The following is a 72,089-nucleotide window of genomic DNA, read 5'->3' on the forward strand; positions in this document are numbered from 1 at the left end:
GTCTTCTAAAAGAATAACATTGTAATTAGTCTGAAGATTAAAGTTGATCAAAGAATCATTCATTTTACTATCATGAATTTATCATCATGTGAAGAAAAATTGAAGATTAAAGATCTACACATTTCATGTGTTTTCAATCCTTTATCTTTTATTCTTTTAGATTGTGGTTCTTGGTTAGGATTACTAAGGATGTTAGAGAATTGATAAAGTTTCAATTCTGAATTTTTTCTTATAGGGTTCAAGAGAAAGATTTGATTTCTATTAAAAAATGGTGTGTGCATATTGTTTATACTTGTGTTTTCTATATAATGAAAGTTCTAAGAGGACTTAGAACAACTGGATGTAAGTCTGGATTGGACTGAACCAATATAAAATCTAGTGTGTTTCTCTTATTCTCAATAACTTTGAGTCTTGTAATCATCTTGGTAGTGGAATTGATCTCAAGAGCCTCATAATAGATTCTTCTTTTACACATGTTTTAAGCACTGGAGTTTCTGTTTTTCTAAAGATTTGAAGAAACTTTTGATTGATTTAAAAGGATGTTTTTAATCGGTGTTAAGAACGAATTGGTAAAGTTTTTGAAAGAATCTATTGACCCCTCTCTAGATTCTCAACCTGATCCAACGTTAAATATTTTATATTTTCAAGACATTAAATGCTTTTGTTTTTCATTCAATACTTACCATAAAAGGTAGTAGGAAGATTTTGTAAGAAGATGAAGTGGGATGATACAACATTTCTCTAGTATAATATATAAGGGGGTGTTAGTTTAATGTTTTTGAAGATTAAGGGGGGTTAGTGCAAGAATAAGAAAAAGAGTTGTGTTACATATAATTCGAAATTAGCTTAAGAGATGTGAGTCTAATTTGCTCTTCTTTTGAAATGCGTTTATTACATATTTTTAGTAGAAAGACTTAAAGAAATTATCTCATATTGTCTTATATTACTTTAAGTGATAGTTGCTTCTTTTCTTTCTTTCTATAAAGGAGAGTGAAGGTTAAAGTAACTTGTATCAAATAATACTTGGATTTTGAATTTAGAAAGACGTGAAAAAAAAAACCTGAACAATAAATGATTATGTTATTCTTATATTTTGAAATTGTCATACTAAAAATCTTAGCAAGCTTGTCGAAGATTGGATGTATCTAATATGAAGTGAATCAATATAAATTAATGTTCATTTTTTTATTCTTAACTCTTTCTTTATCTATTCTTTAATGTAAAGACGTTTTAGTTTAATAAAAAATCTTAAATTCTTGTCTTACTATACATTTATGTTAAATATTAAAAAGAGAGTTTTAATATATATTTAAAATAAAAAATTATTTAATAATCATGTAATTACTTTTTAAAAAATTGCATAACTTTAAGATTTAGTTTTAATTCTTTTATCATTTTATCCTCCGCCTAATTCACTCCTTTAATTATTTGGATATAAGCTTTCTTAATTATATGTCTCTCTATATATTAAATTTTTAAAAATTTATATATATTTTTACTACCATATACTTTATAAATTAAAAAAATACATTAAAAGTTATACTAATAAATAAATTTTAGTAGATTATAAATATAATAATGATTTATTATATAAGATGAACCCAACAGTTGGGTGTTGAGTGGGACATTTGTGTATTTGAGCTTAGGAATAGAAGTAGAGGGAACTAGTGAAGAGATAAAGAAGACGGAGGCGGTTTGGAGTATGACTTCTTGCACCTCTTTTGCATCCTTTCTCATTTCTTCTTCTTCATTTCCTTCATTGTGCTTCGCGCAAACCCACTCAATCACATGTAAACAACGCTTCCCATTTCCTTCTGTAAAGGGAAGAAGAAAGTTCTCAACTTTACCATTTTCATCCACCAAAAGGCTCGTTACAAGAGCCGCTGAGTACAAATTCCCAGACCCTATTCCCGAATTTGCAGATGCCGTGAGTTTATCTCTTATCTTCCATTCTATCACTTTATCAAGTGATAAAATTTAACTTCATGTTCCAATTTCCTTCTTTTTGTTTTGTGGGTTTTTCAGGAGACTCAAAAATTCAAAAGCCACCTTCTCAAAAAGCTTTCAAAGAAAGATATGTATGGAGAATCAATTGAGGAAGTTGTAGGAATTTGCACTGAGGTTCGTTGGTTTTACCCTTTTCTTTAGTTTGTTTCTTTACTTTGTTGTGTTGAGTTGAGTTATAATTTTTTTTTGGCAAATACTAACAAGTGCCCTAAGTGCATTCCTTAAGCAACTTAAATGGAAATGTTTTTATTAGGAGATAGAAAAATTGCCATGTTCATGATTTTTTTCACTTTCTTCTATGATTTATATAATCAATATTTTTTCCTTTTAGTTCCTTAACGAATGCCTCAACAATGGTTAGGAAGACTTTTTTTTTTTTTTTTTCCATTTAGGGTCCATTTGGTAAAATCTTAATAAAATTCTTTCGGAAAGAACACATACTGACTATGATGAAGATAGGGAGTGAGAATAAAGTTAATAATTTTAATTGGATATTAGTATGATTCCTCAGCATGCTAAACACTCATTAAAAGCTTTCCTTGTCACATTGCAATGTATTTGTGCACCTTTATTGGAGAAGTAAATGATGAATGATTCTGCATTGACATTTGCTGGTTTAATTTTTGGTTTTTCTGATCTTAGTCACAAGTGATGAGAACTATATTACCTTAGGTTGCCCTGAGCATATGAAGTAGTAAGCTCTTAGGCAATTTATTGACTTTGGAAGCATAGTCATCAATACACTTCCGTGGTATTGGGGTGCGGAGTGACCATAGGCAGCACTTCAAATTTTGAATGGCCACAATTATGGCCATAACAGCACTTGAATGAGGCTTTTCGAAAACTCATTTTGCCCTCAAAATTAAAATAGCGTTGTTGAGTCCTTCAGAATTTAAAAAAAATCCTTAATTGGATGTAGTTTCCTGCACATCTAAGTCTAACTCTAAACCCTTAACCCCTTCTGTTTTCTTCGTGGAACACCCTTCCCTCACTTTTTATTGAATGTTTATGATGTCTTGTATTTGAAATATGAGTATGTCTTTTGAATTTGTTTGTTTTTGAATTTTTGTTGTTATTTCTTGTACGTTTTGCTTAAAACCCATGGCCTTGTTATTTGTTAATCATGAATATGTCATGAATTTTGAGTAATTTAAATTTTGAACATTTACATGTATATGGTAAAATTATTTAATTTGTATATAAAAATTCAGATTAGCAGTCATCCCAATATGTGCTATTTTGTTATTGCATTTTTGAGGTTGGCTGCTATGAATTGTTAACTGAGATTGATAACTATGTTTGCAAGAGATTGTTTATTTAAAGAAACCTATGATAGACTTTTCTTACAGTAGAAGATCTCTGAAAACTTTATATCTAATATTATGAGATGGAGGATAGAACAGGGTTGGTTGTGTTCTAGTTTGGTTTACAGAAATTTGCAGCTTGCACTGGTTTCATCTATTGGCATTAGCAGGTAATGAAATTTTACAAGCCGAGTAATATTCCTGCATAAGTGTATGAAACTAGGGAATTGACAATGTAAGAACTTTTAAACAACCTGGAAAAGAAAACAGGGAACATGGGTTTTTATCTGTCTACTATATCAATATTTCCATATTAAGGGTTCATTTAGAATTTGTCTTTTTTATTGCCCGAATGTTGTTCAACTTACATTGTCTTGCAAAACATTTCAAATGCTAACCAGAAGTAGCCAGTCTCCATCTTTTGTTGGCATAAAATGACTCTTTTGTTCAATGTTTGATTCATTTTGGAAGTTTATTCTGTGTGGGATTGAACGCCATTTTTGTTTCTTGTGTTTTCAATAGACTAATTCAATATTATTGTCCATACTTACCTTGTTGTTCATTGTGATTATATATGTTTAATTGAAACAGATTTTCAGCACTTTCTTACACTCCGAGTATGGAGGTCCTGGTACACTCTTGGTCCTTCCTTTCGTTGACATGGCCGATGCCCTAAATGAACAAGGATTGCCTGGTGGGCCACAAGCTGCACGTGCTGCGATCAAGTGGGCTCAAGATCATGTTGACAAAGACTGGAAAGAATGGACTAATGGTGATAACAACAAAAAATAGGGTACCTCTTGTATGTTATTTAGTCGTTATAACTGGTGCTTATGTTGTAAGAGACCTAAATGATCGGTTTTGATATCTATTTCTTAAGTGCCCGTTCGGTTTAGTATTTGGATAGAGTTGGATAGAATTGATTTTGAAAGAGTTAAGAGAAATTATATTGGAACGTGTATTTTTTTATTGAAAAAGTGCAAAAGTTAATTGTCTTACGCCAAAAGTCTAAAACAAACTGGGACTAAGAAGGACAACGAAATGCATATTTAGAACAATTGGTGAAAAAAGATACACATAGAAGCATAATTATTTGCGTTTTGTAAAATGGAGCTTGAAGCATTTGGTACATTATTTTAACAAGTACAAAGGTGTTTTGGTTTCAACATCAATTTCAAACACTATGCCATGCTATTTTTTCAAGTGGATAGGCTACAACTGTACTGGGAAAGGAAAGTTTCGATGTTGCGGACTAGAAGCAGAGGAAAGGAACATGAAACTTCTTTTCCCATCCTGTTTTAGCAGTTTATTATTTTTACACTATCAATGCATTTCCCTTTTTCTCATTTCTCAAATAATATTGAGTACAAAATTGCAATTTGGATGTGGAAAAAGCGATTTTGGATGGACACACCTCATAACTTAAATTTATAAATAAGATGGACATGTTAAGCTTGGCTGGTTGCAATTTGCAATAGTTAGCGATAAACTACTAATCACATCTTCAATGCATGATTTTCATACGTATCAGAAAGACTCAAGCATGCCAACAAAGGTTGATTCAGTTGGGAAGGACCAAACTCATATCTCAAGGACGTGAGTTCAATTCTTGCTATCGATGTGATGATCTTATTGGTAGATAATCTATAAGTACCTATGTAAGTGCTTTTTGAGTCTTGAGGTTTATCTTGATCCTAGTGGGTCCCTGGGATCCAACTCAATTAAATTTTTTAGTATCGAAAAAAGAAGACTCAAACATTCGATGATGATTATAATCTTAACCTATGATAGAGAATAAGTATGAACCTTTGATCTCTAACCAAACTTTGACATGTGTCTTTACTTCTGATGCATTCACTATTTGCTATGTTCCTAGAACACTTTCAGATCTTTTACAATCTTAGGTACAATCAATGTTATCAGACTTGAATCGATTCTTGACCGGTCGGGGTACTGAATCATTGGATTAGAGATCAATCCAGTGAGTTAAAAGTTGATCAGCATGACTCAAAATATATTAAAAAATTATAAATAATTTATAATATAAACTTTTGTAGTAAAAACACCATAGAAAAAGAATCAAATCATACCTTAAAAATTCTCAAATTTATAATACCAATTATGTTAATTCATCCACAAGTCCTTTGCCTAGACATAACTGGTAATTAAAAAAATAACAAGGTCTTTATAAAAAAAAAGTCACAAATAAAGTTTTAATCCAAACATCTCTAATAGTGACTTTTACAACACAAACTGAAGCAAAAACAAAATAAAAAAATAAAAAATTACAGTATCAAATAATTTCAAAACATAATAAATTAATAGAATTAAAATTCATCTGTTATGTTTTATTTAATTTTTTATTACTATTATTTAGTTTATTATATTATATATTGTGCTTTAAATAATTTATTAGTTTTTTTTACTATTATTATTATTTATTATTTATTTTGTTTATATGTCATGCTTATTTAAAAAACAAATAAAAAACTTAAATTTAACCAATATAGAAACTTATAAAACGTGAAGAAACAAAAACTTGTAAAATGTTTCTATGCAAAAAAAGCTTATAAAATATAGGGCCCAATCCAATTAGTCCAACCTGAAGGGCGAATTTGGATAGCAAAACGCAGCTACGCAACAACAGAGAATCGATTGTCAACCTGCTTCTTCCTCTCATTTGTTTATGCTTTAAGGGTTTCTCTTTTTGTTTAATTTCTGCTTTCGCCATCTTTGACCTATGTTCATGAACGATTTCGCTAAAAAGAGTAACAAGTCTGAATGGGTGGTTTGTTTAGAGATGAGATTTGTTTGCGGCCCAACCGATACTGATTTGTTGTGATTCGCAGATCGTCGGTTCTTTAGAAAAATCAGCCGAGTCACCCAAGTTAGGCCAAGTCACTTAAAAACCCGTTTGAACAAGCAGCTCACACGAGTCACCCGAGTTAGGCTAAGTCACTTACAAACCCGTTTGAACAAGCAGCTCAGACCAACCATGTGATTGGTTCTCGGGTCAAACCACCGGTTCAAGCCGAGTCGGATAAGACTGGGTACAACCTTACTTCAACTCATACACAACATAATTTGACGCCCATGGCTAATAGTTGTATGATAATATTCCCTTTGGAGCCCGGATGCAGGAAACATTCGAAAGCACTATTCACTCATGACAGGCAGGGAATGTTGTCTATATAAGCTGATCCACATCAATGCATAACCGTAATATAACTCCCAACAAATTGATTCCACATTCAAGAGTTGTATGCAGATAACAATATTAATTATAAAATATTAGTATTACAATTAATGAAACACCACTGAGCATGTAAATCAGTTGTAACAAAAAAATAAATGTAAATCAGTTGGCAGGGGGCTATTCTAACTTGGTCTGAGCTTGAGTCTTGGAAATGTAACTGTATTAAAACCCAGTAGAAAGAATCCGAATAGATACAAAAAGTTAATGAAACAGCACTTTCAACTAAGACGTATGATAATATTAGTGTTATTGAACAAGAATCATGTTTGCTGTAGACTGTAAGATATTCTGGTCTTCCATATGCTCAAGAATGAAAATGACAAACTCTAACTTTATGTGATTGCAGTGTTGATAAGTCCTAATGGGAATCCTTCATGCGGAAAAAATTTATGGAAATTGAAAATGCTGCGGTTAAAAGTTGAGTCAGGACCAGAAGAGAACTAATTCAAAATAATTCATTCTTAGGGTTTGAGTTCTAAATAACTGGGTCGCCAATTCTTAGGACTAATCTGTAAATTGCAGACGTGTTCTGCAACAAACCCAAAACATAATCATCAGCTGCCATGAGTGAATTACACACACTCTTCTTGAACTTGGCCATCTGTAGAAGCATAGAAAGCTTGGAATAATCAAATACATGCACATACACATAAAAAGATGAATAAATATAAAGACTGACAAATATTAAAGATTCTCATGACCTCACCTGCAAGATTTATGGCCAAATTTGCTTGAGCATCAGCGTCAGAGTTGAAGTTCTTGACAAGGGAAACAGAAAGTTATTTTAAAGAAATGCTTAAATAAAACCTTCAGAAATCTTGTACGGATATAATATTGAAATGCAAGACTCTTATCCTTCCACAAAAAATCTCAAAGTAAAGAAGGGATTTATTATAATACATAGTTCCCAAAAGGGAAAACCAATCAATTAACAAACAAAATTCAGGATATGGTTGAGTTTAGCATCAAGGAAATATTGCTCATCAAGTCATCAACAAATTGATATTAGAAAAACATACTCAACTAGAGAGGTGATGGTGCATATATAGAATTCAATCCAAAAGTTCTGTACCATAACAGAGCAATAAACAATCCTTCTTTCATTGAATTCTTTTAGTGTTAAATAATTAATGGGATGGCCCTTAGGGTTGAACATGTTCATACAACTTATTTGTGTTTCACACACACAAAAATCTTTTAGGAGGAAATCACACCTTTAAGAGGTTACAGAAAACATTACCTTATTGCATTTTTATCTGTTTTTTATGCTTCATTTCTCATTTTTGTCAGTTTTATAGTGAACAATTATTTTCTCTCTTTTAAGATAGTTTACAGGTGTGCATTTGGTTTGGCTTATTTTGAAAATATAATAACTTACTTTTTCCTGTTTGTTAAGAAAGCTTTTGAAAAATAAACAATTATTTCTCCATATTTAAGTTATACCAAACATGCTATAAGGAATTTAAAAATTGCTAATATAAAGCCCAAAAATATTCCATATACATAAATAGCTCAGTAAACTATACCTACCCTTAGAACATGACTGATCTGGAATGAGGAAAATTTATCCTTGAGTTCTTTTGCCACATTATACAATGTAGACAAGTTTTCATTCTTGACCTTCCAGGAACCATCAATCTGTTTAAATGCGGTAGCATGAGAAAATTGAAGATAAACAAACAATAAATTATAGAAATCAGTGAGACAGTGACCAAACACTTGCAAAAGAAACGAGGTTAGAAGCTAAGGAGATCGTAGATGAAATCAAATGCTGGTCCCTGTACTTGGTTAATATTATCAAATGGAAAAAAATTACAGTATGCTGTCATGTAGTTACCCCAAATTCCTAGTTGTTAGAGTCACACTATTTACGACTCAATCACCCAATTAGATACAATTCAGCAAGCCACCGATTCATATCATATGATGAAATTGTAAATGGCTTCAAATCATGCAATGCATGCATGAAATTGTGCAAATCTGTATTCACCAATATGCATAACATTGTCTAGCAATTCATTAATGATTTTACTATTTTGTTTTTGTTTCCCAAATTCTCAACAAGGAAACTGAATAGTAGGATAAGCTTAAATTGTTAAATGAAAATTAACTCAAGGAGTGCTGCTGAACACATCATATTTGATTATTTCAGTGCTCTGTTTTCATTATTCTGAAATGGGTTTCACACGCTTACTCGCTCACTGTGGTACATTACTAGAATGAAATGTGTTCAAAGTGTACTCAACTCAGTGCAAATTTGCCAATTACACGCAGTTAGCTGTTGCCAAATGGAGAGGAAAAACAAAACTTCAGGTAAGAATGTGAAAACTGATAGCAGTATGAAGTACAGGGTGGCAAACTTTCAAGTTATATACCCATTAGGAGACAAGTGATTTCAAGTCAAACCACAGAGGGTGGAAAGCTGTAATGTAACTAATCATATTTTCATTCCCTAAATTTAATATCAGGTACTGACTCAATCCAGAGATGTACAATGACTGTTAGGGATGCAGATGGATAAGAAATAGAAGACGGGCATTAAAAATTCCTCAAGTTGGAAATATTATTTCCTCCCTCTTCTATTTCTGATTGTTCTTTAGGGCCTTGAAGCAGCATTAGTAGTCTTCCTACGAGGCTTCTTAAGAGGGAACCCCAGTCCACTGGATCAACTGCTGTTTTGATCCATCAGCATGATCAACCCATTACCAATCAAGAATTGCAAGTGTTTTTTCAAGGACTGGATCCTTGTCAACAATTTCAGCAGGTAGAGAATTGACAATGGTGGACCAAAGTGGGGCTTGAGTAAACTCTCAAACATGACATTGTGAATTTTGGCATTTGGTGGAAGGTCTAGGTAACTTCGTCAATTTCCTCTAAAATTTGGTAGAGGACAAAATATGCCTAGCATAATTTGTGGCTAATAGTGAAAACGGAAGAATATTGCCAGCTAGGTCTGAGGTGCACATAGAGTCATATACTCAATCTCCCATGTTCAGGTGGATATCATGAAAACATGTACCAGCCCACCTTTTCATTGACTGTTGAGTTTGCCAAGGTTATTCTGTAGTGTCTCTAAAATTGGTTCAGATGAGTAGCTTGCTGTCAATAGTGCATTTGAAGTGGAACCACCAACGTAATTGGGAATGGTGGGAGGTTGAAGAGTTGAGTGGGGTGTTGAAACACCGCACTAGTTTTATTTTACATATAGTTTTCATGTGAATATTTATATCAAAGAGCTTTAAAAGAGCAATTAGATATAGAATCCTAAGACATAAATACAAAAGTGAAGGGGTGTAAATGTCATTAAACATTTAATAATGTTAGAATAAAACAACATGGAGAAGAATATAAAATGGCCAACCTGCATGCAAACAAGTTTGGAATCACCTTGGATACGAATACCAGTAAATCCCTTTTTAAGAGCATATTTCATTCCCAATATCATTGCACGATATTCAGCAGCATTGTTTGTTGCTATACCCACACCTTCACGCAATCTACAAATCTTTAAAGTAAAAATAGTTAAAGAGATTATAGTTGTACGCCAATGATGACTAAAACAGAAACATCAATTGTATACCAAACTTCCATCATTAGCTCGTAGAATAGCCCCAGCACCAGCTTTTCCAGGATTTCCTTTTGACGCACCATCAAACTCAACAAAACAAGTCTGCTGCACAAGAGAAGATAACTATGATTCACCAAAAAAGGATAGATGACTATTAGAGATTTAAAAACATCAAATGAGTAGATAAATCATAAAACATAATCAAAGATTACACAAATCAACAATAGCAAGTAGAGAGAAATCCAATGACCACTCTATAAATTTAGTCTGCATTTAAAATGATAAGTAAGAAATAGTGTAAGTATCCCTGATTGTTACCCCATATTTTTGGCTAAAATGCATGGAAGCCCCTTCAACTATAAATCAATTGAAAAAAACCATGGTTCAAAACTCAGCAACTTGGCTCCATCAATTTGCCAAAGTGTGCATATTGACTCCCTACAAGGGCATTTTCTGTACACAAACAAGTGGTTAAGTTTAGACTATCCCTAATAGTTTGCAAGTTTACGGAGTTCTGATCCACATGGAGGTTTCTTGCAAGAGCATTGCTACATAATACAAAAATTATGCAATCACACAATGACATGGATGGCAGGATGTGTATCAGTGGACAAATTCCAACTAAAGAAAAAAGATAATTATGGAATATGGTGTAAAGAAGGCCACAAACTTTCATATAGTTTTCACAGAGTGAGATAATAAGAAACAAAATTTCTCTTTCTACAATTGACCTATAATTGGAAGGGGTTATGTTCATTCATTTTAGCCAATACTTTAATCAACATCCTCAAGGAGCAATGACAAGACCAAGTAGCCATGACGGCAGCACCTTCATTTGACCACTCCCTCTGATGCACAGATACCAAAAATTGGCAACATATCTGTATTGTACCATACCGAAAACTGGTGGCTTCCTCCATATCAAAACTTGGATATTTTATATTTTAACCTCCTATATACATTTTGTTTTTGGGATACAGACAGATTTTTTTTCGGAAGGCTAAAGATCAGATATGTATTAGATAGAAGTAGTCTGTACAAGGTGAACACACTAAAACAACAACAAAAAAACCAACTATTCCCCTTGTTGAAGTGGTCCCAACACCTACTGCCAAAACGTTTACAGTGTCACTGAGAAACCAAACCCAAAAAAAATCCTTTTATTTGGCTAGGATAATAATACAATAATGATGACAGATCAGTATAAAGTATAAGCATTGGTTATATCGAGCAAAAAATAAGGAATATATAAAAATAAATTAATAAAATATAAGACAGACATAAATATTTACTTAATATATATTGTCATATCCATATCCTATTTTATTTTAAAAGTTGCCTTACATATCGTTTTGTGCCCAATACTTGTACCTGTATCCATGTAACATAGACCATTCCATAAAACCTGACTTTTCAGTTAAAATGGAAAGCAACAAATAATGTGATTGGCCCTGGCTATCACCAGTTGGTTTACTGATTAAAATACTAATGGTTAAATGACAACACCTGCATCGGTATCATTTCCACTTACAGTTGCATGTAAAGGTGCTTCAGCCACAGCAGCATGATCTAACTTGACTTGCTTTCTCAAGGGATCTTCAGATATTACTTTCTGCTAAGCAAATAAAGAATCTCAAATATATTAAAACATTTACAATAAAAACAAGTTTAGACAGTTGACTGAAGTAAAAACAACTGGTTTCACAGATATTTCACTTAGATCCACAACATTTTCTCATGTTACAATTGACTTTAGACTCTAGGATGAAGGTTTTATTGCTGAAAATCAAGTTTAGTATCCAATACAGCTGAGCTGATAGTCCAGTAAGGCAGTACCCATAATCCTTTTATTACTTATTACCAAACATTGATCTAAGCCTTTTAATAAGTAATTATTTTACTGACATACACAGCACTGTCAATTACACATCACCATCATCTTATAGGTATAATTTAAGTGTGTATACAATGCTTCACAACAATTATAAGATTCCATGATATGCAATCCCTTGCAGTCAATTATAAGTTATGATTTACAAAGGCAGTTGAAAGAAAACAAAGTTTGGGAGGGTGTCAAAACAGCTACCTAAAATAACAAGGATATTACATCTCCCAAATGGAAGTTATAGAATTGATAGAGATGCATGCGATACTGATTATTGTAACAAAAGTGATAACAAATTCATAATTTATAAAATAAATGCCAAATGTAACATCTTAGTAACAGATGTATAACCCCTGGATCTTTGCCTTCCTGATAAGCATGTTGTAGTTCCAAATTGTGCTGAACTCACCTCATCTTGTCCAAGCACTCCCAAAGATCTCTTCTTAGATACATCCTTATTTGATGTGCTCTCTTTGGTAGAAGGTTCCTGAGACATACATAATAGATGTTCTGATTTGCTTGATTAATAAACCTCAAACTTAAAAGGATATTTAGAGGGTATCTAGGGAGAAAACAAAAGTCAAGGGAACAGAAATGCACCTTCTATAAATATAGAATATCTTTATCAGCGAACTTTTTAAATACAAAATACAACAACCTGCTACCTACTTCTTCATGATATAACCACAAATGGGTATGTATATTTGTAATCAAGAAGGAACAAAACCTAGTATGAAACTATGAATAATGGATAATGCACTGCAACATGCAACATGCAACATGTTTAAAGAATTCTATATATAACTTTGTCTTGTTTGTTAGAATATCAAGGTAAAAAGGAAATACTCCATCAATCAACAATGTGCTGCTAATATGAATGTGAACGATATTTAAATTATGAGAGCACATCATGTTATCAATTCAAATTCCTCTTTATTGAGTTAGTAAACATCATAAAATCACAATTAAGGATATGGACTTTGAGATCAGGGATATACATCTAATGGTAACCTTTTCCCATCCTATTGTTTTGACAGAAGATGCATTTGCTGAAAAGAATTAAAAATTAAATGCATTGTAACAGCTGTTTACCTGTAAAGGGCAAGGAACAAGCATGCCAAACAAATCCTCTTTCAAATCAGTGGCCCTAATTGTGTATAAAGCATTCTTCAGTCCATGCGAGACAAGATACTCCTCAGTGTCCTTTGACAACGAGTATCCCTTGAACACACTAACAGGAGGATTGCATACCTGCCAAGTGACACAAAAAAGAAGCATATATTTAGCTTATGGCAGGAAAAACAAATAACTCATCCTCAAGCACAGAACACAATATACCCACACTGCATCCAATCAAACAGATAATAATCATGCATTGGAATGAAGTAAGACTGTTGCAGCCTAAAAAAGAGAAAAATATAAAAAAATACGCAATTTGAACTTTGAATGCTAACAAAGAAAGATCATACTCACTAAGATCAGAAACATAATGGCAAAATACACTGACACTTCATGTAATTTGAATTTTGAATGCTAACAAAGAAAAGTCCTGCTCACAAAGATCAGAAACATAATGGCAAATTACACTAACACTTCTTGTAGTTTCTTGAAATTTCATTCAATATCCATGACTTTCTAATGCCTACAGTAACTCCCTTTAATTGTTTGAAATACATTTACTGTGTACCCTTACCCCAAGAAACACATTAACCTGTGTAAGGAGGTTTACTATTTGCATTAAAAAGGCAGGAGGTGTATGGTGTGAAATTTCAAGAGGGGTATCAATGTAATTTGCCCAAAAACAAAATAGCTGTTAATCAGGCCACCTACAGTTTCAACTTTCAATCAAACACTTTCCTCACTTTTTAACTTTGCTACCTAATTCAAAACAGTCAGAAATACTCAATAATGACAGAAACTCCAACATTTTATAAACAAGATTATAAAAAGATTGAATTTAACTAAATGTCCTTATAGTATCATCCAATCACATTTTATCAGGTAGGATAAGATTGTTGACTTTTCAATAATCATTTAAAAGTCATATTAAAAAATTGAACTCAACATAATTATATGATGAGGTTGGGAAGAGAAATTACGGAAGATCCAACTTGAGCCTGAGAATCAGCCAGACTGTTATAGATTCCAACAACGTCCCCTTTCCGAACGACGTAGAAAGCGTCCTTCTCCTGCTTCATCGCTTCAGGCTCCACCTTGCTCTTGCGTCCTTTTTTGGCGGAGTAGCACCGAGTGGTCACCGCGAATTCTGAACGGAAAGACCTAATTCCGCGATACTCTGGTTTCGCCGGTAACGAGCAGCACTGGTGGTGCAGGGAGCGGTTCGCGATGAGTCGAACGGTGCTTCCGACTATAGAGGCGGTGTACGATGAAAGCTGCGACAAGCGGTACATGACAGAGAAAGAGGCTCGAGTTGGAAGGAATTATGTGCTGTTTGGTTGCTGGGAAAGTGGGGGAAAATGCATTGTGGAATGGAATCGACTGTTGTTGAGTGGGGGAAGTGAAGTGGGTTGGTAAATAGTGACGGTTTTGTGAATTGGAAGTTGGGAGTTGTGTGAGAGTGGAAGACGAAGGAAGACGAGAGAGAGAGAGTGTGGGGTGTTGGGCAAAGAGCGGTTTGGCGTTTTGCTATCCAACGTTATACGGGTCGGGTTTCTGTTTTGATGAAAAGTTGGCCCAGGATCTATTGAGCCATGAATCATCCATGATCATTTTGAGGCTTTTACTTTGTTCACCTAGCATTTTGCTTGTGCACCCATCATATTTTCGAAATTCCAGAAATACCCCTTCTTATTTCTTCTTCCTCCTTTTGCCTTCTTCACTCATTCATTCTGTTGCTTTTGCTTTGTGCTCATTCATTCTCGTGAGAGGAGAGGTCCTTCGTTGTTGTGTCCACTTTGGTCGAGGTGCAAGTGTTACGGTGATTCGTCAGCAAGTGATGGTTGTGGTGGTGGTTGGTTTGGCTGTTAACAGCGAAGGTAAAGTACTTCTCTTTGATCTACTTCTTTTTTGCATATATAATTTATGGATTGATAATCCATAAGTTTTATGGATTGACAATCCGTAAGAAACATATGGATTGTCAATCCGTTAGTTCTATTTTTATTTAACTTTTTTAAACATTTGTTTTATTGTTTTTTAAAACTAATTACTATTATTATTTAAAATATTTTTAAATACGTATAGTTTCATAATTTATTTATACCTTTTAGGGGTTGTTTGTTTGTCATTGAATTTTTTTCATGTTTTGTTAAGATGGACGAAAATCAGTGGATGCATGACATTATAATGTCAGAAGAAGTTAATATGAATGAAAAAAGTGAAGAAAATGAAGAGGAACCTGATCTACATCAATACGTTGATTGTTCTGATGCCTTCAATACTTCTTAGGTATTAATATGATTTATTGTTATTAAAGTAAGTAAATGAATGTCCCTTGAAGACTAAACTTGTATGGATTGCATTGTAGGTGTTTGTTACTGTCGCAACCTACCATTCAACGGGAGGGCGATGCAAGACTCGAGGGTGTGTCTTCCAAGAAGGAAAACACGTGAGAGTCGTCACCAATGTTTATTTGAGCAAAACATTAAAAAAACCAAAGAGGGTCTGCGAATTTGAAGAATAAGGGTTCGGGAGTTATTTACGTGTGGGGAAGGTATTAGCATCTCACGCGTCCGTCACAAGGGACGACAACCTTTAATCGAGTGTGCAAAATCATGACTTCAGTATTATTTATCTTCCCTTTTTATGTTCCTTTATTTTTTTGGGGTCGACAAAGGGTGTTGCCTTTGCTCTTACGTATTCTCAAGTGTGATGAGGAATTCAGACCTATGTAGTTCTTTAAAAGCGAGAAAGTTGTGTGTCGAGTTGATTTTAAACTTTTGAAAGGTTTGTTTTAACCAACAAGAATGGAAGAGACCGTTAAGGCTTTGAACCTTGAACGAATTCAAGTGATTTTTGTGGATAAAAAGCTCGGTTACATGTTGATTTTAACTTGATTTCACTTATTAAACTTCAAACTCATTAAAAGATGATTGGTGATGTAAATAACTGGTCAAAACTCACTTTATCAAAAGAAATGAGATTACAGATGGTAGAAGAATGAGATGAAGATGTGCAAAGCAACAAAGAGGACCCCTAAGGGTACATATATCGAATTCAAAAATTTAAAATAAATACTAACCAGACGACGAACGAAGAACAATGTAGAAGTCGATTACGACCGCAATTCGGTAACGCCTCGGCCTCATTTTTTCTTCTTTTCTTCTTCTTCTTCTCTTCAAATTTTACTAAATCCTTTCAATGTTTGAAAGTTGAACCCTTTCTTCAGCCCCCTCACGCCTATTTATAGGAAATGAGGGGACTTGGTTGGTCTGCAGCTCGCCCAAGCGAGCTGTTGCTTCAACCTGAAGTAACCTTGCTCGCCTAGGCGAGCTGGTTACTTCACCCCTAAGTTATTTGGGGGCCCAGGCGAGCCAGGAGTCAGAAAAAGCCTTAGAATGACCCTTTTGCCCTCCCATTCGGGTATTGTCCATATTCTTTACCGGAACGTCGAATAATCTCCCGTCTTGCGCAACAACTGGTGTCAAACAACTCAATTCGGCAAGGGAGAATCAAAACGTTGGCGAATGATAGTCCCCAAACAAAATTAGGGTCTGATAGTTGCCCCTCTTTACTTATCTTTTATTGAAAATGAAAAGCTAAGTAAAGATAAAGACACTAATTTCACCCCATCGATCTTGCCATCTGACTGGCAACTAGCAAAAAACCCAAGCAATGAAACCTGTCAAAAGAATGAATGTATGAAGTATCAGGTACACCAAACAAAAGATCTTGAAGTCTTTAAAATGTAAAGAAGACATTGAAGTCTTGACAAAATACATTGATAGCCCTTTTTTTAAAAAAAAAAAGTAAAGGAGACATTGAAGTCTCAACAAAGGACTTTGATAGTCCTGGAAAAGTAAAGAAGACTTTGATAGTCTTGACAAAAGACATTGAAGTCTTTGAAAACGTAAAGAAGACTTTGATAGTCTTGACAAAAGACATTGAAGTCTTTGAAAATGTAAAGAAGACTTTGATAGTCTTTGACAAAAGACTCTGATGGTCTTTGGAAATGTAAAGGGCAGAAGACATTGATAGTCTCCGCAAGACAACAGACTTTGATAGTCTTTGAAAAGTAAAGGGCAGAAGACATTGATAGTCTCTGCAAGACAACAGACTTTGATAGTCTTTGAAAAGTAAAGAAGACTTTGATAGTCTTGACAAAAGACTCTGATAGTCTTGAAATCTTTCACTAAAACGTGAACATGCTTAGCAAAGAAACAAACCCCCAAACTGATCAGAACAACATACATTTTTTTTTAAGAAAAACAATGTGACTAATGGGAAATGAAAGCATGCAGATAGAATTTCTCATAACCAAAAATGAGATTTAAGACATTAGCATTTCGTTTCTAAAAGAACATTAAAAGAAACATTGGGTCCAACCGAATAGAGGAAAACTACTCGAGGTGTATAAAGTCTCACACAGGCAAGTGTTTCATCTTAATCCCAAACCACATATGTGTCATAGATTGACTTTGCAAGTCATTTCCCATCAAATCAAAGATACATATGCATAATCATCATGGATCAATAGGACTTTATAAGGTTGGATTTTGGTAGGAAATTTGGCTTTGGTTGTTCTTTCCCCTTTCTATCCCCTTTTCCTTTTTGTTTGGTGTGGGACAGGAGCAAACACAAATATTTGGTTTGTAACTAAAATAGGTGACCACTTTACACATCCCCTGGGTTTTAACCAAGTTATTATTGCCCTTCTCTTTTCCTTTTCTTTTCGACAATTCTGCACATTTGTTCAGACATTGTCTGGTTCAAAGAACTTCCCCCTTTTTTTTTTATCTTTTCTATTTTCCTTTGCAATTCTTTATCTCTGATTGACTAATTCTTTCTTTTGCTTTCTTTCCTTGTTGTTTTTGTTCTTTGTGTTTTCTTTTTCTTTTACTTTTTTTTTTTTTTTTGACGAACACCTCTAACCCAAGATAATAGAAGCTTCGCTTGGAAGACCCTCCTGCTCTCTCATCCCAGAGTAAGGTTGGAAATTTCCATTCTAGGTCCATGTTAAGGCAAACAGTCAATGTTTGGCTCAAAAAGCCTGCAAGTGGTAGAACATAATGGATATTGGGACATCTGTTTGGCCAATGGCTCAGAAAGCAAGGAATGCCCAAATCATTTCCATGAAATGGATATTATGATAATTATAAATTCATGCAAAATTAATCATAGCACATATCCATGTGGACACTCAAATATATGGCTTTGTGGCCATGCAAACACTAAGGCTTAGGATTTGTTTCCATATTCAGGCCAAACCAGTGTTTCAACGATCGCTTTTATCAAGGCATACAAACATTTGAGTCCATTTTGGCATTCGGGAAAATCTTTTGTTGTTTTCACCCTCTAGGTGAACATTTCTTTTCTTCAAAAACCTTTGGTGTTTTGATCCGTGAATTTTCCTAAGAAAAATGGCGATCATTTTTTTTCAAAAGCATACTAGTTTTAGTTTATTTTAGAAGAAGTTTGTAATCTAGGCAAAGTTGTTACCCGAGATCACACTTATCAAAGGAACACAAGGCGCGTGAATGAAACGAAACCATACACAAAACCCCCGTTTTATTTTTTGTTTAGTTTTCTCGCTTCAAACAAACTATCACAATGAAATAACACGACAACATGCTGGAAGCGATAAATTAGAGACGAGTTCCATCATAATGAAATAACACGTCAACATACTAGAAGCGATAAAGGTTCATCATAATGAGATAACAAAAAAATACCGAAAGCGATAAAATAAAGACAAGTTCTATCACAATGAGATAACAAACAAATACTGAAAGCGATAAAAATAGAATAAAGACGAGTTTACAGTTTTAAGCGATCTCGGCCAAGCGACTCAGCCTCCTCAAAGGAAGAAGGCCATGACATCGCCCATGTCATTGTCTTCCTGAGCTCCATCTTCATCTCTGGGGGTCCCTACAGGTCCTGCCCTTGCTTGAAAATTGGACCTATCTCCAGGCCATGCAAATGTGACCCCAAACTACTCGGGAGTAGGCCATGAGTAAGGGCTGGGATCCTGGCTTTGCTGACGCAGGGTGTATTGGTAAAAGTTCTCATTCAGTTGCACCTGACACCTATGATTGGCCGCCTGCTGGTCAGCCATATACTGCATATTGTAGAAGCAAAGCTTCATGGTGAATCAAGAATGATTCAAAGATGTTTTGATGATAACAAAAGATGATGACAAAGGTGATGACAAAAAGCTCAAAGGTCAATCAAAGGATGAGTTCAAGATGTTCAAGAAGGAATTAAGAACAATTCAAGACTCAAGAGGAAAAGTTCAAGAACACTTCAAGATTCAAGAAGAAGGATGAATTCAAGAATCAAGCTTCAAGAATCAAGATCAAGATTCAAGATTCAAGACTCAAGAATCAAGAATCAAGAGAAGACTTAATCAAGATAAGTATGAAAAGGATTTTTCAAAAATTGAGTAGCATATGAATTTTTCACAAAACATGTTTACCAAAGAGTTTTTACTCTCTGGTAATCGATTACCAGATTGCTGTAATCGATTACCAGTAGCAAAATTGTTTTGAAAAAGTTTTCAAATTGAATTTACAACGTTTTTTCTTAATTTCAAAAAGCTGTATTCGATTACAATGTTTTGGTAATCGATTACCAGTGCCTTTGAACATTGAAATTCAAATTCAAATGCGAAGAGTCACATCCTTTCACATAAAAGCCTTGTGTAATCGATTACACTGATTTGGTAATCGATTACCAGTGATTGTTTCTGAATAAATCAAAAGATGTAACTCTTCAAAAGGTTTTTGACTTTTTCAAATTGGTTTTAAGTTTTTATAAAAGTTATAACTCTTCTAAATGGTCCTCTTGGCTAGACATGAAGAGTCTATAAAAGCAAGGCTTTGATTTGCTTTTCAATATATACTTTTCCAATCAATCTTTACATCTATCTTTTCCAATTCATTCTTTACACAAGCAATTTTTTCCACATTGATTTCTGAGTCTCTTTGAACTTCTTCTTCTTCTTCCTTTTTCCAAAAGCTTTCCAAAGTTTTCTGGTTTTCTAAACCTTGAAAACTTGTGCTATTCATCTTTTCATTCCCTTCTCCCTTTGCCAAAAAGAATTCGCCAATGACTAACTGCCTGAATTCTTTTTGTGTCTCTCTTCTCCCTTTTCCAAAAGAACAAAGGACTAACCGCCTGAATTCTTTTGTGTCTCCCTTTGTCCCTTGTCAAAGAATTCAAAACGACACAGTCTGATAATTCTTTTGATTCTTCCCTTTTCCTAATACAAAAGTGTTCAAAGGACTAACTGCCTGAGAATTCTTTTGTATCCCCATTCACAAAGTATCAAAGGTTTAACCGCCTGAGATCTTTGTCTTAACACATTGGAGGGTACATCTACTTAGGTTTGACTGAGAACAAGAGAGGGTACATCTCTTGTGGATCAGTTCTAGTGAAGGGTACATCCACTAGGTTCAAAGAGAACAAGGGAGGGTACATCCCTTGTGGATCTTTGCTTGTAAAAGGATTTTTACAAGGTTGAAAGAAATCTCAAGGACCGCAGGTCGCTTGGGGACTGGATGTAGGTACGGGTTGTTGCCAAACCAGTATAAAAACTCTTGTGTGTTTGTTTCCTTCTTCCCTACTCTTTTACTTTCCGCTGTGCATTTAATTTCCGCTTTTACTTTTGGTTAAGTTTCTCTTCTACTCCTTATTCTCTTAACAACATAGGTAAAAGCCTTAGAAGAGTAAATTTTTAATTAGTAAAGGTTTAGGAATAATTAATTCAACCCCCCTTCTTAATTATTTTGAGGCCACTCGATCCAACCCGCACCCAGGAGCGCTTATCCCTGACTCCCTCCTATGTGGGCCATGCATTGACATAGAATTCCATGACTATTTCTGGGTCATATTTTGCCATGGGCCCTGCAAGTTGAGTCCATTGCCTCCTAGAACTTAGTGTATTCACCCTCTCTTAGTTGGACCCGTCTCTCCTTGAGGAAATACCAACTCTTGATCGCTTCAAAGCGGCGTTGGTGTTCCTCACTTCGGAACCGGTGTCCGTCAAATTCTATATCCGCTTGTGGGGCCGCATTGGATCCTTCTCCTACGACATCCCTTCTTTCTGATGTGCCATTATTTTCTCCTATTTCCTAACCCTTTTTGCACCATTTTAAATACTGATTAGTCTTAATTGTCAAATTTATTAGGCAGTTTTATTATTTGGGCCCATTCAGCTAATTTGATGTTTTTAATCTAATTTCAGGAATTAATGAAGCATTGGGCTTGAATCCAGAATTGGGCTTGGACTTGAAGAGGGCAGACTATTTTATTCTACAAAATTAGATCTTATCTTATCTTATCTAGATATTATTTAGATTTGATCTTATCTAGATATTATTTCATCTAGATCTTATCTTATCTTATCTAGATTTGATTTGATTTTATTTATGGGCTTGGATTTAAAAGAGATTTGTAAGCTTTGGGGCTGGAAAACTATATAACAGCACCAAGGTTCTAGTTTAGCTCTCTCTCTCTCCTCTCTCTCTTTTATTTTTCGCTTTTAGTTTTAGTCTCTCTTCTCTTTCTCTTTTATTTTCATTTTTTTCAATTCCAGTTCAGACTTTTAGTTTTATCAATAAAATTTCATTCTTTATTTGATTAATGGAAGGCTAAGTCCGCAGCGTTGTTTTCTCTTGAGGATCAAGCACAATTCTCTTTGAGGTTCTATTATTACTGTTAAATTCTGTTAAGTTTTTCCTCTTCACTAATTACTCTGAATTTATTGCTATTAATTCATGCATGCTTAGTGCTTGATTAATTGTCTCTGCGCTTAATTTATGTTAATGCTTAGTGATCGTTTATGAGTAATTGGTGTGTGTGATGCTTAATCACATAATGAATGTTTTATGTTAAATTTCGCTTAGTAATTTAATTTAGGGTTGGATTAAGTGGTTGAACTGATAAAGGATAAATGTAGATGCAATTGTCTTTGGTGTTTTGATGATGATCATAATGATATGATAAAATTGATGCAAATGGGCTTTTCAAGATTACATTCAAGACAATACTTCAAGATTGCAAGTCACAGCATCAAGATGATCACTAGTATATTAGGAAGGGAATTCCTAATTGAATTAGCAAAAGGTTTGGCCAAGTAATTTAAATTAAAAAGTGTTTTACAAAGGTTTTACTCTCTGGTAATCGATTACCAGAGGATGTAATCGATTACCAGTGGCCAAATATATTTTATAACAGCTACTAAAATTTGAATTCGAAATTTTAGACTGTGTAATCGATTACACAATTTTGGTAATCGATTACCAGCAGTTAGTAAACGTTTTAATTCAAATTTTAAAAGCTGTAATCGATTACACAATTACTGTAATCGATTACCAGACAGGATTTTCAGAAAAATAATTCTAAGAGTCACAACTTTTCAAAGGCTTTATTCATGACCACCAATGGTCTATATATATGTGACTTATAACACGAATTTGCTCAGAGTTTTTTTCAGAACAACAAGTGTTTATCCTCTCAAAGAGCAAAATCATTTTATCCTCTTGAGAATTCCTTGGCCAATTCAATTGCAATTCATTAAGGAATTATTTGAGTACTCAATCTGTAAAATCCATCTCTTTCTAGAGAGATTCATTCTTCTTCTTCTCCTCATTCTCTAAGGGATTAAGAGACCGTGTGTCTCTTGTTGTAAAGGAATTCTAAACACAAAGGAAGGATTGTCCTTGTGTGTTTAGAACTTGTAAAAGGAATTTACAAGATAGTGGAGCTCTCAAGCGGGTTGCTTGGGGACTGGACGTAGGCACAAGGGTGTGACCGAACCAGTATAAATCTGAGTTTGCACTTTCTCTTCCCTTAATCTCCTTTATTTATTATTGCTTTATATTCATATTCAAATTGTTTTATTTGAATCAATATTTAAGAAGATTGTCATTAAGGGAATTCATAACTTGAATAAAAAGTGAAATAGATTTTTTAATTGGGGAAGTAGTTTGGAATATCTTAATTCAACCCCTCCTTCTTAAGATATCTGAGGCCACTTGTCTAACAATAAATTCTCACAACCTAGGATAAGAGACTTGCTTGTGAATCAAGGGGAAGTAACGTATTTTAATTCTGATAAATTCTAATTTAATTTTACTCGCTGTTTAATTTACAAAAGCAAACAACCCCCCTTCCAATTTGTTACTATTTCCTACTATCTGTTATGAACATTTGGTGTATCATTGCTCGTTGGGAAACGACCTAGGATCACTTCCTAGTTACTACATTTTAATATTTATTTGATTCGGGTACGACCTCGATCAAATTTGGCGCCGTTGCCGGGGGACAGTGTCCAAAGGTTCATAATAGCTAGTGTCGTGTTAGTGTTTAATACTTTTGTGTTTTATGTTTAATTGTTAGTGTTGTGTTAGTGTGTGTGTTAGTGTTGTTTAGTGTCTTGGTATTTTGTTTAGAGTGTGTTCTGTTTTAGTTTTTCTGTTAAGCGTTTCTTCTGTTTCAGTTTTGGGTGTTTTGCTGTGAATAGTGTTTTGCGACGTATTTAGTGACCACTTTTTGCTTGCGGCAAAACAGAGTAGTAGTGGAAATCATGTAGCGACGGATTTTAGCGACCACCCTTGCTGAATTATTTGGGATTTTTTGTTTTAGTAGCTAGAGTTGTTATTTTTGGCTGAATTTTTTTTTGTGGTAACTTCTTTTAATCTATATTTTGTGGGAAAAATTGCTAGAGCCTTTAGTTTGGTCAGATTTGAAAGTTCCAAAAAAGTAGCAAATTTGATTTTTGTCAAAACTTCAAACGGCCATAACTTTTGCTCCGGTTATCAGAATCGCAATTATGATATATGTATTTGGGGTAGAAAAAAATTTCCTACGCCATGTAATCTTGCTGCTGGCCGACTAAGGTCTCCATCGTCCAAAAAAAGTGATTCTGTCAAAAGTTTTTTATTTTTCAAGTATTATTCTCTTATTTTTCTTAACTTATCATTTTTAGCTTATATAGTTAGACTTCGAATTGTCATTTGAAATTTTTTGTGCTATCTTATCATCATTTTATAAGGTTGATCACAAAATTTCAAGCCATTTGGACATCATTTGATGGTAGCTGTAGTTCAAACCTACACTGTTACTTGCATAAGAAGACAACTAATTGTGCATGCTGAATTTAGTGTATGACTAGAGGAAATCCATTTGACTTACAACCCTTTGATCCTGAGATAGATAGGACATTTCATAGATTAGTTAGACATCATTTAGTACCTTTTGAGCATCCTGAGCATTCTGTTATTGGTGATTTTGAGCATTATAGTTTTGAGCAATCTGAGAACATGGCACACCCTCCACCCCGTGAGAGGACTCTAAGGGAATTGGCTGCACCTGATTTCACCTACAAAAGCTTGTGCATCCAATACCCTAATGAGGATGTCCCATATGTTCTTAAAACTGGACTGATCCATTTGCTTCCAAAGTTCCATGGCCTTGCAAGTGAAGACCCACACAAGCATCTGAAAGAATTCCATATTGTCTGCTCCACCATGAAACCTCCAGATGCCCAGGAGGATCACATATTTCTGAAGGCCTTTCCTCATTCTTTAGAGGGAGTGGCAAAGGACTGGCTATATTACCTTGCTCCAAGGTCCATCACGAGCTGGGATGATCTCAAGAGAGTATTCTTAGAAAAAATTTTCCCTGCTTCCAGGACCACGACCATCAGAAAAGATATTTCAGGCATTAGACAACTCAGTGGAGAGAGCCTATATGAATACTGGGAGAGATTTAAAAAATTATGTGCTAGTTGCCATCACCACCAGATTTCAGAGCAGCTTCTCCTCCAATATTTTTATGAAGGACTCAACAACATGGAGAGAAGTATGATAGATGCTGCCAGTGGTGGAGCCCTTGGAGACATGACCCCTGCTGAAGCTAGAAATTTAATTGAGAAGATGGCTTCCAACTCCCAACAATTTAGTGCCAGAAATGATGCTATTGTCATTAGAGGAGTGCATGAAGTAGCCACAAATTCATCTTCATCAGGTAAGACTAAGAAGCTTGAAGGTAAACTAGATGCCTTGGTTAACCTGGTAACCCAACTGGCCATGAATAAAAAATTTGCACCTGTCGCCAGACTCTGTGGTTTATGCTCCTCTGCCGACCACCACACAGACCTTTGCCCTTCTGTGCAACAATAAGAAGCAATTGAATAGCCTGAAGCTTATGCTGCAAACATCTACAGCAGACCTCCTCAACCTCAGCAGCAAAATCAGCCACAACAGAATAACTATGACCTCTCCAGCAACAGGTACAATACCGGATGGAGGAATCATCCCAACCTTAGATGGTCAAATCCTTCACAACAGCAACAACAACAACAACCTTATTTTCAAAATGTTGCTGGCCCAAGCAGACCATACGTTCCTCCACCAATCCAGTAACAACAACAATAGCAACAGCCCCAGAAACAACAAACAGTTGAGGCCCCTCTGCAACCTTCCCTTGAAGAACTTGTGAGGCAAATGACTATGCAAAACATGTAGTTTCAGCAAGAGACCAGAGCCTCCCTTCAGAACTTAACTAATCAGATGGGACAGTTGGCTACACAGTTAAATCAACAACAGTCCCAGAATTCTGATAGATTACCTTCTCAATCTGTCCAGAATCCCAAAAATGTGAGTGTCATTACATTGAGGTCAGGAAAGAAGTGTCAAGGACCTCAACCAGTAGCATCTTCCTCATCCGCCAATGAACCTGCCCAACCTCACTCTACTCCAGAAAAAGATGATGACAAAAATTTAAAAAGTAAGTTACCTAACAATTTCTATGCAGGTGAATCTAAAGAGAAGCAACATATCCCTCTTCCATTCCCTCCAAGAGCAATTTCCAACAAAAAAATGGAAGAGGCAGAGAGGGAGATCTTGGAAACATTTAGGAAAGTAGAGGTAAACATACCTCTGCTGAATGCAATAAAGCAAATTCCAAGATATGCTAAATTCTTGAAGGAGCTGTGCACTAATAAGCGGAAGCTTAAAGGAAGTGAAAGAATTAGTATGGGCAGAAATGTCTCCGCATTGATTGGTAAATCTGTTCCCCAAATCCCTGAAAAATGTAAAGATCCAAGAAGTACACATACCTCTGACTTTCTTTATGAGGTACAGGCTAAGAAACCATCTCTTTCTACCACTATCCAGCCATCCACACCAGAATTGAAGCCTCTGCCATCAAATTTAAAATATGCTTACTTGGATGATAGCAAAAGTTTTCCAGTAATTATATCTGCCTCCCTTGTTGATGAGCAAGAGGAGAAGCTGTTATCAGTTCTCAAGAAGCATAAGAAGGCTATAGGCTGGACCCTGGTGGACATTCCTGGTATTAGCCCATCCACATGTATGCATCGAATAAATTTAGAAGATGGGGCTAAACCAGTAAGACAACCACATAGAAGACTCAACCCGGTGATTCTTGATGTAGTGAAGAAGGAGGTAACCAGGCTTTTGCAAGCTGGAATCATTTATCCTATCTTCGACAGCCAATGGGTGAGTCCCGTCCAGGTAGTTCCAAAGAAAATCGGCCTCACCGTGATAAAAAATGAGAAGGAGGAGTTGATTCCTACTCGGGTGCAGAACAGTTGGAGAGTATGCATCGACTATAGGAGGCTGAACTAGCTTACCAAAAAGGACCATTTTCCACTGCCATTCATTGACCAGAGGCTTGAACGCCTGGCAGGTAAATCGCACTACTGTTTCCTTGATGGTTTTTTTGGTTATATGCAAATCACTATTGCTCCTAAGGATAGGGAAAAGACCACATTCACCTGCCCCTTCGGCACTTTTGCCTGTAGGAGGATGCCTTTCGGCCAATGCAATGCCCCTGGTAAAGATCTTTCTTCTATGTCTCTTGCCACTCTTTTTGGTAAACTGCAGGAACATGAAATGGAACTTCAACGTCTCAACCAAAATGGAGAGACCGAAAAAAGGAAAAGAAGCATAGCACTCAAAGCCTCCTCCTCAATGCAAGAAGAAGAAGAAGAATAAGAATCTGATGATGAAGAGGACTTCTCACTCTTTGTGAAGAAGTTTCATAAATTCGTCAAAAATAGAAGAGTGGAGAGACGCCATAACTTCGACAATGGGAAGAGATCTCAAGAAGGTTCCCCAACACTTAAATGCTATAAGTGTAATCGACCCGGTCATATAAAGGCACACTGCCCCACAAATGAATCATGGCCAAAAAATAATGAGAAGAAAAGCCATGAAGAAAGAAGGACCAAGAAGGCTTACATCGCTTGGGATGACAATGATTCATCCGAAGGATTTGAAAAGGAGGAAATAAACCTTCTAACAAAAGACTACGAGAGTGAAGAGGACATCACTCAAAGGGACTAAAATCAAAATGACAATCTGATTTCCATTTCATTCCAATGATGAAGATCAAACATTCTAATCATGAAAAAGGTATTATCTTATCCAATTACTCAATTAAGTGGTTCAGTTCATTAATTTTGGATTAAATTGTTAACATGAAGACTAACATGTTTTTATTGGTTTGGGATTGCTTTTAAAATGATTGATTGTTTTCTTTAAACTTTCCAAGTTTTAAATTACCTTTAAAAAATTTGAATGTTTGATGATGCTTGTGATCTATATCTTTCAATCCTTGTGTGATTCTTGTTTGATATGTTTGAATTACTTGATTGATTGCTCAAAATATTTTTATGCTTTTCAAAATTATTATATTTTATTTCAAATAAAATTATTTTGATATGTTAAAACCTTCTATGATAATAAAAATTCATCTTGGTAAGTGTTGATAGTCAATTAACACTTAGTCTTAGGAAAAAGGTGACTGTGTTCTAGAATTTGTAGATACAAAAAACCAACTCGCAGACATCTTCACAAAACCACTACCCAAAGATTCTTTCTACACCATTAGAAGAGAATTAGGACTTCTAGATGTTAGTGACTTAGACAAATGATTTGTTTTATGTTATGATGTCTTATGACTTATTTGATACATATGCTTTTATTATGATTTGTGGATAATTTATTATCTTGCTTGATTTTTTTATAAGTTTCTCCTTTTTCTTGTATGAATACATTTCTTGTATGTTTATCCATTTGTGTATGATTTTATGTTACAACACACTTTGGCCTTTTTGATGTTGCCAAAGGGGAAGAGCAAATGGGTATTTTAGAAATCAAGATATTATATTTTCAAAGCTTTAAAATTAAGCATAAATTCAAAAAGAAAGGGGGAGAAAGAGATGAGTGAATGATAGAACAAAACTTGCATGTATTCTCTTGATTTCAGGATTGTCATCATCAAAAAAGGGGAGATTGTGGAAGCAATGTCTTCCAAGATTATTTTGATGATGCCAAAGAATCAAGAGTCAAACAAGTTTCAAGAATCAAGAATAATCAAGATCAAGATTCAAGAATCAAGATTCAAGATTCAAGTAAAGAATCAAGACTCAAGATTGAAGAATCAAGAGAAGACTCAATCAAGATAAGTATTAAAAGAGTTTTTCAAAAACTATTGAATAACACAATTTTGTTCAAAAGAAGTTTTCAAAAGAAAATTTTTACCAAAGAGTTTTACTCTCTGGTAATCGATTACCAGAAGGCAGTAATCGATTACCAATAGCCAACATTATTTTCAAACTGATTTACAAAGTTGTAATCGAGTACCATAATCATATAATCGATTACCAATGTTTTAAAATGTTAGATTTCAAATTTCAAGAGTCACAACTTGTGATAAAACATTTTCAAATCATTTCAAACTTGTGTAATCGATTACACAATACTTGTAATCGATTACCAGTGTTTCTAAACGTTTTGATTTTCAAATTTAAACATGAAGAGTCACATCTGTTGATGTGTAATCAATTACACTATGATGGTAATCGATTACCAGTGACTGATTTCGAAAAATAAATTTCCAAAAGTCACAATTCTTAAAGTGACTTGTTTCTGAAGAATTTTTCAAAAGAGTCACAACTTTTAAAGTGACTAGTTTTCAAAAGAGTCACAATTTTTAAAAAGTGACTAGTTTTAAAGAAATTTCCAAGAGTCATAAACTTTAACTTGAGTAATCAAATGATTATAAATATGTGACCATGGCATGAATTTAAAAAAACTGATTCCTTTCATGCATAACAGATTTCTTTCATTCATTTCTCTTCATCTTGCTAAAAGTTTTTGTTCAATACTTTTTCTTTCAAGAAAAGTTCATTGACCAAAAACTTGTGTTATTCTTTTTCTTCATTTCTTCTCTCTTGTCAAAAGATTCAAAGGACTAATCACCTGAGAATTCTTTTGTTTCTTCCCTTCTCCCTCTTGACAAAAGATTTCAAAGGACTAACCGCCTGAGATATCTTCTGTTTCTTACAAAATATTTCAAAGGACTAATCGACTGAGATATCTTTTTCCCTTTCCCTTTAAACAAAATATTTCAAAGGACTAACCGCCTGAGATATCTTTTGTTTCCCCTTACAAAGATTCAAGGGACTAACCGCCTAAGAATTCTTTGTCTTAACACATTGGAGCATACATCCTTTGTGGTACAAGTAGAGCGTACATCTACTTGGGTTGTGATACTGAGAACAAGAGAGGGTACATCTCTTGTGGATCAGTTCAAGTGGAGTGTACATCCACTTGGTTGTTCAAAGAGAACAAGGGAGGGTACATCCCTTGTGGATCTTTGCTTGTAAAGGTTTTTACAAGATTATTGGAAATCTCAAGAACCGGTGGTTGCTTGGGGACTGGATGTAGGCACGGGTTGTTGCCGAACCAGTATAAATCTTGTGCTTGTCTTTTTCTTCCCTACACTCTTTAATTTCTGCTGTGTACTTTTTATTTCCGCTTTACTTTTGTCTAAGTTATTGCTTTTGTTCTTTACTTTCTAATAACTTAGTAGTAAAGCCTAATTGAATCTAGTAACATTAAGAAGGATAAGTTTTAATTAGTCAAGGCTCATTAATAATTAATTCACCCCCCCTTCTTAATTATTTCGAGGCCACTTGATCCAACAATTTTTGTATTAGGGGTAATTTTGTAATTTCACATACATTAAGTGAATATTTGATGTGTGTGTTGGAAAATAAATTTAATTGAATTGGGAGAAGCTCAATCCAATTAAATTTTAGAGGGGGAGGTGAGCATTTGCTTGCTACACCCCATTGCCACATCATATAGTCATACTTTGTGCATGTCCTTCATGCTTTACATGCCTCATGACACCTAAGCACACTTAGTGGAGAATCTTGGACTTGATCTTGGATTAGTGGGCTGAACCATAGCTAAAATTCACTAATCATAATTAGTGAAATTTTGGCTCCAAAATTTGGCTCCACAAATTCAATTTCAAATTCAAGTAAAATTTGAATAGAAATTCAAATTTCCCTCCAATTTTGTGTGACACTTAGGCTATAAATAGAGACCATGTGTGTGCATTTTTTGAACTTTGATCACTTGAGAATTACACTTCAAAGTTCAAACCTCAATTGGGGCACAAAATTTCGTGCTCCTTCTCTTCCTCTCCCTCCACTCATCTTCAAGCTCTTATCCATGACTTCCTATGGTAGTGAGCTTCTTCTTGACTCATATTCTCCTTGAAGTGGCATCTCCAATCATCTTTCTTCCTTCTCCATTCTGCTGCCATGATCTTCAAGAAGCAAAAGACTCCATTGATGAAGAAGATCCAAGGCCTACAAGCTCCACATGGTGCTACATCATGTGGTATCAAGAGCATCTTCATCTAGGTGATGTTCTTTTGCTTCCTCTATCTTTTTGTTCGGTCAATTCACTTTAATTCCTTGTTCTTCATCTTATTCTCCATATATATCTTCCATTGTCTTGTTGTTTGGTGCTGTTTAGAGTAGATTCAAAAAAATAAACCGATTAAATCTTAGATCTACACTTGTTCTTGCATTCTTATGGTTCAAATTTTATAGATCCACTATAGAATCATGTTTTTGTGTTGATTTTAGGTTCTATCATTTTTCAGTCATAATATTTTTGTGCTGAACCTTTAGATCTAAATTTTCTTCCAAAATATTGATTTAGAAAGAAAAAAACACAAAAATCTAAGTGTAAATCACTTAATCCATGTTGTCTTAGAGTCATGTTTAGTCATAATAATTGTCATATTATGTTCTAAGTTTTTTTTGAATTTTTATTATGTTGATTGAATTCTAGATACATTTGTTCATGTATTCTTGTCATTCTTAGCCTATCTTTTGAGTTTTGAGTCTAATTCATGCATGTTATTTAGTTCATAACATGTTCTAAATCAATTCCTAGAAGTAGTCTTGTTGTTGAACTTTGTTTTGTTTTATAAGTTTCCTATATGATGCTCGTGAAGAAATTGAGGGTTGGTGCTGAGTTGTGGCTGGATTTGTGAATAAAAATAAGCCTTAAGCTCTCTTGAATTGCGTTATTCAAGACATTTGACCATAAGCAAATACAAATTGTAATTATCCAAGCCTTAAGCAACATAAACACTACTCTTGATTTCTAGGTTGAAATTGCTAGTGCTGGCAACTTTGACATACGAACTTGTAAAAATTACTGGGAATTGGTCACTGCAAATTTTGAGCTGAAAATTTTACTAAATTTTCTAGACATCTGGACCCAAATTATAAAAAAAGAACCAAGGGATTTGGATAAAAGGGAAAAAAATACAAAAAATCACATAAGTTGGCAGGAAAATTAGTGTCCAAGAAAAAAAGTGAAAGGGAAGCGTGCTTGTTGTTTTGGCTTGAAATTTGTTCTATAATTGGTGCCTATTTTATGCTAATCTTAGTTCTGAAATTTCAATTGAAAATTAGTGTGAAAAAAAGTGCCAAAACTAGAGGTTTCTTGAGTCTTATTTTTTTAGTTTTTTTTACTCTACTCTAGAGCCATTCTAGGTTTCTCTGAGTCCTAGCTTGCTTTTGTGTGCTTTTTATTACTTTAATTGTTGAATAATCCTTGAAAATTTGTCTTGTTAAAAATCTATTGGTTTAGCTTTCATTTCATTTTTTGGTCTTTGGTTATTGCTTGTCTCTTTGTTTCCTTGTTTGTGAGTTGCCATATAGGAAATTGGAAAGGAGGATTGGTGTCATCCCTTGAAGAATTTGAGTCAAGAAGCAAGGGGCCAACCACCTTAAGAGCTATTGGACTAAGAAGCACTCCAAATTGAGTGAAACACCAAAGAGAGAATAACCACCAAAATTGAGGAATTTTTTTATGTAATTTTGTAATTGGCAATTTGCTTTGCTTTCAAATTTTGTAACAAAAAGACCTTTCATTGGAAGTAAGTTGGGAGCCTTCAATAGGTCATCCTACTTCCATTTGTGTGTAATAGTTTTAGGCAATTTTTCCTTAGGATAGTGAGTGTTTTGTTGGGAACTGTAAATGAGGTCATCCAAACACTCTTAGGATCCACCTAGTTTGTATTTCTTGCACTTTAATTTCTTGCTTACTTTCATAGTTTATTTCCTTTACCTTCCATTGTAAAACTGCCTAGATAGCTTGCCTTTTACCAATTATTTTTCACCTTATCTTTCACACCTCTTTTAGTGTTTATTTTGGCTAGTTTCAACCATAGTTTCTGATGCAATCCTACCCCGCAAGGGCATTGGATAGAAAACTCCAAGTAGATTGGGCCAGAGATGCAAGAGAAGGCCCTAGGGTTCTTATGAGCCTTAGGGTAAATTTTGGGCCCATGGGCTAAGTACGAGCCCACTCATCTTTGTAAATATTAGATTAAGGTTTCATTATTTTTGGGCCTTGTATTTAGGGCTCCATAATGTAGGTAGGGTACCCTAGAAATATAGGATTTTTCAGCCCTTGTATTTTAGGGCACCTAGACTAGTTTTTGTATTAGGGGTAGTTTTGTAATTTCACATGCACTAAGTGGATATTTGATGTGTGTGGTTGGAAATAAATTTAATTGAACTGGTAGAAGCCCAATCCAATTAAATTTTAGAGGGGGAGGTGAGCATTTGCTTACTACACCCCATTGCCACATCATATAGTCACACTTTGTGCATGTCCTTCATGCTTTTCATGCCTCATGACACCTAAGCACACTTAGTGGAGAATCTTGGAATTGATCTTGGATTAGTGGGCTGAACCATAACTAAAATTCACTAATCATAATTAGTGAAATTTTGGCTCCAAAGTTTGGCTCCACAAATTCAATTTCAAATTCAAGTGAAATTTGAATTTCCCTCCAATTTTGTGTGACACTTAGGCTATAAATAGAGGTCATGTGTGTGCATTTTTTTGGAACTTTGATGATTTGAATATTAAACTTCAGATTTCAAAGCTCATTTGGAGCACAAAATTTCGTGCTCTTCTCTCCCTCTCCCTTCATTCATCTCCTTCTTCCTCCAAGCTCTTATCCATGGCCTCCTATGGTGGTGAGCTTCTTCTAGACTCATCTTCTCCTTGAAGTGGCGTCTCCTCTCTCTCTTCCTTCTCCATTCCGCTGCCATTCATCTTCCAAGAAGCAAAGGAATCCATTGATGAAGAAGATCCTAGGCCTACAAGCTCCAATGGAGCTTGCATCATGTGGTATCAAGAGCATCTTCATCTAGGTGATGTTCTTTTGCTTCCTCTATCTTTTTGTTCGGTGAATTCTCTTTAATTCCTTGTTCTTCATCTTATTCTCCATGTATATCCTCCATTGTCTTGTGGTTTGGTACTGTTTAGAGTAGATTCAAAAAAAATAAACCGATTAAATCTTAGATCTACACTTGTTCTTGCATTTTTATGGTTCAAATTTTGTAGATCTACTCTTGAATCTTGCTTTTGTGTTGATTTTAGGTTCTATCAATTTTCATTCATAATATTCTTGTGCTGAACCTTTAGATCTAAATTTTGTTCCAAAATATTGATTAGAAAAAAAAACACAAAAATCTAAGTGTAAATCACTTAATCCATGTTGTCTTAGAGTCATGTTTAGTCATAGTAATTGTCACATTATGTTCTAAGTTTGTGTTGAATTTTATTTTGTTGATTGAATTCTAGATACATTTGTTCATGTATTCTTGTCATTCTTAGCCTATCTTTTGAGTTTTGAGTCTAATTCATGCATGTTATTTAGTTCATAACATGTTCTAAATCAATTCCTAGAAGTAGTCTTGTTCTTGAACTTTTTTTTTGCTTTCTAAGTTTCCTACATGATGCCTATGATGAAGTTGAGTTGTGGTGCTGAGTTGTGGCTGGATTTGTGAATCAAAATAATTCTTAAGCTCTCTTTAATTGTGTTATTCAAGATAATTGAGCATAAGCAAACACAAATTGTAACTATCCAAGCCTTAAGCAACATAAACACTACTCTTGATTTCTAGGCTGAAATCGCTGGTGCTGGCAGCTTGAACATACGAACTTGTATAAATTACTGGGAATTGGTCACTACGTTTTTTGAGCTGAAACTTTTAATGAATTTTCTAGACATCTGGAAAAAAATTATAAAAAAATAACCAAGAGATTTGGATTAAAGTAAAAAATAAGAAAAATCTCACAATTTGGCAGAAAAATCAGTGTCCAGGAAAAAAAAAAAGAAAAGTGAAAGGAAAGTGTGCTTGTTGTTTTGGCTCAAAATTTGTTCTATAATTGGTGCCTATTTTATACCAATCCTAGTTCTGAAATTTCAATTGAAAATTATTGTGAAAACAAGTGCCAAAACTAGAGGTTTCTTGAGTCTTTTTTTAGAGTTTTTCTACTCTACTCTAGAGCCATTCTAGGTTTCTCTTTGAGTCCTAGTTTGCTTTTTTGTGCTTTTCATTGCTTTAATTGTTGAATAATCCTTGGAAATTTGTCTTGTTAAAACTCTATTGGTTTAGCTTTCATTTCATTTTTTTTGGTCTTTGGTTATTGCTTGTCTCTTTGTTTCCTTGCTTGTGAGTTGCCATATAGGGAATTGGAAAGGAGGATTGGTGCCATATCTTGAAGAATTTGAGTCAAGAAGCAAGGGGCCAACCACCTTAAGAGCTATTGGACTAAGAAGCACTCCAAATTGAGTGAAACACTAAAGAGAGAATAGCCACCACAATTGAGGACTTTTTTCTTTGTAATTTTGTAATTGGCAATTTGCTTTGCTTTCAAATTTTGTAACAAAAAGGTCTTTCATTGGAAGTAAGTTGGGAGCCTCCGCTAGGTCACCCTACTTCCATTTGTGTGTAATAATTTTAGGCAATTTCCCCTTAGGATAGTGAGTGTTTTGTTGGGAACCTTAAATGAGGTCATCCAAACACTCCTAGGATCCGCCTAGTTTGCATTTCTTGCACTTTAATTTCTTGCTTATTTTCATAGCTTATTTCCTTTATCCTCCATTGTCAAACCGCCTAGATAGCTTGCCTTTTACCAATTAGTTTTTACCTTATCTTTCACACCTCTTTTAGTGTTTATTTTGGCTAGTTTCAACCATAGTTTATTTTACCTTTTGTTTTCAAATCCCCAACAAGAAAGAACCATAACTTAGGAACCAACATGAGTCTTCATTCTTCATCTAGTGTTAATGGTGAGGGTTCTACTCCTAAGGACCCCTTGTATAAGATATTAGATGAGTTGAGATCCCTTAAGTTGTGGAAAGAAAAACAAGAGAGAAAAGAAAAAGGTAAAAAAAGAGTGGAAGAAATAAGTCAAGATGAAAGAAAGAAAATAAGAGAGGAAGAAAGAAGAAAAATAATGAAAGAAATGAAAAGAGAAAAACATGCCTCCTATAGTAGTCATAACTCTTGCAAGAGCCTAAGTGAAGAACTTCGTGACTATTATGAAGGAAGGCATAGGTCACATCTTAGACCTCACTCCCATAGGAGAGAAAATGAAAGAAAGCCTCAAGAGGTTAACATTAAACTCCCATACTTCCATGGGAAGGACAATGTAGAGGCTAATTTAGATTGGGAAATAAGGGTAGAGCAACAACTTAAAAGAAAGTCTACTTCAAAATCTCATGGCTCTCACTCTTATCCAAAGAAAGACCAAGTTCAAGGAATCTTAGGGGTGAGACCTTCTAAGCCCAAAGATGATAAGGGGAAGACAATAGAAAAGCAACCCCTTAAGGCTAGTATGCAAGAGAAGACTAGCTCCATGAAGTGCTTTAAATGTCTTGGAAGAGGACACATTACTTCTCAATGCCCCACCAAGAAAACCATGATTATGAGGGGCTAAGATATTTATAGTAGCCAAGATGAGGCTACTACTTCACCTTCCTCTAGTAAAAGTGAAGAAGCAAAAGGGGAAGAATCTAGTGAAGAGATCTGCCCCCAAGAAGAAGGACAACCTTTAATGGTTAAGGAGGAGTGTAAGGAGGTAAATGTCTCCTCCAAGAGGTTAGCTAAGAAGGAAAGACATTTTGAAATAAAGACAAATATTAAAGAAATTTCCCTTCTTAGACAACCTCCACATTTTCTCCTTTGTAAAAAGACACTTGTTAGCATTGCCACATCTCTTAGGCTTGAGTTTATTCCTCAAGTAAAGGAGTTGTTGGATGAGGGTTTGGTTCGCAAGAGATTAAATCCTTGTGCTTTGTTGGTGCCCAAAATAGGTATTATTAGGCACCAAATCCTTAAAATAGGTGGTGTGATGAATGTTTTGTGTGGTGCAACACTCTTTTGTAAAATCACTTGTGCACCCAACATCTTCATGATTTGTGTACACAGGGACTCATTAGGTAGGTTTGTTCTTATTTTTAGTTTCAATACAAACTTAGGCACTCATATGGGACACCTTAGGTTTGTCATACTTTTTGGTAGGAATAATCAACATGAAAATACAGAAAAAGGTATGTTCTATTGCTTTACTTTTCTTAATTTTTTAAATTGTGATCAAGGGGTTCCCATGAACCCTAAGAGAATAAAGGTCATTCCTGAGTGGCCCGCTCCACCAAGTGTAAGAAAAATTTGGGGCTTCCAAGACTTAACAAACTTTTACAAAAGGTTTGCCCCATATTTTTCTATACTTGTAGCACCACTCATTGAGTTGGTGCTCATATGGGACACCTTAGGTTTGTTGTAATTTTTTGTAGGAATAGTCAACATGGAAGTATAGAAAAAGGTATGTTTTATTCCATTACTTTCCTTAACTTTTTAAATAGTGATCAAGGGCTTCCCATGGACCCTAAGAGAATAAAGGTCATTCTTGAGAGGCCTACTCCACCAAGTATAAAGGAAATTGGGGGCTTCAATGACTTAACAAACTTTTACAAAAGGTTTATCCCATATTTTTCTATACTTGTAGCACTACTCATTAAGTTGGTGAGGAACTATGTTCTCTCATGGGAAGATGGCCAGGAAAGGGCTTTTCAGTCCTTACCCTACTCTAACATACCAAACATCACTAATACATATGTTTTAATTCTTTTTACAGGTGTTGAAGAAAGAATCCCTGAGTTTCAAGAACCTCTGGATTTGAGGTCAAATCCTTTTCAAGGGGGAGGTAATGATGCAATCCTACCCCCCAAGGGCATTGGATAGAAGTCTCCATGAAGATTGGGCCAGAGATGCAAGAGAAGGCCCTAGGGTTCTCATGAGCCTTAGGGTAGATTTCGGACCCATTGGCTAAGTACGAGCCCACTTATCTTTGTACATATTTGATTAAGGTTTCATTATTTTTGGGCCTTGTATTTAGGGCTCCATAATGTAGGTAGGGTATCCTAGAAATGTAGGATTTTTCAGCCTTTGTATTTTAGGGTACCTAGACTAGTTTTTGTATTAAGGGTAATTTTGTAATTTCACATGCATTAAGTGAATATTTGATGTGTGCGATGGAAAATAAATTTAATTGAATTGGGAGAAGCCTAATCCAATTAAATTTTAGAGGGGGAGGTGAGCATTTGCTTGCTACACCCCATTGCCATATCATATAGTCACACTTTGTGCATGTCCTTCATGCTTTACATGCCTCATGACACCTAAGCACACTTAGTGGAAAATCTTGGACTTGATCTTGGATTAGTGGGTTGAACCATTGCTAAAATTCACTAATCATAATTAATGAAATTTTGGCTCCAAAATTTGGATCCACAAATTCAAGTAAAATTTGAATAGAAATTCAAATTTCCCTCCAATTTTGTGTGACCCTTAGGCTATAAATAGAGGTCATGTGTGTGCATTTTTGAACTTTGATCATTTGAGAATTATACTTCAAAGTTCAGACCTCAATTGAGGCACAAAACTTTGTGCTTCTTCTCTTCCTCTCTCTCCATTCATCTTCTTCTTCCTTCAAGCTTTTATCCATGACTTCCTATGGTGGTGAGCTTCTTCTTGACTCATCTTCTCCATGAAGTGGTGACTCCAATCATCTTTCTTCCATCTCTATTCCACTGCCATGATCTTCAAGAAGCAAAGGACTCCATTGATGAAGAAGATCCAAGGCCTACAAGCTCCACATAGAGCTACATCACCCATATCAGTACCACTACTCAGCCAATATCGGTCCTTCTCCCTGCCCAACGCCCCTCCGACTATGAGCACCTAACCAACCGCAGAGACCTCCCCAACATCACCCACAAAATCCATTCCCTATTGTTCATCTCCAGCAAGTGCACTGGATCGTGCAAGTAGTATAAAACGGTAAGAACCGAGTATCGAACTCTCGGGGAACTTGTGTTATTTCGTAAAGCTATTTCAGTGAATAGGTGTCTAGTGTAAAAAGAGATGTGTTTACTATGAACAAGTGTGTAAATTAACTATTAAAAAATATCATGTGAGTAATGATGTGTAAAGACAAAAAGATGACACGTTGGTCTTCCTAATAGGTGCCTGATGTTAAAAGGATATTCTCTACTTAACAATGCTTATTCGTTCTATGGTGTCTCCTGAAATGCCAAACCCCGATTCCTCATGATAGTCTAGCCTAATCCTGATCAAGCATCATCCACAAATTCCTCTTGTTGGACTAAACTCGTCCAGGACCGCATTAAGACAAACATACAACAACTAGGTTACCGTACCCCGATCCCTCGTGATAATACGACAAACTAGCCCCGTCTTATCAAGTTCTAAGAATCAAACCAGTTTCCACTATTGAATGATCCTAAAAACACATGCGTCTACGTGATCAAGGCAAAAGCATGGTAGAATGAAGTTCTGATAGCACAGCGAACACACAAAACATCATTAAATAGATAAAAAGATATTTACATCAAGTACCTACAAGGAAGATCCAACAGAGGATTTAGCTTTCCATAACTGGGAAGCTTCCTTTACAACAAAGAGAGGAGAAGGATGAAAGATTCCACAAATACAAGTAGTGGGGATGTCCCCTCCACCTCTAGAACCTCACAATCACTCACAAACTCATCTCAAGCTCTCAGGACGGCTTCCTCTTCAAGCTCTGGTCTCTGTAGATCTTCACAGAAAATCTCTTAAACTCTCTGGAACTTGGACCTTTCTCTCTCTAGAACTATCTAGACATGCAGAAGCTTCAAGAAAAGGCCAAACTCCCATCAAAAATCTGATTTCAGGCTTAAATAGGTGGCTTTGTTCATGCTCATGCGCTTAGCGCAATTCTGAACCGCTTAGTGCGCATTAGTGAATTTCAGCTTAGCGCGACTTTTCTCGCTCAGCGGATGGACTGAAGTGGTGTGCTTAGTGGGATGGCCCTTCACTTAGCGAACAAGCATAACTCATCCTTCTTCTTGATTCTTCCTCGTGCTTAGCCGAGGAATGTTGCGCTCAGCGGATGGCTCGCTAAGCCAACAGATTGGCTTAGCGAGAGGGTGAAAATCAGCACTTCAAAACTTGCCTAATTAACCTGAAATTGAGGGAAAATAATTATTAAACACACAAAATGGAAGTACTAAGTATTTATTACCTATCTTTAACCAAAAGTAATTACAACACTACAAAATAACCATAAATTGGAGGAGTTTGATACAATTTACACAAGTTTTATACACAAAAGTTAGTCGTATTCATCGACTAAGAACTCCCCCAAATTTACAATTTTGCTTGTCCTCAAGCAAATAAAGAACAGTTCACTGGTCCCCAAGTGACAATAACATGCAGTGACTATGTACAAAGGTGTATGCAGCAAAAGTTACTGATTGCATAATAAGAAAATGAAGCAAAATGCCCTCATCACTTGTCTTTTACAAGACATGTAGTTATCCAAAGAGAAGAATAAAATGTAACCTGTACGATTAGATGATGTTAGGCATAAGACAAATATCAAGGAAAGTATCTTAAACCATAGTCTCACCGCCACTGTTTCACTCACGCACAAGTGTTTAAGTTATTCATTAATAGCAACTAGCAATAGGTCGAATCTTTGAACTTCATCTCATGCCAAAAAGTCTAAAATGTATAAACAGAATCAGAAGGACTTTCCCAGGCTTGTAGTGAGGCTTGGCTACAAAAATTTATTGGTTTTTCTAGAATTCAAAGGCTTAGATTCTAAGAGAGCACAAATCCTAGACTTATCCAAGTGATCTTTTCAATACAATTAGCTTGCTCACTAGCTTTTCACTTTTATTTGCTTCTGACCTTATTACATCAACACACATTTTCTTTGATTGCTTTTTTTTTTAACACACAACTTATTTGTTGTGTGTGCTGATGCTTTATCTTTATCTTTTTCTTTGCATCCTAATCAGTTCCACTTCCCCAAATTTGGGGTAAATTTGCCTTGAACCATATGCTCACCTAGAATCTAAACAAGGTATATGGAGATAATCATTTAGGTTTAGGGTTCAATTATTGACAATATCATTAAGCTCATAAAGGGTGCAAAAGATACAATTATCATTCAAGGTAAGCTTTTTGGTCCAAAGGCTTGTATATGCACAATCATGGCCTTCATCATGTCCTCACTTATACATTTCATTCTAAAATTCAGAGATTGATGCAAAGATTATTACTCACAGCTAGTCGTTCACTCACAGTTTAAGATCACACTCTCACTGGTTTTGGTTCAAGTTTTTCTTTCTCAATCAATCTGTCTACTGACTAACAATTCTAATTGCAAGTTCACATTCTTGTTCTTTCTTTGTCTAACATACACACTTGCTCAAACTCATGAAAAGAAACCTAAATTCCATCACAATCATGCATTCAATTCAAAATCAAATCATACACCAATTTTCACAAAAAGATAAAAGTGTTTCATTGCATAATCATCAAAATTCAAGTCAAATTGTTCCACATGCTTCAGCATGAGCAAACCAACTACCCATAAACAAAACTAGCAATGAATATAAACATAAAAGAAATACTGCACCGAAACCATAATCATAATAATAATAATCCAAAAAGAAAACAAAAGCATCATCAGGAATCAACAGTGTCAACAGTGTCTAAACTGGGGAATCAGTGAGAGCAACAGCTTCTCCAGATGACAAATCATAAAGATTAGCAATTCCTCCAACTAGGGAATCAGGGGGAACAAAAGCTTCATCCGATGATGCATCATAGATGATAATCAGAGGTGGAGATGGGGGAACTGCTTCAAGCTCAGGAGAATGAGGTGGATTCACCACTGGAGTTCGTGGCTCAGTTGGCATTGGTTCAACCTGTGCCGGTGCGGACTCAGGAGGAGCAGCCTCATTGGGTCTCACCAATGGAAGTTGAGCTTCAGGCCAAGCTACTTTCTCAATGGTCTGTTGTGAGCCAACTCTCCCAGGCTGTGCATGATAATAAGCTATCCTCTGAATAAGCTTTGTAGCATAGGGACTAAGGTTTGCGAGTGTTGGACATCTGGTCCTATGGCTGCTGACTAAGGAGCTGGGATGGATGATGAAGGGATGTCATCGGTTCTAACCCTCTTTCATGATGCCATCTGCAACTGAAAAGAACTCAAAACTTCTTAGACCAAATTAATTCAAGTTCAAAGATTGAAGAAAAAAAGTAAACTGAAAAGACACTATGCGCTTAGCGAGACACAGATCTCTTAGCTGGCCTTCACAAAAAATACACTATCGCTTAGCGAAACGTGAAGCCGCTTAGCGGAAGTTGCAGAAATATAGCTTCTACATAATCAGCTTAGCTGGAAAATTCTCGCTAAGCCTAAACATTGCCGCAAAGATTTGCGCTAAGCTTCTCAAGATTCGCGCTTAGCGGCACCATACACTTCAGAAAATATACTAAGTATGGGAGCTTAGCGAGCGGGGCTCGCTTAGCTTGATGGATGGCGTGACGAAATGCGCTTGGCTCAGGGAAGCTCGGCTTAGCGCGCGACTATCAACAAAAAATTTGACTAAGTTACTTGGGCTTAGCGATTTAGCCTCGCATAGCCGCAAGCATCTCAGCAAGAGGATGAGTGTTCATCCTTAAAATATGAACTCGCTTAGCGCGGTAGGCACGCTTAGCGAGTTCTTCTAAGAACGCGTATGTTCAATGAATACTGATGAACTCGCTTAGCACAACATGCTTGCTTAGCGAGTTCATCGCGTTTTCCAGAAAACATAGAAAACGCAGTTCGTTTTCTTGCACTTTTCAAGCCTCTAAAAGGCATATTAGACATGCAATGTTCCCAAAATAATTTATACGGTTCATTCATAAATAAAGTCCTAATCTTAAATTATTTCTAAAAAAGCATTAAAACCCTAAAAATCTAAAGCAAAATGTAAGGTTTTCTACCCTAAAGTTCAGAAAAGTAAAAGAGAAAAGGAAGTATGAAACTTACTTGTATTGTTGATGCTTTGTGATTGGAAGTAGACAATGCAAAAAGAAAGAGTTGGCGAAATCTGGCACTTGTGAGCATAATTTCCGTTACACTCACTTAAGCAGTTTTTGACCTTCTCGCTTAGTAGACTGCTGCTCTAAGCGAGCCAGAGAGACGTTTGGTTTCTCAATGAGGCTCGCTTAGCAGATCCGCGTGCTTAGCCGACGTTTGAAATTCAAAATCAGTTTTTTTTTTAGAACAAAGGGCTTGGCTTAGCGTGTGGATAAGACCGTTTAGCGAGTTCTGCAGATCAAAAAACATGCAACTCTCACTAAGCCGGGCTTTGGGCCGGCTTAGCTAAAATGATGCATCTTGAGTACAGAGGAGAGAATGCTTAGCGAAAAAGGAATCGCTTAGCGCTTACATTGCCGCAAGCATTTGAGCTTAGCTGCCATGAGTGGCGCTTAGCTCGATGGAACCCAGTTTAGGCCATAAGGAAATGAGCTTGGCGGCAACAAGTCACGCTTAGCCAAAGAATACACTATGCTTAGTGGTCAGGCTGTCGCTTAGCCAAATTCAGATCGAATTGAAATTGGCTTAGCTCAACCTTGGCCAGCATAGCGGACCAAATCAACCTCAGATGCAAGGGTTGAGCGCTAAGCGCTTGAAACTAACGGCTTAGCGCATGACCAAAGATGCGCTTAGCGCGAGGCTTGCGCTTAGCGAAATGACTGTTTTTCAAAAAAATATTTTGTAAGTTATTTTTCAGTCTTTTTTTTTTCAAGAAATTGAAACCCTTATATCTAACATTTAAGGATAAGCTGATATACTCCAATGTACAAATTATAAAGCAAGTTCCACATGATATATGCATGAAAAACAAAGATAACAAAAATTAAAACTGGGTTGCCTCCCAGGAAGCGCTTCTTTAATGTCATTAGCTTGACACTTTTACCTCAATGGGTGATATCATGTTTTGCTTCTTACCACCTGAACCTCTTGACCCACTTCCATTACCTGTAAGCAAACATTTTGTTTTGGAGCAGGCTTGTCTTCAGCAAACAAATCAAAATCAATTTTCTGATCTTCAAAACCCATCTCCAGCTTCTTTCTACCCATATCAACTATGCAGCTTGCAGTTAACATGAATGGCCTCCCCAATATTATAGGAATGTTAGTATCTTCACAGATATCCATTACCACAAAGTCTACCGGGAAGATAAAATGTTTCACTCTGACCAGCACATCTTCAATTACTCCATATAGTCTGGTAATGGAGTGGTCAGCCAGTTGTAAAGTCATCTTAGTGGGTATGATCTCCAACTCTCCCAACCTTTTGCACATGGAGAGTGGCATTAAATTAATATTGGCTCCCAGATCAATAAGAGCCTTTCCCACAGTGACTTCTCCAATTGAACAAGGAATAGTTACACTCCCAGGGTCTTTATGCTTGGGTGGAAGGATCTTTTGAATCACAGCACTACAATTTCCTTCCACTACGATGTTTTCTGGGTGAATATATTTATGTTTCCTTGTTAACATATCCTTCAAGAACTAGGAGTAGAGTGGCATCTGCTGTAAAGCTTCTCCGAAGGGCATGGTTATTTCCAGTTTCCTGAAAATATCTAAAATTCTCGCCAAATGACAATCCTTCTCCTTCTTGGAAGGTACCACAGGATATGGTACTTCCTTACCTCCATTCGCAGTTTTATCACTTCTACTCTTCTATTCATTTTCATTTTTTTCATCTTTTTCAATTTATTTTATTTTCTTTTTCTTTTTCTACTTCTTTTTCTTTTTCTTGGTCATTAAATTCTTTTTTCTTGACCATTATTTGTTTCTCTTTTTCCTGATTGCTTTCACCTCTCACATCATTTTTCTTGCCATAAGTACCTTTCTTTTCAATAGCTTTCTTCTTATGCACAACACTCTCCTCATCCTCAGCCTCCACAAACCTCTTACTCCTTTTCATCACAGCTTTGCATTCCTCCTTGGGATTCTTTTCTATATTTGCCACAAAAATGTTGGATGACTTGTCAGCTATCTGCTTGGCCAGTTGTCCCACCTGGACCTCAAGGTTCTTCAATGCTAACTCAGTGCTTTTATGATTTGACATTGTTACCTGCATAAACTGAGTCAAAGTCTCCTCCGGCTTAGTAATCCTCTGAAAGATGTTAGGCCCTTGTTGGATTAGCCTGTTCGAAGGTCCACCTTGGTCTTTGTTGAACTGATTGTCAGGGTGTGACCTCCACGGTCATTGTTGATTATAAGGACCCTACTGGAAACCTGAAAATCCTCCTTGAGTCTACCCTTGTCGCTGTTGATTTCCCATATAGTGAATTTCTTGAGTGTTTTCTTCAATGGGAATACATTGACCTGTTTCATGAGCTTCACCACAGATGGTACAACCTGTAACTTGCAAAATAGAAGAATGTGTAGGTTGACCAATAAACAATTTAGTTGGCAACTTACCAAGTGTTTCTGTTAAAATCTCAAGTTGCTTAGAAAACAACTTATTATGTGCCAATAAAGCGTCATGTGATAATAGTTCTAACAAGCTTTCTTTGTGGGTTGATGGGTTTTGTCGCGTAGAATGGCATGATCATTGGCTGACATATTCTTAATTAGCTCGGTTGCTTCTTCCGGGGTCTTCAACTTTATTTTTCCCTCTGCAAAAGCATCTAGCAGTTGCTTGGTTTGTGGTCTCATCCCATCTATGAACATATTCAATTGAATTGGCTCGGAAAACCCATGGGTGGGAGTTCTTCTTAATAAACCTCTGAACCTCTCCAATGCATCACTCAGAGATTCATCAGGGAACTGATGAAATGAAGAGATTGCAGCTTTCCCTTCCACAGTCTTGGACTCTGGGAAGTATTTCTTTAAAAACTTTTCAACAACTTCTTCCCACGTTTTCAGACTGTTACCCTTAAATTAGTGAAGCCACCTTTTGGCCTCTCCTACCAATGAGAATGAGAATAGGCTGAGTCTAATAACTTCATTTGGCACACCGGCAATCTTTACAGTGTTGCATATTTCAATGAATGTTGCCAAATGTGCATAGGGGTCTTCATTAGGTAATCCTTGGAATAAATTCCCTTCTATTAAATGAATTAAAGAATGCGGGTAGTTGATGTTGTGAGCTTGCACTTCAGGACGTGCAATGCTAGTAAAGAATTGTGGTACTGAGCTGCTTGAATAATCCTCAAGGGTGATCCTCTGGTGTTGCTCGTCTACCATGATAGTGGTTTCAGGCAATTGAGTAGCGGATTCTCTTGATGATGGTGAATCAGGTGAGATTGAATAAGGAAAAATGAGTTTCTTCCTCAAGAACGGATGCAACTGTTCTGTCTTGCAGAAGTTTCCTTCTCCTCTCGGCCCTGTTCCTTCTCAATGTAGCTTCTATTTCTAGGTCCAGAGGAACTAAATTGCCTGTGGGAGATCTATGCATATAAAATACTAACAGAAACAATGGTTATCCAATTCAATAAGAGAACACAAATATGAATTGAGAACAAATATTCATAGATAATCAAAGAATAACGAATAAAGAATAGGCACCTAAAAATGAACTAACTTTCCAAATAAAAAGAAGTTCCCCGGCAACGGCACCGGATCGTGCAAGTAGTATAAAGCGGTAAGAACTGAGTATCGAACTCTCGGGGAACTTGTGTTATTTCGTAAAGCTATTTCAGTGAATAGGTGGCTAGTGTAAAAAGAAATGTGTTTACTATGAACAAGTGTGTAAACTAACTATTAAAAAAGAAAATCACGTGAGTAATGATGTGTAAAGACAAAAAGACGACACGTTGGTCTTCCTAATAGGTGCCTGATGTTAAAAGGATATTCTCTACTTAACAATGCTTATGCATTCTATGGTGTCTCCTGAAATTCTAAACCCTGATTCCTCATGATAGTCTAGCCTAATCCTGATCAAGCATCGACCATAGATTCCTCCTTTTGGACTAAACTCGGCCAGGAATGCATTAAGACAAACATACAACAACTAGGTTACTGTACCCCGATCCCTCGTGATAATACGACAAACTAGCCCCGTCTTATCAAGCTCTAAGAATCAAACCAGTTTCCACTATTGAATGATCCTAAAAACACATGCGTCTACGTGATCAAGGCAATAGCATGGTAGAATGAAGTTCTGATAGCACAACGAACACACAAAACATCATTAAATAGATAAAAAGATATTTACATCAAGTACCTACAAGGAAGATCCAACAGAGGATTTAGCTTTCCATAACTGGGAAGCTTCCTTTACAACAAAGAGAGGAGAAGGATGAAAGATTGCACAAATACAAGTAGTGGGGATGTCTCCTCCACCTCTAGAACCTCACAATCACTCACAAACTCATCTCAAGCTCTCAGGACAGCTTCCTCTTCAAGCTCTGGTCTCTGTAGATCTTCACTCAACAAAATCTCTCAAACTCTTTGGAACTTGGACCTTTCTCTCTCTAGAACTCTCTAGACATGCAGAAGCTTCAAGAAAAGGCCAAACTCCCATCAAAAATCTAATTTCAGGCTTAAATAGGTGGCTTTGATCGTGCTCATGTGCTTAGCGCAATTCTGAACCGCTTAGCACGCATTAGTGAATTTTGGCTTAGCGCGGCTTTTCTCCCTCAGCGGTGCGCTTAGTAGGATGACCCTTCGCTCAGTGAACACCACAGCTCATCCTTCTTCCAGATTCTTCCTCGCGCTTAGCCGAGGAATGTTGCGCTCAGTGGATGGCTGGCTAAGCCAACAGATTGGCTTAGCGAGAGGGTGAAAATCAGCACTTCAAAACTTGCCTAATTAACCTGAAATTGAGAGAAAATGATTATTAAACACACAAAATGGAAGTACTAAGTATTTATTACCTATCTTTAACCAAAAGTAATTACAACACTACAAAATAACCATAAATTGGAGGAGTTTGACACAATTTACACAAGTTTTATACACAAAAGTTAGTCGTATTCATCGACTAACACCTATACAACCCATACCAAATGCAACTCCCAATCCCAACATAAACACCAACCAGCGGAGGAATTTCCCAAAAAGGAAACCTATAGAATTCACCTCAATCCCAATGTCGTAGGATGACCTACTACCATCCTTACTTAGCAACCAATGTATAGCTTTTAAGCATATAGTGCAGAGTTGATTGATGCAGGATTGCTTACGTTTCAAGAGGATAGTCCCAATGTAAGAATTAATCCGCTTGCAAATCTTGAAAGCTCGTCGGTGAATGCTGTTGAAAAAGGGGAGTCATATGAGTTGAAGAAAATAGAGGATGTGTTGACCCCAAAACAATAAATCTTGGAGGCTTTACGTAAGGCTGACATGGTTGAATACAACGGTAATAAAGGGGATCAGTGCCCGCTGCATCCAGGGGAGTTGCATGATGTAGAAATGTTCCTAGTATCCAAGGAGCTATTGCAGGGATTGATAGATGAAGGTCGAATTGAAATTGGCCACGTAAGGAGGGAGGAAGCAAAGGTGTTCATGCAGTCAAGCGACACCAACCCGGGTAAGCCTAAACCTTTGGTAATTCATTTTACCAGAGATGTTACCACTCAAGTACCTCGAGGTTTCCAATCCATTGTGGTGAGGACACCTTCACCATTCCCTTACAAAAGTGACAAGGCAGTGCCATGGAGGTATGGTGTATAGGGATCCGACGGAAGGCAGGACACGTCTGTCATGCGTGTTAGGGCTAGCATGCCGATTGGTAAGATCACAAATATTTTTGGTATGAGTGGCATGACTCATAGTGGATGTATGTTTGCTCCTCTCGAACTACAGGCAAAGTCGAAGGACAAGGGAAAGGCGAAGGAGGATGTGGTTGAAAGGGAGAAAATATGCCCTGTGACGAATAACGAGGCCCCTATCAGAAAGCTTGTAGAGGAAGAGGGCAATTTTGGCAAGAAGGAGATATCTGCTAAGGTAGTAATGAAATTTCTGAGGATTATTCAGCAGAGTGAATTGAAGGTAATCAAGTAATTGAATAAGATGCTAGCCAAGATCTCTTTGTTGGGATTGCTCATGCATTATGAGCCTCATTGGAAGTTGTTGATAAAAATTTTAAATGAGGCCCACGTGGTGCATGACATCTCGGTAGAGAAGTTTGGAGGAATAATCAATAATATCACTGCAAGTAATTATCTGACTTTCATTGATGACGAGTTAACAATTGACGGGAGGGGGCACAATAAGGCTTTGCATGTGTCAATCAAATATGCGGATCATATGGTGGCCAAGGTGCTTGTGGACAATGGTTCTTCTCTTAATCTCATGCCTAAAAGAACATTAGACAAGTTGCCATTCGACGCCTCATACTTGAGGCCAAGCTCTATGGTGGTCAGAGCCTTCAATGGTAGTTGACGTGATGTGAGAGGGGAAATTGATCTCCTGATTCAGATTGGCCCATGCACATTTCAAATCACCTTCCAAGTCATGGATATAACTCCCGCTTACAGTTGTTTGTTAGGTAGATCCTAGATCCATTCTACTGGGGTGGTCCCATTATCTCTGCATTAGAAATTGAAATTTATGGTGGGGGTTAGTTTTTTATAGTATAAAGTGAGGAGGACATTCTAGTAAGTTGTATGTCTTCTACTCCTTATGTTGAAGCAGCGGAGGAGTCACTAGAAACATCGTTTCAAGCATTGGAAATTGTGAATAATGCTTATGTGGAGTCTCCCTCAATACAATCATGTTTGTCTGATGCCTCTTTGATGGTAGCTCGAGTTATGCTAAAGGATGGGTATGAGCCCAGAATGGATTTGGGCTGGAATGGTGATGGCGCGGTAAGCTTGTTGGAGATTGTTGAAAACCGTGGGAGGTTTGGTTTGGGTTACAAGCCTAAAAGTGTTGACAAAAAGAGGATTGCTTTGGGAAGGAAAGAGAAAAGCTTAGCTCATTTACAAGGGCGAGAACTGCACGTGGAGAGGGTCCCTATTTGTCACATCAATGAGAGCTTTGTGAGTGCAGGGTGGATGCATGAAGATTAGGTTGCTATGCTGGATGAAGAGACTGATCAAGATTAGCCGAATTGGGTGCAACCATGTCCCCCAGACTTTGAATTGAGAAATTGGCAGAACATAGAGCAACCCGAGATTTATGATTTGATGTAATTAAACATTCCCAGATTCTATTGCTATGCCTAAGGCTTTAGGATTCACATATTGTTGGGCCTACTTTTCTTTTCAATTCTAGTGATCGTTAATAAAATGCATTTCAAAGACATATTCCCTTCTACATCTCCGTTGCCTTCATCTCTTAACATATTTATTTTCGTTGCGATTACATGATTTGTTGTAGATCCGATAATGAGTCTTGTGAAGACATTGATATCGAGATCCCTAATGTCAATTTTGAGATGCCAATCAATAGAGTTGAGGAAAATGAAGAGAAGGATTGGGAATTGCCTCCTGATTTGTTGAGGATGGTGGAGCAAGAAGAGAGAGAAATAAAGCCGCATCAAGAAGGAACATAGGTTGTCAACTTGGGCACCGGTGGAGAAAAAAAGGAGGTCAAGATTGGCACTTGTGTGTCAGCTGACTTTCGAGAAAAGTTGGTGGCCCTGTTGCGAGACTACCATGACATCTTCGCTTGGTCTTATCAGGATATGCCTGGTTTGAGCTCAAAAATTATGCAACACAGGCTATTGTTGAATCCCGACTGCTTCTTGGTGAAACAAAAGTTGAGGAGAATGAAGCCTGAGATGTCCCTAAAAATAAAAGAAGAGGTGAAGAAACAATTTGATGCAAGTTTTTTTACTGTCGCTCGGTACCCATAGTGGGTTGCCAACATCGTGTCAATCCCCAAAAGGGATGTAAAAGTGCAAATGTGCATGGACTATCAAGATCTAAATTGAGTCAGTCCAAAGGATGAATAGTTGCTCGGTTTTGTTGTGAGCCAGAGAGGAATAAAGGTGAATCCAGACAAGGTGAAAGCAATCCTCGAGATGCCCGAGCCATGTATAGAGAAATAGGTCCGGGGGTTCTTGGGGAGGTTGAATTACATCGCTAGATTCATATCACAGTTGACTACCACTTGTGAGCCTCTTTTCAGGCTGTTGCGTAAGAATCAGTCTGTTAAGTGGGACGATGATTGTCAGGTAGCATTTGAGAGAATTAAACAGTGTTTGATGAATCCTCTTGTGCTTGTACCACCAGTGCCTGGAAGACCTCTTATTCTGTACATGACAGTGTTAGATGAGTCGATGGGGCGTGTGCTGGGGTAACACGATGAATCTGAAATGAAAGAGCAAGCTATTTATTACTTGAGCAAGAAATTCACAGCATGCGAGATAAACTACTCGTTACTAGAAAGGACATGTTATGCCTTGGCGTGGGCAGCTCACCGTTTGAGGCAATATATGTTGAGTTACACTACTTGTTTGGTATCCAAAATGGATATAGTCAAGTACATCTTCGAAAAGCCCATTCTCACTGGGAGAATAGCTCGATGGCAGGTTTTTTTTTCAGAGTTCGATATTGTTTATGTCACTCAGAAGGCAGTAAAAGGGAGCGCCTTGGCAGATTATCTAGCTCAACAACCCGTAAGTGATTTTTAGCCTATGCATCCAGAATTCCTCGACGAGGATATTATGGTCCTATTTGAGGAAGAAGGTGAAGATGAAGACAAAGACAAGTGGATTGTATGGTTTGATGGTGCGTCTAATGCATTGGGTCATGGAATTGGGGCAGTGTTGGTTTCGCCAGACAAACACTATTTGCCTTTCACGGCTAGATTGTGTTTCAATTGTACAAATAATATGGCAGAGTATGAAGCATGCACCCTAGGAATCCGAGTAGCAATCGACTTTAGGGTTAAGTTGCTCAAAGTGTACGGAGATTTGGTGTTGGTAATTCATCAGTTGAAAGGTGAATAGGAGACCAGAGACCATAAGTTGATACCTTATCAGACTTACATCAAGGAATTGATGGAACTCTTTGATGATATATCATTTCATCACATTCTTAGAGAGGAAAACCAAATGGCTGATGCTCTTGCCACTCTGTCGTCCATATTCAAAATAGGCCCTCATGGAGATTTGCCTTGCATAGACATCAAATGTCACATTAAGCCTACACATTGTTGTTTGATAGAAGAAGAAGAGGATGGTAAGCCTTGGTATTTCGATATCAAACGATACATCAAGGATAAGGAATACCCACCTAAGGTCTCTGACAATGACAAAAGGACATTACGGAGGTTGGTAGCCGATTTCCTCCTGAGTGTGGATGCCCTATATAAAAGAAACCATGATATGGTATTGCTTTAATGTGTGAATGCAAATGAGGCCGAGCAGATACTAACGGAGGTGCATGAAGGATCCTTTGGCAACCATGCTAATGGGCATGCCATGACCCGAAAGATTCTGAGAACCGGGTATTACTGGATCACCATTGAGAGTGATTGTTGTATTCATGTCAGGAAATGCCACAAGTGACAAACCTTTGCAGATAATGTTAATGCTCCGTCCGTACTATTGAATGTTTGGTTAGCACCATGGCCATTCTCGATGTGAGGCATAGACGTGATTGGGGCTATCGAACCCAAGGCTTCAAATGGGCATCGTTTCATCTTAGTCGCAATTAATTACTTCACCAAATGGGTGGAAGCGGCCTCATATGCTAATGTGACTAGGAATGTGGTGGTTAGATTCATCAAGAAGGAGATAATTTGCAGATATGGGTGGAAGCGGCCTCATATGCTAACGTGACTAGGAATGTGGTCATATTCTACCATTATACATTGCACCAGCATCGCCAAGATCCTAACCTTTACCCTTGGCCTACTCCCGAGCAATTTAGAGCCACTATTGCATGGCCTAGAGACAGACCTAATTTTCAGGAGGAGGCAGGACCTGCAGGCGCTCAAGGAGCTGCCCAAGGAGATAAAGGTGGAGCTGAGGATGATGGAGACATGGCAGATCTACTTGATTACTTCATTGGAGAAGTCTTAGCTCCCCGACCATGATCTTTTAAATTTGTGAACTTCTCTTTATCTTATTTATGTGCTTTTAGTACTTTGTTACATTATTTAATGTGGTGATTGTTCTGAAAAAGAAAAAAAAAACACCTACGCGATTTTTTTTTATTAATTTGTGTGCTTTGATGTTTTGATGGTGTAGTCATAGATTGTAACCCTTTTTGGGACTCAAACCATTTCATTTCTTAAACCTAACATGCTTTTGAAAGAATCAACAATCAGTACCCTTTGAAAATTTTGTAGATCAAAACACGACAAAAGGGTTTTTGAAAAAGAAACATTGAGGATAAGAATAATGAAGGACTTTCCCAAATACCAAATGGACTCAGATGTTTTTTCATAGACTTTGTAAAAGAACAATCGTCAAAACACCGATTTGATCTGAATGTGGAAACAGGCACTAAGCGTTAGTGACTATGTGTGACCACAAATTTTATATTCAGTGTTCGCATGGATATGTTCTACGGTTGGTTTTGCATGAATTTCTAATTTTCATAACATATGATTCATGGAGGTGGTCTGGGCATTCTTTCATTATTTACACTTTTAAGCCATTGGCCACACAACTATCCCAATGTACATTATTGTTGTCATTTGCAAGCCCTTTGAGCCAGACACTTGATTTTTATCGGAACACTAACCTAGGACCAAAGTTTCCTACCTCACCTTAGGATAGGAGAGCAGGGGTGTTTTCAATGGAGATTTCTATCATTTAGTGGCTAGTTGTGGGTCTTGAAGGAAGTTAGATATTTATCAGGAAAGAAAAGAAGAAAAACAAAGAAAAAAAACCAAAAATGGAAAAGAGCAAAAATAGAAAAGAAAAAAGAGAAAGGAAAAACAAGTTCTTTGGAATAAACGAACATCTAAGTCATGTACAGAGTTGTTGTAAAAAAAATGATAACCTGGTCAAAATGAGAAAGGGTAGGAGGTGATCGCTCATTTAAGTTACTAGCCAGATGTTTATGTTTGCTCTACTATTCTCAAGAGATGTTTGAATATCCAAAAAAAAGGAGTATCCAAAATAAACAAAAAAAAAAAAACCAAAGCCAAAATTTCCTACAGGTCCAACCTTAAAAAGACCTAATGATCCATGATGATTATGCACATTATCCTTGATTTCTTGGGAAATGACTTGCAAAATTAATTTATGACATATCTGTGATTTGGAATTGAGATGAAACGCTTGCCTGTGTGAAGTTTTATACACCTTTGAGTGGTTTTCCTCTATTTGATTGAATCCAGTGTTTCTTCTGATGTTATTTAGAAACAAAATGCAAAAATGTCTTAATCTCATCCTTGGTTCTGAGAATTATATCTTTGTGCTTTCATTCCTCATTGTTGCATTTTTTTTAAAAAATGTTGTTCTGATCGGTTTGGTTCTTTACCAAGCATGTTCATATCTATTGAAACATATTTTTCTTCTGTCTTTATGATTTATAAAACTTCAATGTCTTCTGTCTTGTACGCTTTCAAATACTTCAATGTCTTATGCTTTATGATTTATAAGACTTCAATGTCTTCTATCTTTTACGCTTTCAAAGACTTCAATGTCTTCTATATTTATGATTTTTAAGACTTTAATGTCTTTTGTCTTTTACGCTTTCAAAGACTTCAATGTCTTTTGCTTTATGATTTATAAGACTTTAATGTCTTCTGTTTTACGATTTTTCAAAGACTTCAAATGTCCTTGTCTTTATTTTTTCATAGGACTAAATGTCCTGGTCTTTGTGTTTCTTAGGACTCAACATCCTTTGTTTTTATGCTTTCAAAGACTTCAAGTGTCTTATGCTCTTATGCTATAGGAGTCCTATATCCTCCATTTTATGTTTTGTAGGACTTCAAGGTCCTCTGTTTGGTATTACAGGACTTCAATGTCCTTTTTCTTTTTTCGGTTTTCACTTCTCTTGTTTTTTCTGGCATCTAGTTTTGAATAGCCGGATCGCTTGAACGAAATTAGTGTCATTATCTTTACTTATCTTTTATTTTTAATAAAAGATGAATAAAGAGGGACAAATGTCAGACCCTAATTTCATTTGGGTATAATACTTTTATCATTCACATTTGATGTTTTGATCATTGCTAATCGAATTATGGTGTTTAGCACCGGTTGCAACGCAAAGCTGAGGGGTCGCTCAAGGTTGATGTTTAATTGTCAGATCCGAAAACAAAAGCCACAAAGAAAGGAGCAAAATGGTCATTTTTTGGAACTTTCTAGACCTAAACTTGCCCAGGTAAGCATTTGGCTAGCCTGGGCCATGGGAAAGCTTAAGCCTTGAGCAACTAACTCGCTTGGGCGAGTTGATACCTTCAAGCCTAAGCAATTAGCTCGCCTGGGCGAGCTCCAGCTCGCCTAGGAAAGCTTCCCCTGCACCAAATGGCCTTTTCCTATAAATAGCCATGCAAGGGAAGGGTTTCAGGGGTTGGAAAACGGAGGAAAGAAAGGAAAAACACAGAAAAGGAGAAAGAGGAGAAAAAAAAAAAGCAAAGTCGAGGCACTGCCGAATCGAACTATGGATCATTTCCTACATCATTTCTCTTGCTAGCCTTGTACCCTGTGCAACAATCGGTTAGTTTTTCTTAAGATTTTGATGTAATCTATGTACCCTTATTAGGTCCTTTGTGATATTATGTGTGCATTTATCTTCTTCACTTATCATTGGTAATTTCATTTTATCCGTAAGGCTTAGTTCTAATCGGTCACTAGTGTCCTGAAATTGGGTTTTTTTTAGTATGACTGCAAATTAATAAACAAAACCAAAAATGAAAAAATCAATTCCCAATCTAGCTTCTTTTCATCAAATAACACTTAAGATCGTTTGACGGTCCAACGCCTTAACGGTTCTCTTCGCTTTTTCAAATGAATTAAAATGTTGTTTCAAGGTCCAACACCTTAACGACTTTTTGTTTGCATTTAAAATGAATCTTTCAAAAAGAAACATGAGTATTCATATTAAAGAACTACGTATGTCTAATTTCCTCATTGCACCTGGGGATACGTAGGAGCAAGAGCAACACCCTTGTCGATTCAAAAAATAATGATAATAATAAAAAAAGGGAAAAATACGTAATTTTGAAGTCACGTTTTGCACACTCAATTAAAGGTTGTCGTCCCTTACGACAGACGCGTGGGGTGCTAATACCTTCCCTATGCGTAAACAACTCCCGAACCCTTCTTTTCAAAATTCAGAGACCTCTTTTGGTTTTTCTAACGTTTTCCTTGAATAAACGTTGGTGGCAACTCTCACTCATTTTCTCCCAAGGAGATGAACGTGCTTTTTGTTTATTTATTTTCTTTTGCCATCCCGTCGTAAGGTAGGTTGTGACACCTCTATTGTTAGTTTAATAAACTTGACTAATGGGGAACACAATTGGTCCTTTAGGTTTGATATCCGGACATTAGAGTCCATTATTAATATTGCATAGGGTAGACTTGTCCTTGTGCGAGCCTAACATATTTTATGTATCAATAACCATCACCAGAACTAAAGCAGAATGGATAGATGCAAACATGACTATAATGGAGCTAAACACAAAAGCTTGTTGTACATTGACATGCACTCTATCTAGAAACGAGTACAACAAGGTATGCAGATTAAAGACAACTAAAGAGATTTGGGACTCTCTAAGCATTAACTATGAAGGAATAAAAGATGTCCAACTAAGAAAGGATGTCACTCTATCACACCAATGTAAGAGCTTTTGCATGAAAGAAGGAGAATTTGTGGATGACATGTTTAAAAGACTTTAAGTTATTTTGAATGGACTTGAAGCTCTAGGGCACACCTTCACCAAAGATCATACTATCCTAAAGATCCTAGATAGTTTTCCCAAGGTGCGAGAACCAAAAACAACAATTATTCAAGAAGCTAGAAACCTTAAGACTTTAGCATGGGATGAACTTCTGGGTACTCTAAGAGCTCATAAAGTTCACCTTTAAAACAAAGATCATCTACCTAAAAGAAATTTTCTTGCCCTCAAAATTGCAGATGGCTGAGTCTGACAGCTTAGATAACAATTCCGAGGGATCCACAGATGATGAAGTGGCTCTTATGTCCAAAAATTTCAAACAAATGATAAAGAAGAAAGGAAAGTTCCAACGTTCCTCCAGATGAAAAGATAGAAGATTCAAAAAGAAACATAAGGAGGAGAATAATGAGATCATTTGTTTTGAATGTAAAAGGCCTAGACATATGAAGGCGGAGGGAGTGTCCTTAGCTGAAAAGAAAAAATACGCTCTATGGAAAAAAGAAAGAAAAGTCTGATGGTCACCTGGGATGACTTAGACAATTAGAAGAGTAATAGTTTTGATGATGAGCAAGCTAACATCTATACGATGTTAGATAAAGACGAGAAAATTGAGGTAAAAACCTTCTCTAAATTTGATACTTCTTCTTGTTCTTTATCAAACGATGAAGATGATATGCACTATGATGTTCTTCTTTAGAATAGTCATATGATTTATCTTCAATGAAAGAAGTATAAAGAAAAATACAAAACATATGTTTGTGAAAACACTAAGTTGAAGAAATCAAATAAAGTTTTGAAAAGAAAATCCAAACCATGGAAGAGAATTTAAGTCAAGTGAATAAGACTAATGAATCCTCTACAATTGAAAAACTAAGAGAGGAGATCGCTCGTCTAACAAAAGACTTTAGGAAGCTTTTGAAAAGCTCTAACACTTTAACCATACTTTTAAAATTCCATCAGCATCTCCATGACAAGTATGGTCTAGGACTAGAAAAAGGAGCATCATCTTCTAAGTCAGAGTCTGTCTCAAGCAAATGTGACTTATGTGGTAAGTTCCAAGTTCAAATGCATCCATAAGAAGAAACAAATGTCTAAGGGTACTAATGCTCATGGACCCAAAAATATTTAGGTACCAAAATCTATGATTGTTCTTGTTGTAGATATCTTTGGTAGGAAAATGTCAGGGTTTAAGCTAGTACTTGGACAGTGGATGCTCACGACACATTATGGGGGAAAGGTCTATGTTCCTCGACCTAAAGCCAATTGAAGAAGGAAAATTTCCTTTGGAGGCATAGGTAAGGGAAAGATTATTGGTATAGGAAAGATTGGTATTCCTTCTTTAGCCTTCACAGACAAAGTTTTATATGTTGAAGGTATGAAATATAACTTATTGAGCATAAGTCAATTTTGTGAGAGTGGTTATATTGTATCTTTCAACAAATACCAATGTGTAGTCAAGACAAAAGATGACATGTACTTCTTCACTACCAAATGACCCAACAATCTGTATGGGATTGATTTGATAGGTCTAAGAAAACCAAATGTAACATGTCTGCTTTCTAGCAAAGATGAGAGATAGATTTGGCACAAAAAACTTGGGCATGTCAATTCGAAACACAATTCAAAATTATCTAAAAAGGATTTAGTGAAAGGACTGCCTAAGATTTGTTGAAAATCCATCTTCTCTATGAAGCATGTCAGCAAGAGAAACATATCAAAACCTCTTTTAAATCTAAAAATGTTGTTTCCATTTCCATATCGTTACAACTGTTGCACATGGATCTGTTTGGGCCAATTAGAATGTTTAGTCTAAGAGGGAAGAAATATGACTTTGTCATAGTTAAAGAATATTCTTGATATACATGGGTATACTTCCTTGCACTTAAACATGAGTCTTTTAAGTCTTTGAAATATTCTATAAAAGGGTTCAAAATAAAAAATGGTTTTGTATCTTTTCTATCAGAAGTGACCATGCGACAGAGTTTGAGAATGCTAAGTTCAAATTATTCTGTGAAAAGTATGGTATTTTCCATAATTTTTCTTCATTGAGAACTTCTCAACAAAATGGGGCAGTTGAAAGGAAAAAAAATAGAACTTTGCAAGAAATGGCTAGGACCATGCTCTGTGAAAACTCACTTCCTAAGCACTTTTAAGTAGAAGCAGTAAATACGTGTTATGTTCAAATCAAAATGTTGATCATACCTTTAATAAAAAAGACTTCTTATGAACCATGGAGAGGAAAAAGACCTAACATTTCATACTTTAATTTCTTTGGATGTGAGTGTTTTATCCTAAATACCAAGGATCAACTTGCTAAGTTGGATTCAAAGATGGATAAAGGAATCTTCATAGGGTATTTTGATACATCTAAAGCCTACATAGTTTTCAATACAAGGACTTTGGTTGTAGAAGAATCCATCCATGTTAAATTCAATGATGGACTAACGTCTGATAGGGAGCTATCAGATCTTAAGAATGATTTTGCAAATATGCAAATTAGTCCGTCTATTGCACCTAAAGAAAATGAAGTAAAAAAATCTGATGAAATTCTTCCTCAAATTGAAGGATCTTCAGATCAACAACCTCAAATGAAGAACTTGAAGTATGTTCACATTATCATCCATAAAATTAGATCATTGGAGATCATACTAAAGGAGTCAAAACTAGATCATCATTCAAAGATCTTGTGTCTTATGCACTTGTGCTTGAATTGAACCTAAGATGATAGGTGGAGCTCTAATAGATAATGATTGGATCATTGCAACGAAAGAAGAATTCCACTAGTTCACCAGAAACGATGCCTAGAAACTTGTCCCAAGCCATAAAACAAAAGCATAATTGGAACAAGATGGATTTTAAGAAACAAATTGGATAAACAAGGCAAAGTGGTAAGAAACAAAGCTAGGTTAATAGCTCAAGGCTATAACCAGCAAGAAGGTATAGATTTCACTAGAACCTTTGCTCTTTTACTAGACTTGAAGCTATAAGAATCATGCTTGTCTTTGCTGCTCATATAAACATAAAGCATTATCAAATGGATGTTATAAGTATTTTTCTAAACAACTTTATTGAAGAGGAAGTGTATGTCAAACAACCTCCTAGTTTTGAGGATCATACTGTTTCAGACCATGTTTTTAAACTTAAAAAGGCTTTATATGGTCTGAAATAGGCACCACGTGCTTGGTATGACAAACTAAGCTTTTTTCTTTTTGAAAATGGCTTTATGAGAAGCAAGGTAGACATAACTTTTTTAAGAAGAGAAGTTGACAAAGATTTCATTATAGTTGAAATATATGTAGATGATATTATTTTCTGAGTTACCAATGAATCCTTGTGCAAGGATTTCTCCGATATGATGAAGAGTGAGTTTGAAATAAGCATGATAGGAGAATTTAAGTTCTTCCTAGGGCTTCAAATCAAACACGATATCAAAGGTATAGCCATACATCAACAGAAATACACTAAGGAACTTCTTTAAGATGGAAGGTCCTAAACCAATGAATACTCTCATGCATGCTACAAATCCTCTGAGCAAAGACGAATAATGTAAACCAATAGATCAGATGATCTACAAAGGTATGATTGGATCTGATGTAAGCTCCATTGGAGCTTGTAGGCCTAGGATCTTCTTCATCAATGGATTCCTTTGCTTCTTGGAAGATGAATGGCAGCGGAATGGAGAAGGAAGAGAGAGAGGAGACGCCACTTCAAGGAGAAGATGAGTCTAGAAGAAGCTTACCACCATAGGAGACCATGGATAAGAGCTTGGAGGAAGAAGCAGATGAATGAAGGGAGAGGAAAAGAAGAGCACGAAATTTTGTGCTCTAAAAGAGCTCTGAAATCTGGAGTTTAATTTTCAAATTATCAAAGTTGAAAAAATGCACACACATGGCCTCTATTTATAGCCTTAGTGTCACACAAAATGAAAGGGAAATTTGAATTTCTATTCAAATTTCACTTGAATTGGAATTTGTGGAGCCAAAATTTCACTAATTATGATTAGTGAATTTTAGCTATGGTTCAGCCCACTAATCCAAGATAAAGTCCAAGATTCTCCACTAAGTGTGCTTAGGTGTCATGAGGCATGTAAAGCATGAAGGACATGCACAAAGTGTGACTATATGATGTGGCAATGGGGTATAGCAAGCAAATGCTCACCTCCCCCTCTAAAATTTAATTGGATCGGGCTTCTCCCAATTCAATTAAATTTATTTACCAACACACACATAAAATATTCACTCAATGCATGTGAATTACAAAACTACCCCTAATACAAAAACTAGTCTAGGTGCCCTAAAATACAAGGGCTGAAAAAATCCTACATTTCAAGGGTACCCTACATACATTATGGAGCCTTAAATAAAATACCCAAAAATAATGAAACCTTAATCTAATATGTACAAAGATAAGTGGGCTTATACTTAGCCCATGGGCCCGAAATCTACCCTAAGGCTCATGAGAACCCTAGGGCCTTCTCTTGCATCTTTGGCCCAATCTACTTGGAGTCTTCTATCCAATGCCTTTGCGGGGAAGGATTGCATCATTCCCTCCCCCTTGAAAAGGATTTGACCTCAAATCCCGAGGTTCTTGAAACTCTGGGCTTTTTTCCTCAACACCTGTAAAAAGAACAAAAACATACATATTAGTGGTGTTTGGGAAGTTGAAGGTAAGGTCTAAAAACCCAATTCTTGGGCATCTTCCCATGAAGGAACATGGTTCCTCACCAACTCAATGAGTGGTGCTACAAGTATAGAAAAATGTGGGACAAACCTTTTGTAAAAGTTTGTCAAATCATTGAAGCCCCAAATTTTCCTTATACTTGGTGGAGTGGGCCACTCAGGAATGACTTTTATTCTCTTACAGTTCATGGGAACTCCTTGATCACTATTTAAAAAATTAAGAAAAGTAATGCAATAAAACTTACCTTTTTTTGTATTTTCATGTTGATTTTTCCTACCAAAAAGTATGACAAACCTAAGGTGTCCCATATGAGTACCTAAGTTTGTATTGAAACTAAAAAAAAGAACAAACCTACATAATGAGTCCCTATGTACACAAATCATGAAGATGTTGGGTGCAGGAGTGATTTTACAAAAGAGGGTTGCACCACTCAAAACATTCATCATACCACCTATTTTAGGGATTTGGTGCCTAATAATACCTATTTTGGGCACCAACAAAACACAAGGATTTGAGCTCTTACGAACCAAACCCTCATCCAACAACTCTTTTACTTGAAGAATAAACTCAAGCCTAAGAGGTGTGGCAATGCTAACAAGTGTCTTTTTACAAAGGAGAAAATGTGGAGGTTGTCTAAGAGGAGAAATTTCTTTAATATTTGTCTTTATTTCAAAATGTCTTTCCTTCTTAGCTAACCTCTTAGAGGAGACACTTACCTCCTTACACTCCTCCTTAATCATTAAAGGTTGTCCTTCTTCTTGGGGATAGATTTCTTCACTAGATTCTTCCCCTTTTGCTTCTTTACTTTCACTAGAAGAAAGTGATGTAGTAGCCTCATCTTGGCTATTATAAATGTCTTGGCCCCTCATAATCATGGTTTTCTTGGTGGGGCATTGAGAAGTAATGTGTCCTCTTCCAAGACATTTAAAGCACTTCATGGAGCTAGTCTTCTCTTGCATACTAGCCTTAAGGGGTTGCTTTTCTATTGTCTTCCCTTTATCATCTTTGGACTTAGAAGGTGTCACCCCTAAGATGCCTTGACCTTTGTCTTTCTTTGGATAAGAGTGAGAGTCATAAGATTTTGAAGTAGGCTTTCTTTTAAGTTTTTGCTCTACCCTTATTTCCCAATCTAAGTAAGCCTCTACATTGTCCTTCCCATGGAAGTATGGGAGGTTAATGTTAGCCTCTTGAGGCTTTCTTTCATTTTATCTCCTATGGGAGTGAGGTCTAAGATGTGACCTATGCCTTCCTTCATAATAGTCACGAAGTTCTTCACTTAGGCTCTTGCAAGAGTTATGACTACTATAGGAGGCATGTTTTTCTCTTTTCATTTCTTTCATTATTTTTCTTCTTTCTTCCTCTCTTTCATCTTGACTTATTTCTTCCACTCTTTTTTTTCCTTTTTCTTTTCTCTCTTGTTTTTCCTTCCATAAATTAAGGGATCTCAACTCATCTAATATCTTATACAAGGGGTCCTTAGGAGTAGAACCCTCACCATTAACACTAGATGAAAAATGAAGACTCATGTTGGTTCCTAAGTTGTGGTTCTTTCTTGTTGGGGGTTTGAAAACAAAAGGTAAAAGAAACTATGGTTGAAACTAGCCAAAATAAACACTAAAAGAGGTGTGAAAGATAAGGTAAAAACTAATTGGTAAAAGACAAGCTATCTAGGCGGTTTGACAAGGGAAGGTAAATGAAATAAGCTATGAAAGTAAGCAAGAAATGTAAATTAGGCGAATCCTAAGAGTGTTTGCATGACCACATTTAAGGTTCCCAACAATACACTCATAATCCTAAGGGAAAATTGCCTAAAATTATTACACACAAGTGGAAGTAGGGTGACCTATTGGAGGCTCCCAACTTACTTCCAATGAAAGGCCTTTTTGTTACAAAATTTGAAAGCAATGAAAGTAAGTAAATTGTCAATTACAAAATTACAAAAAGGTCCTAAATTTTGGTGGTTGTTCTCTCTTTGGTGATTCAATCAATTTGAAGTGTTTCTTAGTCCAATAGCTCTTAAGGTGATTTTCCCCTTGCTTCTTGACTCAAATTCTTCAAGGGATGGCACCAATCCTTCTTTCCAATTCCCTATATGGCAACTCACAAACAAGGAGACAAAGAGGCAAGCAATAACCAAAGACCAAAAAAATGAAATGAAAGCTAAACCAATAGAGTTTTAACACGACAAATTTTCAAGGACTATTCAACAATTAAAGCAATGAAAAACACATAAAAGCAAGCTAGGACTCAAAGAGAAACTTAGAATGGCTCTAGAGTAGAGTAAAAAAAAACAAAAAAAAAGAATCAAGAAACCTCTAGTTTTGGAACTTGTATTCACAGCAATTTTCAATTGAAATTTCAGAACTAGGATTGGTATAAAAGAGGCACCAATTATAGAACAAATTTTGAGCCAAAACAACAAGCACACTTCCCTTTCACTTTTTTTTTCCTAGACACTGATTTTTCTTATTTTTTCCTTTAATCCAAATCAGGTGGTTCTTTTTTCATAATTTGTTTCTAGATGTATAGAAAATTAAGTAAAAATTTCAGCTCAAAACATGTAGTGATCAATTCCCAGTAATTTATACAATTTCGTATGTTCAAGCCACCTGCACCAGCGATTTCAACCTAGAAATCAAGAGTAATGTTTATGTTGCTTAAGGCTTTGATAGTTACAATTTGTGTTTGCTTATGCTCAATTATCTTGAATAAAACAATTCAAGAGAGCTCAAGACTTATTTTGATTCAGAAATCCAGCCACAACTCAGCACCACAACTCAACTTCATCATAGGCATCATGTAGAAAACTTAGAAAAAAAAAGAGTTCAACAACAAGACTACTTCTAGGAATTGATTTAAAACATGTTATGAACTAAATAACATGCATGAATTAGACTCAAAATTCAAAAGATAGGCTAAGAATGACATGAATACATGAACAAATGTATCTAGAATTCAATCAACAAAATAAAAATTCAACACAAACTTAGAACATAATGTGACAATTACTATGACTAAACATGACTCTAAGACAACATGGATTAAGTGATTTACACTTAGATTTTTGTGTTTTTTTTCTAATCAATATTTTGGAAGAAAATTTAGATCTAAGGTTCAGCACAAGAATATTATGAATGAAAAATGATAGAACCTAAAATCAACACAAAAACATGATTCAAGAGTAGATCTACAAAATTTGAACCATAGAAATGCAAGAACAAGTGTAGATCTAAGATTTAATCATTTTATTTTTTTGAATCTACTCTAAACAACACTAAACCAGAAGACAATGGAGGATATACATGGAGAATAAGATGAAGAACAAGGAATTAAAGAGAATTCACCGAACAAAAAGATAGAGGAAGCAAAAGAACATCACCTAGATGAAGATGCTCTTGATACCACATGATGTAAGCTCCATTGGAGGTTGTAGGCCTAGGATCTTCTTCATCAATGGATTCCTTTGCTTCTTGGAAGATGAATGGCAGCGGAATGGAGAAGGAAGAGAGAGAGGAGACGCCACTTCAAGGAGAAGATGAGTCTAGAAGAAGCTCACCACCATAGGAGACCATGGATAAGAGCTTGGAGGAAGAAGGAGATGAATGAAGGGAGAGGAAGATTAGAGCACGAAATTTTGTGCTCTAAAAGAGCTCTGAAATCTGGAGTTTAATTTTCAAATGATCAAAGTTGAAAAAATGCACACACATGGCCTCTATTTATAGCCTTAGTGTCACACAAAATTGGAGGGAAATTTGAATTTCTATTCAAATTTCACTTGAATTTGAAATTGAATTTGTGGAGCCAAAATTTCACTAATTATGATTAGTGAATTTTAGCTATGGTTCAGCCCACTAATCCAAGATAAAGTCCAAGATTCTCCACTAAGTGTGCTTAGGTGTCATGAGGCATGTAAAGCATGAAGGACATGTACAAAGTGTGACTATATGATGTGGCAATGGGGTGTAGCAAGCAAATGCTCACCTCCCCCTCTAAAATTTAATTGGATTGAGCTTCTCCCAATTCAATTAAATTTATTTACCAACACACACATCAAATATTCACTCAATGCATGTGAAATTACAAAACTACCCCTAATACAAAAAGTAGTCTAGGTGTCCTAAAATACAAGGGCTGAAAAAATCCTACATTTCAAGGGTACCCTACCTACATTATGGAGCCTTAAATAAAAGACCCAAAAATAATGAAACCTTAATCTAATATGTACAAAGATAAGTGGGCTTATACTTAGCCCATGGGCCCAAAATCTACCCTAAGGCTCATGAGAACCCTAGGGCCTTCTCTTGCATCTCTGGCTCAATCTACTTGGAGCCTTCTATCCAATGCCCTTGCGGGGTAGGATTGCATCAGGATCACTTCTATATTTGGCTACTAGCAGACATGATATTATGTATAGTGTATCTTAGTGTGTTAGATTTTAGTATGATCCTCGAGAGTCACATCTCAAAGTTGTTAAGAGGATCTTACGCCATTTAGTAGACACTACTAACTAAAGTTTGTTCTATAAGAAAAATCAACATTTCAAGTTAGTAGGATAAGATGATGCAGACAATGCAGAATATAATGTAGAATGAAAAAGTACAAGTGAAGGATGCCATTATATTGGACCTTGTCTGATGTCTTGGGCAAGTAAGAAATAATACTATATTGCTTTATCTATAGCTGAAGCTAAATATGTGTATGTTGCCTATTGTTGCTTACAATTTTTATGGGTAAAGTATTAGTTATAAGATTACTCTTGTTTTGGAAACAATATTCATGTATATTGTGACAATACTAGTGTAATCAATTTATCTAAAAATCCTATACAAACAAAGCATATTGAGATTAGATATCATTTCATTTGTAATTATGTGCAAAAAGGTTTATTTGATATAAAATTCGTAGACATAGATCATCAATAGGCTGATATCTTTACTAAGCCTTTGTCTGAAGATCGCTTCATTTGTATTAGGGAGTATTTAAATATGGTTATTTTATTAGACTGATGATGCATCTCATATTGTCTCAGACAATAGAATCATCTTATAGTCTTTCATTTATCTATTTGGACTAATGTGTGTTTAAGTATATAGACAAAAGGGGAAGTGTGCTTACAAAGACAAAACTTATATGTTTTCTTTTGAAAAACGTGTGCTGCCCTTTTGTTCGCCATGATTAAAAACAATTTTTCAAAAAATATTAAATGTGATTTGAAATGTTACTGTTCATCTCTCTTTTGTTTCAAAAACCTATAAAAGGCAAAGGTGGACAACTAGAAAGACTCTTTTGAAAACTTGAACTCTAAGAAAAATCTTGTGCTTTTTGCTTGCATTTGAGAATTTGTTTTTTTTTCAAAAACTCTATTTTCTTTCAAAATTGTTGAATCTTTGTGAAAAATGGCCCTATAGAAGAGAAAAACTATTAGGATTCATGCTATCAACAATGTTAAGGAAGCGAAGAAGGCCTTTCCATAAGATTGGTTCATCTCTAGGAAGTGTGTGAACTTTTAGAGTCTAATGGAAGAAGGTTTTGTTGTCAAAGACCTCTTTCATTATGTTGGCTAGACACCTTTATAGGAGAATTTCAATTCATGACACTATGGTTTTTGTGCCTTATTCTAGGGAACAACAAGACATGACAGAGTCAACATTCGAGGAACCATCAATGGAAAAGAGGTGATTATTTCATCTAAGACTCTTGTTACTGCAAGTGTTGTCCAGAGGAGGGTTTGGTTTTTGACAAAGATTGGGAGGAGGATATAACCCAGGAGACATTGGACATTATGCTATATGGAAAGCCATATCTAGAAACCACTAGCGAGGAGGCTTTGGTCAACTTCTTGAGGATTTGGAACCTCACATATATGTGCAGACTCATCCACAACTTTCTGTTGAACACAGTGATGCCCATTCTGGGAGCAAAAGACTATGTAAGTGACAAGGATAAATTTTGCATGTATAAGGTGATGGTGGGTGAGAAGGTGAATCTGCCTGAAGTCATCTTTTTTAATTGGCTTCAAGCATTCAAGGATATATTTCACACAAAGGACAAGAAAAATCGTATTCCTTATGAGATGTTTTTCACTCAGATCATAAGGAATGGTGGCATGGATGTGTCTGTGTTAGAACTATCTATAGGTGCCACTCAAATAAAATGTGACCTTTTTAAGATGGGGGTAGCTGCTAACTTCCTAGAATATGCTCAGAAGCATATCAAAAGAAAGGTAAAGAATAAGCCTAAGAAGGAATCACAATATGTGGCTGGATAGACGAAAAAAGCTCATAAGCAGCTAATGGATCTAGAGTCTTGATCATCTTCTTAGCAAACTCAAGGGGAGCAAGCTCAAGTCAAACCAAAACCCTTTACTCAGACTAAACCTAGCCATCCCATACTCAAACTGCCAACCAAAAAAAAAGACCCACCTCCACCATCATATGATCCTAAACCCTTAGATCAAACTAGGAAACCCAAGAAATAACCACCATTTGAACCTAAACCTATAAATTCTATAACAACCCAAAAGAGGAAGGAACCAGACTCCATGTTTGAACCTGGATCTCAAACCCCACCCAAGAAACCAACCATAAAAATCAAACACCCTCAGCCTCGCCATCCAACACACAAGAATCTGATGTTGAGATTCTTGATACCCCAACCCCCCAACCTTCACCCTCTTTAGCACTTCCACCACAAACTCCCCAACATTCACCTAAATTGGCTTCTCCCCCCATGAGCAAGAAAGAAGTTTTGCATTGGTTATGGCAAAGAAGAAGTCCTTGGCATAGTCTAGGAAGAAGGTTAAGCTAGACAAGACTCTAGAGCAGAAGGATGCTATAAAAGAAGAAGTTGGCATCATTCCTCTATGGAAGCTTTGTCTATGGAAGAGAATAAGAAAAAGTTGGATGGAGATGCAAGGTTGGGTGCCTTGGAAAGAAAGGTTTATGAAGAAATTCCAAAATATGTTATTCTAGAGTCTTTGGAGGCCTTGTCGATTATGGAGGTTTAGAGAAAAGCAACAAAAGAGGCTACCATGGTTGATGATGAGCCAGTGTATGAGGAAGTGATTGTTGAATCAATTAAGGCACAGTCTGAACTCGAAGCTAAGCAAGCTAAAAGGGAATAACTTGTGAGAATTTAGAATGTTGTTTAGCATGGAGTTGAATTAATTTCTGCAAATGTTGCTGCAAGGCAAGCAGAGGTTGAAGTGGCTATCATTCCTGAAGACTTGGACCTAAAAGAGAAAGAATATCTTGAAGAATCTATGGTCAAGTCTATTACATAAGCTTCTTTCAATGAATTTGAGGATAACGTCATTAAGACAAATCCTAGTTTCGCACTTGTTAGACCCAAACCAATGTTTGAAGCTAATGAAAGGGAAATTGAAGTTGTAGTACTATCTGAAGCCACGAATGAAGATAAGATAAAAAAATTTTAAAAGTATTTATGGACCACCAACATTTGATAATGTAGAAGAAGTACAAGTCGGGTCAAAACAAAGGAAACTATTGTATACAACTGAAGAACCTATCAGACTGATAGATCTTTTTTCTAAACTCAATTGTTGTCTGATGAGGCAAGATCAGTAGCAAGCCATTGAGTGGCTACTTTCCTCAAGGTCTTTGCCACCACCATCACCTCTAAGAGTTGTTCCTATTAAGCCTGATGTCCATGTTAGATACTACCCTGGCTTCAGAGGACTAGAGTGCTAGAGTGGTAGACTTGCAACAAAGTTTGGAAAGAACAAGTTGATATTGGGACTCACACTCTTCATCCATAGATTCAACAATAGAGCTGGAAAAGCTCAATCTCACTAAGCTCTAAAACACAAGTTTTCCAGGTACTGATCATTTCTCTTATCCATCTTGGGATACCTTGCTTAGAGAAGAAGATTATGCCTTGGCATCTATGGCTATAGGGAACTGGTAATCAAGGAGTTCCCCCTAAGACAAACTATTGCTCCAAGCCCTAACAATTTGATCTTTGAGCATCCTACCCCCCAAAGGTATAAGATAGAAGGCTTTAAAAAGATTGGGCCAGAGATGCAGGAGAAGGTCCTAGGGTTCTTGCGCTTTTGTGTTCTCTTATCCATCTTGTGCTTTGGTGCTCTTTAGAGTAGATTAAAAAAAATAAACCGATTAAATCTTAGATCTATACTTGTTCTTGCATTTATATGGTTCAAATTTTATAGATCTACTCTTGAATCATGTTTTTGTGTTGATTTTAGGTTCTACCATTTTTCAGTCATAATCATCTTGTGCTAAACCTTTAGATCTCAATTTTCTTGCAAAATATTGATTAGAAAATAAAACACAAAAATCTAAGTGTAAATCACTTCATTCATATTGTCTTAGAGTCATGTTTAGTCATAATAATTGTCACATTATGTTCTAAGTTTGTGTTCAATTTTGATTTTGTTGATTGAATTCTAGATACATTTGTTCATGTATTCTTGCAATTCTTAGCCTATCATTTGAATTTTGAGTTTAATTCATGCATGTTATTTAGTTCATAACATGTTCTAAATCAATTCCTAGAAGTAGTCCTGTTGTTGAACTTTTTTTTTGTTTTTTAAGTTTCCTATATGATGCCTATGAAGAAATTGAGTTGTGGTGCTGAGTTGTGGCTGGATTTGTGAATCAAAATAAGTCTTAAGCTCTCTTGAATTGTATTATTCAAGATAATTGAGCATAAGAAAACACAAATTGTAACTATCAAAGCCTTAAGCAACAAAAATACTACTCTTGATTTCTAGGTTGAAATTCTGGTTGCTGTCAGTTTTGGCACACTGTATTCTTAACTCCACCATGGCTTGAATACTTTGAGTTTTGAGCTGAAATTTTAACTAGATAAAACATACATCTGGAAAAAAACAATGGAAAAGAATGAACAAAAACGAAAATTAAATGAGCATGAAAAGGTGACAAAGATTAACATCAAAATTCACATCCAAAACAACAAAGAAAAATGTGTATGCTTGATTTGCTTGAAAATTGTTTATTATTTTGAGTTGTATTACAACCCTATTTGACTTCTTGGAGTTTTTCATCTTTTAGATGTGTTGCTAAATTGACATAATTAGAATTTTTCTTTGGGTCTTGTTTTTAATTTGTCAATCTAATATTGTGTCATTCTAGGACTTCCTTTGTGTTCCACCTTGGCTTGTGGTGCTGTCCTTTTGCTTTATTTTTTCTTGAATCTCATTGAATTAATGTCACGTTAAATTTCCTTTTGGTTTAGATTTAATTTCATCTTTTGGTTTCTTGCTTGTCTTCTTCTTTTTTTTGTGTTTAAGTGTTGCCTATAATAAGGATTGGAAGAGGAAATTGGTGCATTGCTTGAAGGAATATTTTTTAGTCTTGGAGCTTAACCATCCTAGGAGCACCATTGGATTTGAAGCAACCAAAGCCTCACCAAATTTTGAGTGAAACACTTGAGAAAACAAACAAGCATTAAGGACGAATTTGAAGACCTTAATTGCTTTGTTAAATTTTGTTGTAATAGAACAATTGAGTGCTGATTTTTTTTCCTATTGCAATTCCTTGTATTTAGACATTCTTCAAGGGTGTATTGGGAGTCTCCAAGAGACCACCCAAACCTCTATTTGTGTGTAATAGCTTAGTGTAAACTGTGTAGACTAAGTGAAGAGCTAGTTGGGACCTCCAAAGGGTCATCCAAGTCTTCACACAGTTCAAATACTAAACATCATTCCCAAAGAAGAGAAAAGGATAGAAGGCCTCAAGAGGTTAACATTAGCCTCTCATATTTCCATGGAAAAGATAATGTTGAGGCCTACTTAGATTGGGAAATGAAGGTTGAACAACTCTTTGCTTGCCATCATATTCACGAAGAGAGAAAAGTTCCATTGGCTACCCTTAGCTTTCAAGGGTATGTCTTCTATTGGTGGAAATGAAGGATTCATGGGGATCCTCCAGTAGAGTATTGGAATGATCTTAAGAGTGCCCTTAGGAAGAGGCACATTCCCTCTTACTATGAAAGGGAGCTTATGGACAAGCTCCAAAGGCTTAGAAAAGGGAATATGAGTGTTGAAGAATATAGACAACAAATAGAACTACTCCTTTTAAGAGTTGGACTTAGGGAGGAGGAAAGAACAAGCATAGATAGGTTCCTTAGTGGGCTTGATATAGAAGTGAAGGACAACATTGAACTCCTTCCATATAGGGACCTAGATGAGCTAGTCCAACTATGTATAAGAGTGGAGCAACAACTTAAAAGAAAGCCTTCTTCAAAATCTTATGGATTTCACTCTTATCCAATGAAGGACCATGCCTAAGGAATATTGGGGCTGCACCTTCAAAACCCAAGGAAGATAAGGGTAAGACCATAGAGAAATTCACCCCTAAGACTAGTTCCCAAGCAAGGACTAGCAACATTAAATGCTTCAAATGTCTTGGGAGAGGTCACATTGCCTCTCAATGCTCTACAAAGAAAACCATGATTATGAGGGGTCAAGACATTTATAGTAGTCAAGAGGACACTACTTCTTCCCCTTCCTCTAGTGGAAGTGAAGATGAAGTAAGGGGTGAAGAGGCTAGTGAGGAAGTCTACCTCCATAAAGAAGGTGACCTCCTAATGGTTAGAAGGCTCCTTGGAGGTCAATCTTGTGATCTATCTCAATCCTAAAGAGAGAACATATTTCATACAAGATGCAAAATTTTAGATAAAACTTATTCTCTCATTGTGGATAGTGGATCTTGTTGCAATTGTTGTAGCATAATATTAGTTTCCAAGTTGAACCTCACTATCATTCCCCACCCAAAACCTTATAAACTTAAATGGCTCAATGAACAAGGGGAAGTGATAGTTAACCAACAAGTGAAGGTACCTTTCTCCATTGGGACATATAAGGATGAAGTTAATTGTGATATAGTTCCCATGGAGGCAAACATATTCTCTTAGGAAGGCCATGGCAATTTGATAG

General features: G+C 36.2%; 2 protein-coding genes, 1 long non-coding RNA gene and 1 other non-coding gene across 9 annotated transcripts; 2 read left to right on the forward strand and 2 right to left on the reverse strand.

Annotated features, from left to right (window-relative positions):
* The first annotated feature begins 1,614 nt into the window (after positions 1-1,614).
* Positions 1,615-4,278, forward strand: LOC100306067 (uncharacterized). 2 transcript variants are annotated; one of them, XM_041011577.1, is made up of 4 exons: positions 1,617-1,927; positions 2,026-2,121; positions 3,406-3,481; positions 3,903-4,209. In XM_041011577.1, the coding sequence occupies exons 1-4, from the start codon at positions 1,703-1,705 to the stop codon at positions 3,968-3,970; spliced, it is 465 nt and encodes a 154-aa protein (XP_040867511.1). In that variant the 5' UTR covers positions 1,617-1,702; the 3' UTR covers positions 3,971-4,209. The 2 variants fall into 2 exon arrangements, with proteins under 2 accessions (NP_001237024.2, XP_040867511.1); NM_001250095.3 differs by lacking the exon at positions 3,406-3,481 and having other exon boundaries at positions 1,615-1,927; positions 3,903-4,278.
* A 2,521-nt stretch (positions 4,279-6,799) lies between these two features.
* On the reverse strand, positions 6,800-14,431 carry LOC100809644 (uncharacterized). Of its 5 annotated transcripts, none has more exons than XM_014771099.3 (9): positions 14,120-14,431; positions 13,113-13,271; positions 12,430-12,507; positions 11,667-11,747; positions 10,148-10,237; positions 9,929-10,072; positions 8,098-8,205; positions 7,274-7,325; positions 6,800-7,168 (listed from the first exon to the last, which is right to left on the reverse strand). In XM_014771099.3, exons 1-9 carry the CDS (start codon positions 14,429-14,431, stop codon positions 7,140-7,142), a joined length of 1,053 nt encoding a protein of 350 aa, XP_014626585.1. In that variant the 3' UTR covers positions 6,800-7,139. The 5 variants fall into 5 exon arrangements, 4 of the variants coding, with proteins under 4 accessions (XP_014626585.1, XP_006602372.1, XP_006602373.1 ...); XM_006602309.4 differs by having other exon boundaries at positions 10,148-10,240; XM_006602310.4 differs by having other exon boundaries at positions 11,667-11,750.
* A 378-nt stretch (positions 14,432-14,809) lies between these two features.
* Positions 14,810-16,074, forward strand: LOC121174074 (uncharacterized). Its single transcript, XR_005889817.1, has 3 exons — positions 14,810-15,016; positions 15,294-15,428; positions 15,508-16,074. It is a non-coding gene; the product is annotated as an uncharacterized lncRNA (long non-coding RNA).
* Positions 16,075-24,841: 8,767 nt separating this feature from the next.
* LOC113000252 (small nucleolar RNA R71) lies at positions 24,842-24,948 on the reverse strand. Its single transcript, XR_003265543.1, has one exon. It is a non-coding gene; the product is annotated as a small nucleolar RNA R71 (small nucleolar RNA).
* Positions 24,949-72,089: the final 47,141 nt, after the last annotated feature.

Source organism: Glycine max, chromosome 18 (genome assembly GCF_000004515.6).
Source record: "Glycine max cultivar Williams 82 chromosome 18, Glycine_max_v4.0, whole genome shotgun sequence".
In the NCBI taxonomy this organism is placed as follows: Eukaryota; Viridiplantae; Streptophyta; class Magnoliopsida; order Fabales; family Fabaceae; genus Glycine; species Glycine max.

Coding starts and splice junctions, on each gene's coding strand:
- LOC100306067 (NM_001250095.3), top strand. CDS start 1,703: ATGACTTCTTGCACCTCTTTTGCATCCTTTCTCATTTCTTCTTCTTCA. Junction 1,928..2,025: donor TTCCCGAATTTGCAGATGCC/GTGAGTTTATCT, acceptor TGGGTTTTTCAG/GAGACTCAAAAATTCAAAAG. Junction 2,122..3,902: donor TTGTAGGAATTTGCACTGAG/GTTCGTTGGTTT, acceptor TAATTGAAACAG/ATTTTCAGCACTTTCTTACA.
- LOC100809644 (XM_006602308.4), bottom strand. CDS start 14,431: ATGTACCGCTTGTCGCAGCTTTCATCGTACACCGCCTCTATAGTCGGA. Junction 10,073..10,147: donor GAGCTAATGATGGAAGTTTG/GTATACAATTGA, acceptor TTTACTTTAAAG/ATTTGTAGATTGCGTGAAGG. Junction 7,326..8,097: donor AGATCAGTCATGTTCTAAGG/GTAGGTATAGTT, acceptor TCCCTTGTCAAG/AACTTCAACTCTGACGCTGA.